Consider the following 72089-nt stretch of genomic DNA (forward strand, 5'->3'; position numbering starts at 1 on the left):
TAAGGGTAGATCATGCCTACTAAACCTTGTTGACTTATACGAGACAGTCACCAAGGCCATAGACGAGGGAAAGGTGGTTCGCACAGCCTACCTTGACCTCGCCAAGGCTTTCGACACCATTCCCCACTCGGGTATTACAGAAAAACTCACCAGCCTGAACATAAACCCCTATGTCACGAGATGGGTTACTAACTGGCTTACAGACAGAACTCACACTGTAAGAATAGCGGGCTCCAGGTCCTATTCTATACCAGTCACAAGTGGTGTCCTGCAAGGCTCGGTCCTGGGACCCCTACTGTTTGGCATATACTTCTCAGAATACAGGCAAACACAGGAGGACTATGGCTAACCAAGTTCACCAATGACTGCAAACTGGGAGCCATAACTGACTCTCCGGCTGACACGGACATCCTCCAAAAGGGCCTTACTGAGACGGACACCTGGTGTCAAGTCATGGCCTCAAGTTAAATGCCAAAAAATGCATAGTCATCCCATTTGAGAAAAACAAAACACCCACAAATTACCACATAGGTGGCAGCACCCTTAATACAGACGAGGTAATAAGAGATCTGGGGACCCAGGTAGATAGCAATCTCTCCTTTGACAATCATATTGCCAAAGTAGTTAGAAAGTCCGTCTATGTGGCCCATCTTATTACTAAAGGGTTCGCATCTAGAAATAAAGAGGTTATAGTGCCCCCCTACTCGTCACGCATTAGACCCATCATAGAGTACAATGCCCCATTTGGGATGTACCTCACTAGATACTTCCAACAGCTGGAAAGACCACAAAAGTACCTCACCAAAAGGATTACTGGTCTCAAACATATGTCCTATGCAGCCCAACTGAAAAAACTTGGCTGTACTCAGTGGCATACCGCTTACTCAGAGGTGATCTCTGCCTGAGTTACAAAGCCATGTCCAACTCAGAATTGATGGACATGCTCCACCTAAAGAAATCCAAGTCACTGTGAGCCACGTGCTCTAGTGAGCTAAACCTCGCCACAACAATAAATAGAACATGCTGGAGGGATAGATTCCTGTCACAGAGACTCCCCATGCTTTGGAACAAAATTCCAAATTACATCAGGCAGAGCCCCACACTAACAGTCTTCAAGAGAAACCTTGACAAGTGGATGGGTAACAGAAAATACACCCCTGGGATCACTTCATTGCTTCTGCTTGACAGAGGATCAGTTAATTAATCAATGGGGTGACGAAAGCCAACACACTCTGGCTAGGCTTATAAATGCCCTCAGGCAGATAGCCTAGTACTTATCTATGAACCTATATAAATATATATATATATATATATATATATATATATATATATATATATATATATATAATGTATGTATGCATATCTATGTGTATGTGTGTGTGTGTGTGTACGCACACACACACACACACACACACACACATATATATATATATATATATATATATATATATATATATATATATATATATGGAGAGAGAGAGATAAGCAGGTCTATGGCTATATTGCACCAAACAGAACTTAATGAACAGTCCTTCCCCAAACTTTAGATATGCAAATGGTAAGAGTTTTGTGCCTTGGAACTTAAAAAAAAGCCAGAAACTTAATATATACGGTGAAGTGACAGAAAATTTAAAGTAACAGTCTCCGGGTGCAAAACATCTCTTACCACATGTGTTTTATGGCAACTAAGAGTTAGTGCATCTCAAAACTTTGGATAAAACAACTCTCAAATGATATTTTAACACATGAGCTAAATATCCTTTTCGTTCTCAGACAAAACCTGAGGACTGAAATCACTAAATAATGACATACATTTCAGTTTCAGGCTTCACATCCTTCAGAAAATGTATGTTAACACAAACTCTGTTAATCTAGCAATTGTTTATGTTTATAAAAGCAATATTTAAAATTTGTTCCTATTTTTGGGCCTTTTTCCCCCTGTTTTGTCAGGCTTTGTCCAGATTTCTTGCAGTAAGAGGTTGAAAGTTGTGGTGCCAGCAACACTATCATTCAGTCTTTAGTATCACAGGATGTGACACAGTGATTCCATCTAGGTGCTTTTTGTAATATCTCTGCTGTATCTATATAGTTCAGTCAAAAGGAAATTAGCAAGTCATAGTTGGTTCTACAGATGCAGTTAGTAGGTGGTTATGATTTGATAACTTGTCATGAAGTAGTAACTGGAACTCAGCCATTGTCAAAATGCTTGTCGGAATTTTATTCTACAACAGTCTCAGTTTGGGGAATCTGTGACATTTCCTGTCTTGAACTGTTTTTAATGGGCATTCATCAGTCACTTTACTACACTGATAAAATAGTATATTTTTGTACAAATGCTTTCTCTTCCTATATAAGAGCAGGCCCTCTCATGTTTCATCAGTGATGGACCTTGGCATACTTATACTGTTCACAGCATCTTTCTGATGCTACATGCATTTGTAGTTTGGATTCTGGATGTAAGATATCTCTTCTGATTTCAATATTGATAATGACTTGGCTGATTTGTTGTAGCAGAACCTTTGTTCCTGTTAGACAGCTCATGAAGCTGCCTTGCCACAGGCATTTGTTTTTTGCCAGAGGCATTTGTTGTTTCTGAAGTAGAAAAGAAGATGCTGGAAGCTTTGTTCTTCTTCTCCCCTCCATCAAAAACAAAAGCAAAAAGTCCTGTGGGCTGAAGTGGACTATTTCTGTATTCAAGAAGTTATCAGTCCTGCTTTGTACTGACAACTCATTTTATGATACTCTTTGCAGTTTGAACATCACTCCTGACCTGACCATTTGATTAAGGGTATCTTGGAGAAGAGAAGATGTAATGTGTCAGAACTCCCACTGCTGCAAAAAAAAATTGAATTCTTGTCTCACATATTATGAACCATTATATGTGATAAGAATGTCAGGCTTGATAAGGATGCCAGGGGATGCCATGTCAAGAAAAAAAATGCCTTCATTTATTATTTTTATTTTACAATTTCATAACCAAGTAGGTGAACATGTTTACTAACCCTTTTCATTAACAATCCAAGTTCATCAATGTTGTCATAGCTTGAAATGAGGAACCTTCGATATTAATAATCACAGGACATTTGGAATTGTCAACATAAATATGACAGTGGCTTTAAAGTGGAACAGGTCTAAAGCAGCTTTATACAATGAATGGTCTGGAATGTTTTTTTTGTCTGCATGCTATGTCTGCCAACCATTAACTCTCATGAGACTCAGCCCATTTTATCCCCATACTAGAGATGCAGCCATTATAATATGGAACCAGCTGCCCAAATAAACCATCATCAAGGCAGCCATAATGGTTATTTGTACCCTACACTCACACCTGGTCCTTTCACTCAATTCATGTAGACAGTCCTTTGTCCCCACAGTGATAAGTCTAGCTCCCCTCCAGACTGGGGACATATAGAGACCTGTCATGCCTGCCCACAAGTAAGGGAGAACATTATGAATGCTCCCCCAGAAGCTTTATCATCTAGGATGTGAGAAATGGGGACGTTACGCTATTTGTTCTAAACCCGCCCCTAGTGGTGGCGTGCATGCCAGCATCACCAAAAAGGCCACCAATGCCCTGATATATGCATGTGCACTCACTCAGAAATTAAAACAAGGGCTACCACCACTGGCTTGGGTAGCCGCAGCACACATCATTCCTGAATTTACCTCTGTCCATAGCACTAGAACAGCAAGAAAGTCAGTCAGGAACTACCATATCCTCCCCCCAGGATGGTAAACCATATCTGCTCATTTACCATCTTCTCCTTCCCAGCTCTTCACATGCGTGTGCTGCTACATAAATGTTATTCGTCCAGTCAGGATGAAACAGATGAACATGTGTGGGTTTTGTTCAAGCAGCTTTATTATGTACAAACACATCAGGAATGAGGCAAATGACTTTAACTTAGATAAACTTAGAAACTGACTATTTCTCTCATACATGTTCACTCTGGCTGTACTCTCAAAATGGCACTGAAGCTAGCATGTGCTTGTTATTTATATGCATGTTCAGTCCTGGGAAAAGTATCTTAACAGTACAACACACACATACACACACATACTCTACATCCTCTCTCTTTGGGAAATAAATCACATTTCATGGAAGACATTAATTGGCATGTAATAAATACAAGATAATTCTATGACATGCAGTTATACAGAACTAAATACATACATATAGATCCCCATGTCCAGGTTGCTGTGTATTTCACACTAGATCTGGAGATGTGACCAAATTATGTGACAGAATTTAGAATCAGGTTTATCAACTGAAACTGTCTCTGCTAAATGTTCAACCTGTATGACATCTGGAACATCATCAGGAACAGAAGTTGAAGTTAAGACACATTCTGGAATGGGAACATTGTCTAGATTGCTCTGAGATTTAGAGTCTGTATCACAGGAACAATGCTGCAATATTGGTTCTGCTACAGGAAGAAGATGTCTAAGATTTCTCCTGTGCTCCACACCCTCAGATTTCACAAAACAGGATCTCGGCTTGGCGCATATACCTGTTACTTCACCAATGCAGTCGAAAGCTTCCTTCTGCCATTTGTATCCTCACTGTCTCTCTTTCTTTTAATGGACGAAGAAATCTGCTCCTTTTATCATAACTAGACTTCTGGAAAGAACACTTTCTGAATAGTTGGGCCTTGATTGCTCTGTTGTTCTTAGCTTTAGGCCCCAACAAACTGCAACTGATAGGCAGGGTACTTCTGGTTTGCCTAGATAAAAGTCTTTGAGCAGGTGAGCCAAGTATATCATCACGGGGTATGTTTCTGAGATTAAGCAAGTTCAAAAAGATGTCGGTATTGTCACACTTTAACTTCTCCAGTAATTGCTTTGCAGTCTGTACTGCACGTTCAACTGGACCATCTGACTGTGGATATTCAGGACTGCTAGTAACATGTACAAAGTCCCATTCTTCTGCAAAATTCTGAAACAATTGACTTGTAACTTGAGTTCCAATGTCAGAGATAAGCTTATGAGGACTACCATGGATTGAGAAATGACGTTTCAGCTTGGTAATAACAGTAGCAGATGTTAGGTTAGGCAACAAATCAATCTCAAACCAATTTTAAATAAGAGTCGACCAACACTAAGCAATGCCGATTGTTCCACTCAAATACTTCAGTGGCTACTATTGTCCAAGGTAGTTCAGGAACTTGACTTAGCTGAAGCAGCTCTTTTTGCAGATGCGGTCTAGTACTATTGCATAATGAACAAGATGAAAGCACTTTGTCAATGTCTTTCTCTAGAGAAGGCCAAAATACTAGCCCTCTTTCCCTTCTTTTGTTAGAGTCGGAACCTGGGTGACCACAATGCAAAATCTTGATATATTCACATTGCAAGGAAGCAGAAACAACAACTTTAGGACCTTTGAAAATAATGCCAACTTCCATCAACATCTCATCTCTGTAAGGAAAATAAGCTTGTACTTCCGGTGGTATACTGGATTGCCTAGACGGCCATCCAACCTGAATGTAGTGGTTGAGCTTTTGCAAAACAGGATCAGTCTTTGTATGATCTCTCAGCTTATCAATTCTCATGGTTGAAAAATTACACACTTCCATGACATCAGTGTCAAAATTATTTGTATCGAGCTGTTCCATTTTATTTCTGGGTGATCTGGATAAGGTATCAGTCAGATAAAGAAGTCTGCCTTTCATATAGAGCATTTTGAAGTTGTACTTTTGTAACTTAAGCATCATTCTTTGCAATCTTGTTGGAGCGGAATACACAGGCTTCTTTAAAATAGTAACTAGGAGTTGATGGCCGGCTCCAATCTGGATATCTCAACCATAAATATAATCATGAAACTTTGAATATGCAAACATAATTTCCAAAAGTTCTTTCTCAATCTGAGTATATTGCAATTCAGTTTGGGTAAGAGTTCTAGATGCATAGGCTACTGGTCTGCCCTCTTAAAGAATAACTGCACCAAGACCAAACTTTGAAGCATCACAGGAAAGAGTAACTGGTTTATTGACTTCATAGTACCTTAGTGTAGGTGGAGCGACTTTTTTCCAATTAAGATCATTGAATGCTCTCTGGTGCTGTTCTAGCCATGACCATGCAACATTTCTGCATGCACTGAAATCTGGTATAAACTTTCCCAAATAGTCAACCATACCAAGAAAATGCTGTAGAGCTTGAACATTATCTGAAGTAGGCATTTCAAGAATAGCTGTTTGCTTAGATGGGTCTGGTCGTAACCCAGTACTAGTAAACAAATGACCTACATATGTGACTTCTGGCAGTCTGAATTTGCACTTCAGAGAATTGAGCTTTACTTTCACTTCATGTGCTCTGTCTAGAACTTTCTTGAAGTTTTTGTCATGCTGTGCTTCACCATTGCCTCTGAAAAATAAATGTTCTGCTATTGTGGCACAGGGATAACCTGAAAATATCTGTTCCATTGCATGCTGGAAGACTTCACTTGCAGAATTTATTCCAAAGGACATTCTGAGAAATCTATATCTTCCAAATGGAGTACTGAATATAGTCAGTAATGAGGATTTGCATTCAAGCATCACTTGCCAAAATGAACTCTTTGCATCAAAGACAGAAAATACAGTGGCATTCAGGGCTGTGACTTCCTCAACTGTTCGCGTGGGATGATGAGGTCTTTTCAATGCCTTATTCAAGTCTCTTGGGTCGATGCATATTCTAATCTTGTCTGACTTTTTTTGTGAGTTGCTACTATAGACAACACCCATTCAATTGGTTCTGTAACTAGACAAATCACATCTTGCTGCACCATTGTATCCAACTGAGCTTTAACTCTGCTCTGCATAGCTATTGGAGCTCTTCTTGCTGGTCTGACCACTGGACTAATCTCTGGGTCTAACTTCATGGAATACACAACTGGAAGCTTGCCTAGCTTGTTATCGAAAACATCAGCATATTCTGAGAAAATAGCAACACTGAGTTATAGAGTTATAGACTGTTTTGACTTCTGAAAATGTATATTAATTCACATAGTATTATTTTGTCAATGTCTGAAGTTAAAGGTACTAATATTTTAAGTGTCTGATTGTTCCTGATTACATCTGGATTTTTCCCTGATTCTGTTGAGATTTGTCCCTGATTGATTGATGTGAAGACTATATGACCTGACAAATGTCCACCTCTTTGCAGTTGCTGTAGACTGCCAAGAAGGTACAGCAAAAAATGTATTGCTAAATTAATTAAAAAACTGACATTAACAACCATTGCAGCTGACAACCTTCCAACAGAATGCCTCAAGATGATAGCTATTGCTATAGCCTACCCTGTATCTATTCTAATGAATCAATGTATCACTGAACATCAAGTCCTACATATCTGGAAAGTCTCTTATGTAATCCCACTCCATAAAGGATGTAATTCAACAGAACTAATCCATTCCCAAACTATCTCTGAGATCCAATAATGATTACACAGGTCTTCGAACTATGTAAAACAACAACTTGTAACTGTTCCCCAGCCAAATAACATGAAAGCACTACTGAACCTTCAGTATGAATTAATTCATCTCCATGTGCAACAAATCTCACACAACTAGTCACATTAAGTTGTTCACCAGCTCTTACTTTAACAAATGTTTCTGCTGACATAACATTACACTTTGAACCAGTGACTACTTTGAGCTCAATGGGTTTGCCATGGATCAGGACAATACAAAACACTTCATCCTTTTCCAATAAATCTACTGCATTAACCTTTTCACCAATCACTATCACACCATCTACGAAGAAAGTAGACTGTAACCCTACTTAATCAATTTGCTTTTTCAAGTGGCCTTTCTTTGTAACTGAGTGAGGTTTACCTGGCTTGCAAAACTTTTGAAAATGATTCCCATTTTTTACACTTGTGACATTGCTGACCAAATGCTAAACACTTTTCTCTTTTAGAATCATGGTTGGCACCACAATTACAACAGTTAACAATGAAGCTTGACTTGGGCTTTGCTGATTCACCCTTGTGCTGTATTAGGTAACGTTTGTTCTGCACTGAGCATGCTCCTTTGACTCTACTGATCTTAGAACTTGCTAGAAAACCACATGACTTCCCAGGAGTAGCCACAGGGGCTGTGGCTGCCATGTGCTTAGGCCTGTTTCTGCTTACCACATGCTGCATGCTGTCTACATTTGTTTTAGACTCTGCTGAAACCATACTCATCACTTGTAAGCATACTTGTGTGCCTTTCTGTAACTTCATGGATCTGACAAATCTCAATAGCTTTACTCAACATTAAATCAATGTCACGAAGCAAAATCTTTCACAGAGCAGCACTATTAATACCACACACAAGCCTGTCCTTTATTAGCTCATCTTTTAAATCACCAAACATGCAGGTTCTAACTTTGTTTTACAAGTCAGTAATGTAAGCTGGAAATGTTTCACCTTGCCTTTGGTCTCTTGTGTAAAACAAATGCCTCTCTAATGTAACATTGGTCTGGAGGTTGCACATGTCTCTGAATTTACACTTCAAACATTCAGGACCTTCCCTTGATTCAGCCCGAACAACAATATGACGTTTTTCACCTTCACCCCCACATACTGCTGGTGTACACACAAATGAATGCTTCCTTATCAATAGCCTCTGACCCATCTAGGTTTAGCAAAATGAATGGCCTGGTGCATGCATCTTTTTCTGAGTAAGCTGCTTGTATGAAAATATTGTACTATTGCTCAAATATTCTCCAGTTCTCTGCAATATTCTGGTCAAATACAAGTGGACCTGGTTTGCAAAATGCATCTGTCATATTAACACATCAGTGAAGGCTTTTTGCAAGTATGCACAAACACACATATATATGTATATATGCCAGAAATGTATGCCAGTACTTGTAACTATGTTCAATAGCACAAAAAGCCTCTGAGTAATTGAACTCTGTGAAATAAGTCTCTTGGGTACTGTAATACACTTGAAATTATTGTACTTCAAAAGTCGTCTATCATTATTGTAAGAAACATTTCAAATAAGTGCACTGTGCAAATAAATTGAGTTGTAGAAGAAGCTCAGAGTAAGAAACATTTCAAAGTAACTGCATATTGTGAATAAACAGTACACAGCACACTGAAACACTTCCAGAATGGATGTACTTTACTAAGTAATTCTTTACAGTGCAAGAAACACTCTTTAATGGCGGCCTTTCAAAAGTAGACACACCCAGTACAAGAAACTGTCCGAAATGGCTGTATTTTGACTGCACTTCACAAAATAGTTGCACTTTGCACACAATAAATTCTTAGAATAAATGCACAGTAATAAGCACACACTGTAAGGACTTTTACACACTTTGTGATGCTTCGAATAACTTTAGTTATGCCCTGAATAGCTTCAATCAATTTAAAATAACTGTTTATACCAAAAGATTGTAATTTGTCAAAAAAACATGCAGTTGCCTTGGTTTATTTATGCTTGATATACCCTTTTGCCCTTTATTTATATTCATTTTGCCCACTTAATTGCTTTTCTTGTGCTCGTTTTACTCCAAACATGCTCATTTTGTAATTCCAAGGTTACTCTGAACCCTATAGCTACTCTTCTGATAATCATGCTATCCAATGTCTTAATTCTGAACACTTCATTTGATTAATAAGCTTTTTGTGCTTTTTGTTTGCTTAATAAACATTTCTGTGCTATTTGTTTGTTTAGTAATATGTTCTGTGCCCTTGTAATACTCCATTTTATCTCTTTTATTACAATAATCATTTGTGCAAGTTTTCATTACCTCTAGCTTTTTTCTGGCCATTTTTTTGTTCTCATTTCTCTTATTCTGCCTTCACTGCCAGTTCTGCACCTCGTATCTCTGGAAAGCAGTCTTTGGAATTCCGGTTCTGACACCATGTCATTTGTCCAGTCAGGATGAAACAGGCGAACATGTGTGGGTTTTGTTCAAGCAGCTTTATTATAAATGCTTCTTAAAGGTACAACACATGCACACATACCCTACAATACACTCAGGTCATCTGTGCTGCATTTTTCCCACCTATTCACTATCTTGGTAATTCTTGGCCAAATAGTACATCACTTGTTCTTTCTTTGCATTTGGAAATTGTACAGTGTACTTTATGTTTTTTTTCTCCAGTGTGGGTTTGCATAAATGGATTTGTACAATCATTTAGTTATATCTGAAACTTAGTCCTTGTGAATTATGAAAGTCATCATAATAGGTACAGTAGAATTGAATCAGTAATGCAATTTTTCTATCTTGCCATCCTGTCAATATATTTTTCAACGACTGTTACTTTTAAGCCTTTTATGGTATGATGAAGAAATTTAGGTAACCTTTCTACAAAGAGCAATATGTTAACATTATGCTTGCTAATTCACTCATAAAAATTGACTGTATTCAGGAATCTTGTATTACTGCGCGATGCACTGTCTGTCTGTCTTTAGTTTTTGTACTCCACAAATTGGCAAATTGGTGTTTCTGAGCATGTAAATCATTGACTGCAATTGTATAAGTCATTATCTCCATTTAGTGTGGGAATTACTGCACCATGGCTGTGTAAAGCAGTGTTTCTGAACATGCATATCATTGCTCTGTGTCTTAGTCATTTATTAGACTTTCATGAACCTTCATTTTGAGTGAAAGGTAAATAAAATAAAGAGTATATGGCAACTTATTTTTAGTTCGACACTACTGGACCTTGAACATTATGTCATCTAAGTCAGACTGTTAAACCTTTGTAAGGTTAAATCTGCCAGATAATTTTTTCATAGTATCAGTCCAGTTCCCCATCCTGCACCAAATTGACCCATTTGTTCCTTCATCTGAACAAGAGCCCTTCGGTCCATTTCTTCCCATTGGAGACAAGAGTTAGGTGCTCAGGATCCTGCAGACTGCCCTAATCGACTTCTCGGTAGATTGCAAGCTCCACCACAGTTGCCTTCTGGAGGTACATGCATGTTTCTGCACATAAGCACTATCCTCAGTAAGTAACACACAGGTTTGCAGTGTGAGCTGCTAGTTTTCTTGTCGCAGGGAATGTGCCGGTACTCCTAAAAATGTCACCAATAAAGCAAAACAAACTGCCCCCCCGGGATGGGCAAGCTGGACTCTCCCACTCACTCACATCCTCCCATGTCTATGTTGTTCTCCTAGAAGATGAGTCAGTCAGAGTATTATCCCTCTGTGGCACAGGGCTAGGTAAATGCTTCAGATATCTGAGTTACATCATCACTTGCTAGACGCAAAGGTAGCAACTTGAATGTCTTTACAATTTTTCAAACAAATTGAAAGCACTACTGTAAAGATTAAACTTCTCTTTCCACAGCTTCCAAATTTCAGCCAAGTCACCTTAAGGAAATAATAGTGTTGGTGACATGAACTGAAATGTGAAGCCCACAATGAATACATAACTACATTTGAGATATGGCATTTCAACTACTTTTAACACTGAATTCCTTGAGGCTGATAAGCCAGTTATTTCATCAATCTGTGCAGATCATTTCAAAGTAGGTTTGGCACTTTTAAAAATTGTGCCTTTATAACAAAACCTGAGCTATGTTGTGGTATCTTATCTTTGTCTTCCAAACAGCAAGATTAAAAAAAAGCAGTGGGCTTAGAGCAATTACTTTTCTTAGATTTGAACATTCATGGTCAAGGATCTACTTAAACATTTGAAAATACTTCAGGAAAGCATCTTTTGCAGCATCATGACAGTTTCCAAATCCAGCCTCTAAATTCTGACAGAGAAGCAAACTGATATGGTGTTTTGATGACTTGATATTAAAATGAAATAAAATGCTTAAGTTACTGCTCTGATGACATCTGTGATATTGTTGTGACACTATGTCTTGTCTAGAGACTAGAAGGGTTCAGGTACTGTTCATAAATATCAACACAAGTATCTACAGTATATGAGCACACAGGAGTTGATGAGTAAGTTATACTGTTTACAAAATGGCAGCACCTGCATGAACAAACATAGTCACATGACATCTCACATCCATTTAGATTAATGGACTATTGAAGACATATTCAGTACCCCTGTCAGTGTGCCATTCTTAGAAAACCAAACAGCTATTAAATCCTTGTGTCCTTTAATTAGAAAATACATTATAAATTCCATGCATCTGCTATCAAAATGCATAGCTTCTTAAACAAACCAACTTAAAAGCTAGCGTTGATAATTGTAATCCATTACCATAGACATAGCATTGATAATAGTAATCGATTACCAGAGACAAACAGGGATGGACTGGCAGAAACAGTTGGAGGGGAACACAAAAAAGGATGTTACTGGGACACAGTAAAAGGAGGTCTAGGACCCAGATGGCCAGAGGGACTGATGCATGACAAGTTAGTGCAAGCCAGATACCACCTCAAAAACCCACTCCAAATCTGGCTGAATCTGACTGAACCAGGGCAGGCTGTTGGGGTGGACTTCCTTCCAATTACTGATGATGCACCATAAATAGTACAAAATATATAAATACAGGTGGTTGGTGAAAGTTAATCAATCACATAAATAGTTTTTACTACATATCGCAGTAGACAGCAGCATTCTACGTCCACAGTGCCCATGTTGAAAGGGGACATACCACTCATCACACACAAGTGTAGGCGAGATGCAGATAATAGTACAATGGTACAGCTAATGCATGTGAAATGAAACAGAAGCCTGAAATGGCAGTAAAATACTATAAAATTAGCTACACAAGTACATGAATGTGCAGTCAAACTAAAGCCTGAGATGGTGCACACAAGCTTAAGCATAAGCAATATTCACATATCTATGCGCAATAATGGAAGAGCATGAAATGATGACCACAACTTCAGACATACACAGGCATACCCCCCCCCCAAATAAAATACTGTGCTACAACAAACTAGCTGCCAACAGCAGCACAAGGAGAACACAGACAGCCAATCACATCAGCCAATCTGGTATATCTTGATATTTCTCAAGGGACCCAAACTTTAATTGGAGCGTGACTATGAAACACAAAACACAGTTTAAAACAATTGTATGAAATACAATAGCAATAGTAAAAACTTACAGTACCATTTGTGGTGTCCTTGCTTCACTTTTGCTTCCTAAAACCACAAATCATCAGCACAACATCACTACATGTCATCATATCATTGTCTGCATTGCTCACCAGTTATGGGATGGCAGTAGCTTTGGTCAGCTGCTCTGTCAGTTCATACCAGGCTTCCAACCTATGAGACAGACACACATAATGTCACAGCAGCTGCTCTCTGAAATCACTGTATAAGAGATAAAACATCATCTTGCGCACTGCTTCATCACTATCATCAGCAGCCATCACCATGAATAAATAACAAACAAAACATTAGGCTGTAATTTATGTTTTAAATGTAATTGAATCATGTGTAGTGCGGCCTACTGCCACTATGTAGCATGACACAGCCTACATGCACAAGCGGAAATGCACAGCAAGCTGGTGGCATAGTGTGAAAGTACCTGTGGCACATGTCAATGTTGCACTCCAGTGAAGCACAGTGATTTATAGACATAAGGACAATTGAGCATCATTAGCATATATCTTATACAAACTAATACTTATTTGCAACTTTTCTTGCCAAGGTGTCCTCTTAGATGCCAAAGCATGCAGAAAGGAAGCAGTAGCAGTAACAGCAGCAGTAACTGAGCAGCTTAAAGCCCTGTCTTGGAGGACAGAAGCAGCATTTATACAGGAAGGAACCTAGAGGAGGTAGACAATGTTCCCAGACGTGCACAATGTCCCACAGTACTGTGGTATGATATCACTAGTGTCATATACTTATGATCCCTTAACTAAGAATAATCTATGGTAAAATTAGTGCTACATGGTAATAGTACTGTTTTATACTCTGTTTGCCCACAGCTTCTACCTCCATGTATAGATGGTGTAACTGATGTACCTGTATGTATATACATGTGTGTGTGTGTGTGTGTGTGTGTGTGTGTGTGTGTGTGTGTGTGTGTGTGTGTGTGTGTGTGTGTGTGTGTGTTTGTGTGTGTGCTGTTACCCACCTGTGAGAAGGCACCCCAAAACAACAGAACTGTATATCCATCCTGTCTGACTTGCACATATATAGAAGGTCTATGCCAATTGTCCAGCTGTAGCCTGACAGAATAGTCCAGTATACACAATAACCTATGGTTTCCAGCTAACCATGGTGTTTGTGGAGCCCACTGTTCATCTATGAAGCGATCTGAACCTCTATGTATTATTCACCCCAGCTGTGTAAGTAGATTTGTCTGTCCACATCACTATTACTGGTTACCACTGGAGTACCCCTAGGCTCATAGCTTTTATTTAGCTTTTGCTATCTTTCATTTCCTGTAGTTTATAGGATAGTCTACTCTTCCTAGATATCAGTGATTTACAACTATGGTCTCCTCTTTTCATAGGTGTTTTTATGTGCTCCTTATTGAAATGTCAGCACTTGTAAAGCCAAATGTTGAAATATCGGAAAAAATTCACATCAAAAATGCAGGAGAAGAGTAAATATTGTACATTACTCTTCTCCTTTAAATTTGTTGTTTGCAGGAATAGCTAGCCAACTGCACTCCTGGACTTATATATACCAACCCTGAAACTGCCATGCCACAGAGAAAAGGGAGAAATGGTCATTTCAACTTAGTGTATGTAAGTCCATTTTTTCACCATTCAATCACCATATTATGGGACTCACTAAAGTTAGTCAAAAATTCCAAATGGTTACCATTCTGTTGTCCTCCTTAGAAGCCAAAAGGCAAGGGTTAGACAACATCATCCAAGCTGAGAATGATGTCCTGCTACAAGTACTCAGGGCCCAAGGGAAGCATTTGTTGGGGAGTTGGCTATTTAACAGAATATATAGGACTATGTGCAATCCACAGTGCTCAACAATACCAAGGCAGTGGGTAGAAAGAATCACAAGACACAGTAATGATGGAAGTGTAACAACAGCATAACATGGTATGCCTCGAAAAAGGCATGCAGCATAGCAGTGGACAGCTGAAGAGCTTGAGGAGATCCACCTCCCAGAGCTAGCCTCATGCATGATAAGGCATTCTTAGCACTGCAACACTTAAACTGGTTAGAACCAACTAAGTATATATTATTCTACCCACATCATCCCAATAGTCATTACAGCCAGCTATAATAGGCTTTCCAGGTGGCTGGTCCACACTTTCCTGAACTTTTTGAAGGCAGTAGAAAGAATTTGTCAGTATTTATGAACCAACTTCTTCAGTATCTCTAGATTAAAAAAATATTGTACACTTTTTGATAACATAACAACTTGATATCTACCACTGCTTCAACATAACATTTTCATTAGTCACTTCATAAGTATGCCAATCAAAAAGATGCTCCAAGTGCATTGCAAGATATTGTTTGTTCTTTGTTACTACAATGTGTTTACCTTTGTGAAAAATTCAAATTACTAAAATTCTGGATACCTAAAATGTTGTAAGGCTTGCCAATGAGTAATAGCCATAAGATAATGTACATTGTGTTTTAGAAAATAAAAAATAAATAAATAAAAGAGCCACAATTTAAAAATAAACCATCTGTGAAAAAAAAACTCTTTATTTGTATCACTTATAAATGAAAAAAATAAAACTGATATTAGCTTAAAGATTATCACCAGAGTCATGATCGTCCTTCATCAGAAGAAAAAAATAAATTCATCCTTAGTTTCAGTGTCATTCCACACGTTCAGCCTTAGTGAAAGAGAATCTCAGCAGTTTGGGTTCTCAGAACAGTCATTTTTTTTTACTTTTTCCCCAATTCCTGTTGAACAACAGACTTTCTCTCAGTCAATCAACCCATTCATTTACTTCATCAATATTTTTGTCTGTTCCTCATGATTAAAGTCACTAAATAATTATATGCATCTGAGTTTCAGACTTTGTAGCCTTCGGAAAATGCATGCTAACACAAATCCTGTTATTCTATTTAAATTTTGTACCTATTTTTGGGATTTTGTCCCCCCATTATCTTAGGCTTTATCCAGATTTTTTGCATTAAGAGGTTGAGAGGTATGAAGCTGACAGAGAGAGAGAGAGAGAGAGGTCATCATCCAAGCAGCCATCATGGGTAGTTAAAGGCTTTTTTTTAGTTTTTTTTCCAGCCTTCACCTTATACTTACCCAGCAAAGAGTTGGTGATGGGGTATTCAGTGGGCTGTCCACTGAGGACATCCCCTCATTTCTGCAAGGGGTGTTCCCTTCCAGAAGTCCTAACCACCCACCACCACACCCCACCCCACACACAGTATGAGCAGTTGTCCCTACAGTCTCTACCAGGGAGATTTTACCATTCTGTGTCCCTGCAAGTGCATTCAACCCCCTCCCCCTGGCAGAGGTAGTGGATCCTGTCCCTTCACTCCTTCACTTCCCTTCCCTGCCTACTCTAATGTCAGGGCTACTAATCAAACTGCAGCCACCAGAGCAACAGTCAGGGCACCATCCCTCTAAGCCATTCAACCAGGGCAGTCATTTGATCTAAAATAATTCAACAGATATAGATAAAACAGTGACATATTTTCTGGAAAATAGAGAATAATGATTTATTAAAGGCAGGATGGAGAATCTAATCTGGCCTTTTTATGGTTTAGCTTACAACAAATAAGTGGTATGTCAAATGAACCAAGGATATCATTCTTGCTAAACTTTTTTGAATGCCTTTGATTCTATTGAACAGTCTTTTTTATTAGAAAGTATGGATAGATACCGATTCCTTAAGTATTTATCAATATCATGCAAGTTTTATATAACATGTCATCAGCCAAAATAATCATAGAAGGGTGCATCACACAAAAGCTACATTTCTGAAGAAAGACTGTTTAAGGATGTCTACTATCTCATTTATTATTCTCTTTGGTTATAGAAACATTGGCAATAGCCATTGTGATGATGTGAGGTATTGCCAGCTATGCCAGGATAAGTAGGACAGTGGATGTATAATATATGCCAGCACAGCTAGCTGGAGTTTTGTAAAGAATTATAATCATTCATATAACAAACTGATTTGTATGGGTGCTTGTGTTGAAAAATATAATTGTAAAGCTGTTTGTGCTAAAAATTTACCAACGGTATACTCCGCCGGACAGAAAAAGAAATATACATGCATTACTGTAACTGTTAAAATGTATATGTTTTAACAGAGGATACTGGAAGAGAAGAGGTTAATCTCAAACTTTCAAAATAATTTGAAATTAAATTACTTACCTTAGGCCATAAAGATTGCATCTTATAGTTCTCAATGTAGCCAGAGACAAAAAGTCTGTACTAGGAAGGTTCCTACATTGTCTTTGGGGTGAACGAATTGCTACTCTGGAAGGGTGGAGATATGAAATAGTTTTATGACTTCCAGTAACTGCAGCAGATCTTATCAAGGCCTTCTATGTGTGTGTGTATTGTTGACACATATGTGCTAAACCCTGACAGCTTCTAGCCAAGGGGTATAGCATGGGAACCAGAAGTCAGATGACCAGACATATGTGATGTCATTCTGTAATCCATCACTAAAAATGATATTTTAATACTAGGTGAGACTGAAATCTCTGGGCAATCTGCTTAGAAGGAAGGACACCTCACCTACATCATCTTGCCTTGCTCTAGCAAATAACCAGGAAATGATAATTCTTTAGATCATTCAGGAACATATTGTGAGATTAGTTAAGTATTGTTTTTTCTGTAACTGTGTGAACCTTTCACCTGTGTTATGTTTAACATTTCCTGTGATTTAAATTCTGATGTTTATTGTAAATAGATATTTAATGTTTTCATGTTCTTTTCTTATTTATTATTAAATATATTTAACATTTTCATTGTGGATGGACCTTTAGAGAATATTTTAACCTTTGAGAGTACTTATATCTATTGGTGACACTGTGGCCACTTCTGAAAGTCTGGCTGTTTGGTCAATATTACAATTTGTATTAATATTGATTTTACTCAGTATAATTGGATACCCTTGCAAGAGTCTTACAGTAGCTGGCTTTGGAGTGTATCTTATATTGTGGGTAGAAGCATAGCTAGTAAATCTATGTTAGCCTTTTCCAGGTGTGTGTGTGTGTGTGTGTGTGTGTGTGTGTGTGTGTGTGTGTGTGTGTGTGTGTGTGTGTGGAAATCAAATCATAAATATTGTGTGTGTCAGCTGCTTGGAGCAGGGACACAAAGCACTGGTTTCACAGACGGGGTACTGGAGGACTTGGTTTGGACACTTGGCTGAGGACCCAGCCCTACAGCTGCACCATTGAAGAGTTTCACTGGGGATCTAGAGAGAGAGAAAGAGAGATAAGACCCAATCCCCAAACTGACTGTGTTCCCTGTGTGCTCTTAAGAGAAATTGTGTTTGATGCAGACAGCTGCATCTGGAAATACTGAGTGTATCCATTTTTGTTCCAAGTGAACGTCCCTCTCCAGTGCCAGTGGAAATGATTCAGGCTCCTTGATTATTGGCCTAGATTGGGGGCACCACACAGTTAACTGTGAAAAATAGTCTGAAATTAAATTACTGGGTTTAGGCCATAAAGATTGTGTCTTACAGTTCTGATTACAGCCAGAAACAAAAAAATGTCTGTGAAAACCAAGACTAGGAATCCGACTGTATTGTCCTTAGGAGTAAAATAATTGCTACCCTGGAAGGGTGGAAGTTTTTGAAACCATTTTATAATTTCCAGATGCTATAACACATCTTAGCAAAGCTCTATGTGTGTGCATTATGGTACATAAGTGCTAGATTCTGGTTCAGTTTCTAGTAAAGGAGGCAGTGTGGGAATTAGAAGTCAGATGACCAGATGTATGCGATGTCATTCTGTAATCCAGCACTGAAATTATATTTTAATAGTAGATGAGGCAGAAGTCTCAGAGCAGTCTGTTTTTGAAACCTGACAAAGAAGGATCACTCACTCACTTCATCTTGCCTTGCTTTAGTAAGCAATCAGGGAATAGTAATTCTTTAGATCAGTCAGGAAAATATAGTGAGAGTAGTTAAGTACTGTTTTTCTGTATCTGTATGAATCTATCCATCTGTGTTAATTTTAACATTTCCTGTGTCTGAAACTCTGGTGTTTGTTGTAAATAGATATTTAGTAGTTTCATGTTATTTTATTATTTATTATTAAATATATTTAAACTTTTCATCATGGCTGGTCTTTTAGAGAATATGTTACATTTGAGAGTACTTATATTTATTTGGTGACACTGTGACCACTCCTGAAAGCCTTGTTGCATTGGTCAAACACTACCATTTGTATTAGTGGGAATTTTACTCAGTATAATTGGGTACCCTTGAAAGATCCTTAGAGTAGTTGGCTTTGGAGTGTTCTGGTGGGAGTATCTATCTTATAGCCAGGGCAGAGGGGTCATAGCTAGTAAATCTGTGCATATTTTTCCCAGGTGCATGTGTGTGTGTGTGTGTGTGTGTGTGTGTGTGTGTGTGTGTGTGTGTGTGTGTGTGTGTGTGTAAATCAAATTTCAGAGTGTGTGTGTGTCAGCTACTTGGAGCAGGGACACAGAGCACTGGTTTCACAGAGTGGGTGGTAGAGGACTTGGCTTGGAACACTTGCCTGAGGAATCAGCTCTACAGCTTTTTCCGTGGGGAGTCTTATTTGGGGCCTGGGGGGAGAGAGAGGGAAACCCATCTCCAAGAATGAGCATGTTCCCTGTGTGCTCTTAAAGACAATAGTGCTTGGTGCAGAGAGCTGCATCTGAAAATAGTGTGTGCATCCCTTTTTGTTTCAAGTGAACATCTCTCACTGGTGTCTGTGGTAAGGATTTAGACTACCTGATCACTGGCAAAGAGGAGGGATGTTACATGATGAAAATACATGAATAATATGCCATTAAATCAAAGTGAAAAACACATATTATGAATAACTGGTTCACAGATGATGGGGTATTATGGTTAAAAGTTCTAGAAAGATAATATCATCAATAACCAAGACAATCAACAGGTTTTGACAGTGTTGAGACTTCATCTTAATGAAGACAAATCACTTTTCGTTCTCCTCAATAAAATAGCTAAGAAAGAACAAGAAACAGATTAGAGGAGGTGCATCTTTAAGATGACTACAGAAACAAAGCACATGAGGATTAATATTAGCTTTCCTTTCTCTAAAATGATAGTTGAAAATCTTAAAAATACTCCAGGAATTCATGGGGAGAAAAATAAAATACTGGAACAGGTTGAATCCATCCCTTTTACAGAAAATACATGCAGCTAAAATTATCCTCTTAACAGAAATTGTTTGTTTGCAGACATTTACCAAAGTTTGCATGCAAAATCAATACAATAAATAAATTGCAGAATATTATTACAGCTTTTCTGTGGGACAGTAAAATTCCTGCACTAAGAAGGGAAAACTGAATGGCAAATAAGGACAATGTGGAGTAAGATTTCTGAACCTAAGGATTTATGCTAGAGGAATGGTTAAATGGCAGGTAATCAGAACAAGAAACTAATCCATGACCCCTTTGTTTCTTGAAAAAAAATCATCCATAGTGGTGGGGATAAAAAAGGGGACTCCAACAGAATATGGGATCCTGAAGATCCTATCAGTACTACACTGTTTGTCATTCTCAGGAACAGGATGAAAGGAGCAGTTATCGTGTTACAATGTCTTTTGTTGTTAAAATGTTCAACATTTGGGCCTGTGCAGCTATAAGGTCTCTTTCTTCTTTGGTCACAAAAATTATGATTGGATTCTCTGAGCCCTACGGTGTCTCTAATGATTGGATCCTCCATGTATACTTTATATGTGCATGTTTCCACCCAACATTTGTCCTATGGGGTCTCATTCATTGCAGGGATAAGCACATTCCTTTGTTATATTCTGTATTCACAGTCTAGACCATTGCTGTGTTGACACCTGTAGAGGCTGTAGAAGGACATCAGGTTAGGTTATTACCTACTCTAAGTCTCATGATGATGCCAACACACAGAGTGAATCACAGTCCCAAGACACTTTAGCACCATTTGTTTCCTTCTTTTTATTTCTCCATATCATTTGGGTTTCCAATACTATGACAGAAATGGACACCATTCTTAAGTCAAAGCATGATTAAAGTTCATGAAATTAGTATAGTTTCAATCTTTAATGTCAGCCAAAATTGCTCTTCACAGCACCCGCAATGTGCCCAGTCATGACTCCTTCTGCAATTCATATGGGGTTACATGGATTGGTAACATATCTAAATACAGTTCTAGATTCTTTTTTATAAGACCCGTTTCACCTACTACTATTGGAACTGTCTGGGTATCTTTCTTCCACATCACTCTTGTTTCTGCCTGCAGAACCTGATATTTTATGACTGTGTCTCTCTGTAATCAAGACACTGTAGTCACTCCGTGTAGCAATTTCAATGATCAATGCTACTTTTTTCGGACCACTATATTCAGTTTTCTAGCATCTATCTTTTGAACTGTTGGTAATAGGTGATCCTATGTGATATAAACATAATTTTCTATGAAGATCATGTTTCCAGTGTTTTTCAGCCACTTCAGTATCATAATGTGTCCACAATCCCCAGAGCAACAGTCTTGCCACATCATTATGCCTTTCAGTATACAGTCCTTCTGCCATTAGTATATCATAACCAGTGACAAGGTGTGCGACTGTTTCCAATTCAGATTTACAAAACCTACATTTGTCTGTTTCTCCCACATGTTCAATGAACTTTGTAAACCAGTGTGTATGTAGCCCACTATCTCAGTCTGCCACTATTAACCTTTCATCTCTTGGCTTAAATTTGCCTCTCCTTAACTGTTTCTGCATTCGTTCCTGATCAACATGAGGTTCTTTTAGACGTTTTCTATACTTGCAACTATATTTATGCTTTTTCCACATTTCTTGCCATCTCATCTGGTCCTTCACCTTATATTCTTTCTTTTGTTTTTTGGCACATTCATTTACTGCCTGATTGTTATCTACTTCTGGTTTGATTTCCATTCCTGCTTGATGCTGATATGCTTCTGCTAAATTAAGCAGACAGGTCAGCTTAGATTTATTCTCCTCATGTTTCAAAACTTTCACTACATTTGGATATTGTGAGGTCAGCAGATATGTGTGCAGTCCTACAACTGCAGATCTATATGGGTCTATATCACGTTATCAAACTCTTAAAAGTTCAAACGTCATATAATCAACACTATATGCTCAAACTTTTAAAAGTTAGAACGTTTCAACGGAGGTCTCCATACAGTGGGGAATGAGAAGATTTCCCTTTTCTGCACTATAGTGCAATCTCTGAGTTGGTATATTTAAAGACGGGAGGGTGTGGAGGTTCATGGGGGCTTGCCCCCCTGCTTAAACTGTTCAGGTAGGTTTTTTGTTGTTTTTTTTTTATTACATTTTCAAACTTTTAAAAGTTCGATCATATGGTGTCAACAATATTGACGATCGAAATTTTAAAAGTTCAGTAATGTAATATAGACGTGCTCTATACATGTAATCAGTTTCAAGGAGACCCATCCCTCCTTTGGAACAGGAAATATATAATCTTGGTATACACTGATTTTTATAAATCATTTGGTGAGCATGAAGCATCCCTCTTGTTTTCCTATCTAATCTATCCAACACATTTTGGGGCCAGTCAATCACTCCAAAACTGTAAGTTAGGACAGGAAGAGCAAATTGGTTTATAGCTTGGAATTTGGTCTTAGATGTCAATGCTATTTTCAGAATTAATTTAAGTCTTCTAAAGAATTCTTTACTAAGTTTTATTTGCATGTGTTCATGTTTTATTGTCGATCTTTCATCAATTCCCAAATATTTATGCATTCTCTCTTGCTCAAGTTCTTTTATATCACATTCTTGTCCCAAACTGATGTTTTCCTGGTGCTGCAGTTTTCTTGCTTTAAAAGTTGCTTTGCATGCTTATCAAGACCAAATGACATTCTTATATCATCTGAAAAAGTTTTGACAACCTGTAGCTGTATTTTCAGTTCCTCATCTGATGAGTTATACAGTTTTAAATCATCGACAAAGAGAAAATGAGAAGTCTTTGCACTTTGTTGTTTTCTAGGAGCCAAATTGTAGCCATGGCCTAAGCTGCTAAGTAAACAACTTAATGGGTTAATGGCAAGGCAGAAGAGCAACAGTGACAGAGAGTTACCCTGGAATATCCCCTTTTGAATTTTTATCCCTGGGATAATAATCTGGCCTTTATTATGGCTTACTTGCAAAGTGGTTTGCCACTGTTTCGTGGTCATTGTAATATAGTTGATCAGTGTATGACATATCTTATACATTTCTAAGCACTCTTTTATCCATGAATGTGGGATATTATCAAATGTTTTTTTATAGTCAATCCATGCCATACTTAATGTCTTCCCCTTTTTACAGTTCTCCAGTATGATTTTATTTAACAATAAATGATCCTTTATGATCCTATATGACTTTTTCTTATTGTCCTTTTGTTCTACTGCCATAATTGAGTTTTCTTCTAAATGACTATAAATTTTGTCAGCATCGATTCCCATCTATAGTTGATACGTCGTCAGAAAGCAAGTTATTGGTCTATTTTTAGGGTAGCTTACAGGTTCACTCTTAAGTAGAAGCATTGTTTTGCCTGTTGTTAGCCAGGTTGGTGTCTGTTTGGGGTGCGCATATAAATAGTTCTAACTCATGGCTAAATCTTCATGCAAAGATGTTAATACCTTTAACCAAAAGTTAGGTACTGAATCTGGGTCTGGAGTTTTCCAATTAGAGTTTTTTTTTTAACTTTGTTTCAATCTCTCTGGCTGTTACTTCATCCCATTTCATATCCTGCACCTTTAAACTTCTTATTCTTTCTTTTACTTCTTCTATCCATTTATCACCTTTGTTATGTTCCACAGGATCTTCATAGATATTTCTCCAAAATATATCTATTTCCTCTTTTTTTAGTGGTCTTTCAATTCCTTTTACCTTGTTTCCCAATTCCCTATAAAACTCAATAAATTGCTTATTTTGTACATTTCTTTTATATTTATCTGTGAATCTTCTAAGTTTTCTACCTGTGGTGAAATTTTTAGTTTGTTATTTGCGATAGTGCATGATAGATCCTCATCTGTTCTAATCCCACGCATTGCTTTTATCATGTCTACCTTTCTTAGTATTTTTGTTGATCTATTCCCTCTTCTTTAGTCTCCTAACAGTGACACTTCTTGTCTTAATTGCTTTATAGTTTTCTCTATTGAATACTTGCATGATGGTATTCGATTTCTCCCTTCCTTTCCCTCGTTACCTTGTGTTCTTGTGGTAGAACTGTATCAGTTATTAAATCAACAGCACAGTAATATATATAGTATTGGTTTACTATCGTTATTTTGAATGGCAAAACATTTGCCGTTCGAAATAACGAAATGTTAAACTGAAATGAAACATTTCGAGCGTACACAATGTCACCCCAAATGATCGACACATTTGCTTCGACACTGTTGCCGAAAATGTGATGTGATAGCAGTATAGGACCTGATGTAAATCAAACTCTTATATGACATATCAAGTTTTTGCAGGGGGGCAAACCCCCTGCACCCCATTGTGGGGGGCTGCACCCCCCACACTCCCTGCTACTAATTTATTCCAACTCCAAGATTGCACTACAGTGAGGATGAGGATGAATTTCCAATCTCCACTCAACCGCGATCTCATACATACAGTCAAACACACTTATGTGAATCCACTACTGCATTCGCATAAGTGTATCCAACTATTCAATTCACTTTTCATTTTGCGAACGACATTCTGATTTCCAGCAGCATAACTGCCAACAGCATGTCGTTCGCAAAAATGATAGTAAACATATTCTGTTTACTGCTGTTATATCACATGAATCTCTATGGACAGTCCTAATTACTGCATTTATTTGTTTTATCAGACTTTTTGCACACTTATCAAGACCAAATGACATTCTTATATCATCTGAAAACATTTTGACAACCTGTAGCTGTGTTTTCAGTTCCTCATCTGATGAGCTGTACAGTTCTAAAACATCAACAAAGAGAAGATGAGAAGTCTTTACACTTTGTTGTTTTCTAGGTGCCAAATTATAGTCATGGCCTAAGCTGTTATGTAAACAACTTAATGGGTTAATGGCAAGGCAGAATAGCAACAGTGACAGAGAGTCACCCTGCAATATCCCCCACTGAATTTTTATCCTTGGGATAATAATCTGTCCTTTATCATGGCTTAATTACAGAGTGGTCTGCCACTGTTTCATGGTCACTGTAATGTAGTTGATCAGTGTAGGGTGTATCTTATACATTTTTAAGCACTCTTTTATTTATGAATGTGGGATACTATCACATGCTTTTTTATAGTCAATCCATGCCATACTTAAATTCTTCCCCTTTTTACAGTTCCCCAGTATGACTTTATTTAACAACAAATAATCCTTTGTTCCATATGACTTTTTCTTATTGCTATTTGTTCTACTGCCATAATTGAGTTTTCTTCTAAATGACTATAAACTTTGTCAGCATCAATTCGCGTGTATAGTTTATACGTAGTCAAACGGCAAGTTATCAGTCTACAATTTTTAGGGTACCTTACAGGTTCACTCTTAAGTGAGAGCATTGTTTTGCCTGTTGTTAGCCAGGTTGGAGTCTGTTTGGGGTGCGCATATAAATAGTTTTTACTCATGGCTAAATCTTCATGCAAAGATGTTAATACTTTTAACTAAAAGTTAGGTACTGCATCTGGGTCTGGGGATTTTCAATTGTAGGCTTTTCTTAACTTTGCTTCAATCTCTCTGGCTGTTACTTCATCCCATTTCATATCCTGCACCTTTAAACTTGTTCTTTCTTTCTTTTACTTCTATCCATTTATCATCTTTGTTATGTTCCACAGGATCTTCATAGATACTTCTCCAAAATGTATCTATTTCCTCTTTTTTTAGCGGTCTTTCAATTCCTTTTACCTTGTTTCTCAATTCTCTATACAACATTTTTGGGTCATCAATAAATTGCTTATTTTGTACTTTTCGTTTATATTTATCTGTGGATCTTCTAAGTTTTTTCCATCTGTGTTGAAATGTTTAGTTTATTTGCGATAGTGCATGGTAGACCCTGGTCTGTTCTAATACTGCACATTGCTTTCAATACGTCTAGCTTTCTTAGTATTTTTGTTGATCTATTCCCTCTTTTATAGTCTTATAACAGTGACACTTCTTTAATTGCTTTATAGTTTTCTCTATTCAATACTTCCATGATGATATTCAATTTCTCCCCTTTCCCTGACTACCCTGTGATCTTGTGGTAGAACTTTATCAGTTATTAATTTAGCAGCACAGTAATATATCCTGTTTACTTCTGTTATATCACATGCATCTCTATGGACAGTCCTAATTACTGCATTCCTTTGTTTTATCAGACTTCTGACTTTTTGGGTTTTATTGACCTTCTGCAGTCTATTTCTCTCATTGATCTTAATATATCTATCCATGTCTATTAAATCAAGCAACTCTTCTCTTAGCTCATTTTCTTCCAAACTGAGGACACATCCCTTGTTTTCCATTTCCTGTGGGCATTCTATAGAAAATTCTATAGCATCTTCCTGTGCCACCTTCTCTTCAATTTCATCCTGTGCCATCCATTGCTCTGTCATATGGGAACTCACTGACCTGTCACTCCTCAACATTGACTGCATCAGAGTTTCCATAGTTTCCTGTTCTTTTCCTTGCTGTCTAGCTTCAAGTGAATGCTTATACTGGTTTCCTGTGGAAGGCTCCAAAATATCTTGATATGGCACCTGACTGATTGCTTCCTGTTCCACTGGTTTCCCCTTAATTTGGATATCCATTGCTCTATCCTGTTGTGGTGCTTTCTGCATTCGATTTTCTACACTGAATCCTTCACTTTGCAGGTGCTCCATAACCTCAGTTTTTATTTCTTTAACTTCTCCATTACTAATCTCCTTTTATACTTTTCCTCTTTGTCTTCTTATTTTTTGTATTGTAAAGTTTTCCATGTCTGGATTCCTTTGCCTGTATTTCTCTTCAAATATCTTTGGTGCTGCTCTTTTTGTATTGGTTAGTTTTGCTTTCTCCAATATTATACAATATTAAATCTCTTTTTATTTCCCATGTCCATATTTCTTCTTCAGATGTCTCCTGATCTTCCTGTTTCTCCTCACTTTGGGGACTCACTCCATCATGCTGTGATGTAACCTGAGTTAGACCTACACCAAATCCTTCACTTCGTAGGCACTCCATAACTTCAACTTCTATTTTTTTTAACTTCTACTTTACTAATCTTCTTTTCTGCGTTCCATCTCTGTGATATTTTTTATTGTGACATTTCCCATATTTGGATGCCTTTGTCTGAATTTCTTTTTGAATATCTTTGGGGCTGCCTTCTTTTTATTTATTAATTTGGCTTTCTCCTTTGCATAAATATTGCACCATATCAAATCTCTCTTTCCCATGTGCATATTTCTTTTTTATACTTTTCAAATATCTCTAGGTTTTGTTGTTTATATTTTCTCACTTCTTCAGATGCTTCTTTTTCCAAACAGATCAAAGTTTATTGATCTATATACTGTTTTTTACAATTCTATTTTATTAATGAACAGAAATTTTCATTTGAAAAGTCTGACAGTTTTTCTTACGGAAGTATTTATCTTTCCTCTAATTTCTCTCTTAATCATTTTGTATATCTTCTGTCTGGAAATTCTGGGCTTTTTGCATAATAGTAACAATACATAATTTCTTTCTTATCCTGAAAAGTCTACTCTATCATCTTCATGGCTCTTCTTGGCCTATCAGTTTTTTTGTGGATTATCCTTCACACATTGTCTAAGATGAAAATGTGATGTCACCTACTCCTGACCAAGGAGCTGCACAGCAAAGGAGGCTTCCCAATGCCTGAGAAGACCATCACTGCTTCCCTGGGCTGAAGCATCACATGAGTGTGTTGTATCTTATGTGGGTATGCCTATCATACTGCAGCCTACCAGGGGTTCTCAGTACCATCCGATGTCACAGCCAGCCCCTGATATTCAGGTGGTGCTTAGGATCAGTCAACAGATCTGTAGTCCTATAATCCAGCTATGGAATGCAGCTACCCACTTTGACATAGAGATGACTAGTATTTGACAGTGATTTCCATGAGGATGTTCATCAGCCCTGCCAATGCCTCCAGGAGACCATGAGGTCCAGGGATGATGCCATGATTAGTTTCATGAGGTCTGTGGTAGCTCGTATTGCTGCCATATCCACCTCCATACAGAAGATAGTGAGTGTCACCCTCACTGCAATTCCCTCAATGACTGAGGGCATGCTCATACTAGGGGGTGGATGCCATGGGTAGCCATCACATGGAACACACTCTGCACCTGCAACAGTAGGAATGCCAAATTCTATCACCCCATATCATGGGCAGCTATGACTCAGAAACTTCAGGAGCAGAACATCTCAATAGTGAACCCTGTACAGGTCCTGCTCCACAACTATGGCCACATCAGTGCCAGAGGATGCCTGTAGACCTGTCACATTCAACCACAGCAGTGTCCCCACAATACAGTCAAATACTGTCATATCAACCCTTCAAAGAGGAAATTATCTAGGACATAGATGTTCCCACCCCACCTCCATCCTTGCCATGCACAAGATCTGTGTTTCCACCTCCATTGACCCGTAAACCCCACTGAATTGTGTTTCTAGCTCTGTGGCAATCTGTCCCTAGGCACATATGGAAATACTAATGGCTGTGACTCACACCATTCACCCTACAGTGTGATTTAAATGGAGATGTCTGATGTATATTGTGACTTGACTGTGCACTCCCCAGCATGAGTTCATATTATATGATCGAACACTAGAAATAGCGAATGATCTATTATCAAACCCAAATGCACAAAACCACAAATTGTCAAAGGAACGGATCGGTGTATTTTTTCCCAGGGAAAAAATTTGCTGATCCAAAAAAAAAAAAAAAAAAACAATGCACAGGCAACATAAAGTGGAGGCCTGTGCCATACCCCCCCCCCCCACCTTAAATATACCAACTCTAAGATCGCACTACAGTGAAGAAAACAGCAAAGTCTGGAGAACTGCTCAGCATTTTTTTTCCCTGGAAAAAAATTAGCTGATCCGTTCCTTTGATATTCTGTGGTTTCGTGCATTTAGGTTCGACAAATGACCTTTCACTATTTCTAGCATTCAATCTTGTAATATGAACCCCCCCCCCAGCATAGCCTTTAAAAACACTGCCTCCATCATTTTGTTCTGTGTTCATAGATGCATAGATGTTTACTAGGCTAAGGACAACAAGAGCTTTTTTAAGCCTAGCCATGCAGCCCAAGTTTCTGACAAGTTCTGATACCCTTGATACGTGTAAGCAGGGTCTTGGGAGATGAAACATTTACAAGCTAGGGCCTGGGAGATGAACAATTTACAGGTTATATATGTCCATTAGAGATCTAGGTGCCAAACCAGGGATGAATTTCAAGTTCCCTATCCAATTATCCAGGTTGCACTTGAATTGGGTTAGGGAAGAACTCAGCTTTACATGGATAGGGAGCCTTTTCCAGAGACAGGGTAATCTCTAGGATACATACCTGTCTCTCTAGCAGGTCCTATTTATATCACAAGCAAGGTTTAAGTCTTTAGAATGGGTAATTCTGGTGCTGTTTGTTTTGTGGATATGCAGGAAGCCCATCAGAGTGAGGTCTGACAATGTCCTGCATGTCAGTCATAGATCTCCCCTCAAAAGCTTGTAGGAGACAGAATACAAGGATAGAGCCTTGAGACCATCTGCATAGGACATTTTACTTAAGCCCTGTATTCTTTTAGAGAGGAACTTCTGTGCATGTTCCAGTTGTTGGATATGCCTGGTTAGGTACATACCAAAAGGGGCATTGTACTCAATGATAGGTCTGATGAATGCCAAATACAATGGAACAATGACTTCCTTGGACTTAGATGTCATACCTTTGTTTCTATGTTGCGCAACATAGAAGGATTCCCTCACTACAGTAGACATGTGAGGGTCAAAGGCTAGATTACTATCTATGTATGCCCCTAAGTCCCTATCTACTGGGTCAACTCTAAGTGTGCGTTGTCAATATAGTTACCAGGGATGGATGACTTCCCAAGGTATACTATTATGCATTTCTTGGCATTTTATTTTAGTCCATGGCTCTGATACCAATTGTTTGTCTGTGTCAGCCCCTCCTGGAGAGCATTTATGTCAGTGTGTGATACCACACTGCCAGTTTCTATTTGTTAGGGCCAACAGAGGTGGATTAAATGTTGCTGCTTCACCTGTGCTGCTATATTCAGATGGGGTATGGTTTGACTGCTGGTTGCTGTCTGTTGACATCGCTGTCACAGCTGCTGAAGGATGTTGGTGTCATAGCTGTGACAGGGCCTGATGTTGCAATTACGGAGGTTCCATGGTTTCTAGGCTTGGCTACCTGCTTCCTAGTAATCATGTTATGTAGTATGCATCATGCTATAAATAGCCTGCAGGATGTAACAGGGTTGTATTGCACTGCCACCCAGGTGTGTTAAGGCAGAAGAACCAGGCTTTCAGCAGGCCAAAGACTTGCTCCACAATGTTTCTGGTTTGTGAATGAGGAGTTTTGTAATTCAGTTTGGCCATACTGTATAGATTCTTTATGGGTTTCATCAACCAGGACTCAAAAATGCTGTCGTGTATCAACTGAGAAAGGTAGGCATGAGGGGTGAGACATGGGTATGTACTGCTTGTCACTTTAGATAATGGGCTATGAATGTGCTTGCACTTATCTACTAGGTATCCTGTGGAATTTCACTGTACAGGAAGAAGTGATAAAGATGACTTGTATGCATATGTGGAAATCATGGGCACTTCCATGGTTTTGTGCATACACACTGATTATCAATCCCTGTGCTTTGCACACTATATGGTAGTTGATAGAAAAGTAGCCCATCCCTCTAATTTACCACTTTCCATGGATACCCAATGGTGGCTTTTATGCCATATGTGCACAATTATCAGCAACTATCTGATAATTCTGAGAGGTGTGCCTGAATAGACCTATAAGTGACAGATACTAAGCTAGCATTGTTGCTTTTGGAAAGTGTACCCTTCTTCATTTGATGCAATAGTCTTGACTCTTTCACTTCTTGCTGGGTAGCCACTTTAAATCCAGTGTAAGGCATTTTTATTGGTGCATATCAAGGTGACATAATCATTGCTTAGATGCTTTTTAAATTGTCTTGTGATTTTAATGTCTATATTTGATTGGTTGCTTTGTATTTAAAAGTCTGTCTGCTTTGCTACTTTTAGTATGGTCTGATGAAGCAGTATTGTACACTGTGAAAGCGCTTACCAGTTCTTTATTAAAGGCAGCTGTTCGGATGCTGTGGCAGCCAGGAGTTTCCTTTGCTTTGTATCCTGTGTTTGTTTTACTCTGTGCTCTTACTCAGCAGTTGGGATTTTGGTTTTAAATCCAAGTGTCTTTTCAAAGTACTGCTGCTACATCACCCAAAAGTGCCATGCTATTTAAGAGAAATTGCTCCTCTAATAGGAAGTAACAGATTTAAAACAATGTGCTTTGCTAGTTAATGAGGGTCATGCTGCTCAACGATAGAAGTCTAAATTTTAAAATGCACTCGCTCGAAGCACTCCTTAAAATGGAGAACAACGACATTTGTGCTGTAACAGAGACATGGTTCAAGGAAGCAGAAAGCACCCATGCACTACCAGGCTATAACTCATTCAACATCTTTCGGCCCCAGAACTTGGACAGAAGCTCTGAAGGTGGTTGTACTTCCATATTCATAAAGAATGCACACACCTCCGGACTAGTAGCCCAACATAATGCATCAGAGATACTTCAGGTGCAGCTAATATTGGGTAAGACAGCGATTCCGGTCATGGCCTGCTATAGGTCCACAACCATATCCCAAGACTCACACTCCACATTCCTAAGCACCCTGGAGAATATTAGGGTCCAACTTAACACTGTCATACTGGGCAATGTAAACTTCCCTTCTATTAACTGGGAAAACTACTCATGTACCAATAGACTTGCCCAACATTTCCTGGAATTCATTAATTCCAATGCCCTGGACTAGCTCGTTCTTACCCCCACTAGGGGTAGCAACATCCTTGACCTAGTCATTACTAACATGGGTGACCATTGCTCTACATCAGTAGTCAACTCCATGGTTAAATCCGACCGCAAACTAATCGCCTTGGAAATCCACATCCCTCCCACCCCCGCAAAGGTAACCACCATGAAAAACTTCTCCAAAGCTAACTTTGGGCTTCTAAAAACAAAGGTGGCTAACTTCTCAGCACCCATGCAAATGGTGAATAGTTCCATGACCATTGAATCATACACCAATGCACTGTACGAACACGTACAGAAATGCATGGATCTCGCCATACTCAATAGAACCAAGATGCTCTCCTCCAAAACAAGGAAGCCAATCTGGTGGTCCCCTGCTATAAGCAAACTCTACAAAAGAAGGAGGAAGCTGATTTAGAATAAGGTAAAGTCCCAAGACCGGAAAAATTCCCTTATCAGCCTCAACAAAAAGTTGAGATCCCTCATCAAATCCCCTAAAGCTAGCTATGAAAACAGAATTGCAGCAAATAGTAAAGACAACCACAAGGCCTTCTATAGTTATGTAAAGAATCTCCATGGGCAATACCCAGATGTGCTCTGAGTTACTGCACAATGGTACCTCCTATTCTGAGCCAACAGATATTGCCAATATGCTGGCCGACAAATTCATTGCCAACTTTACCCCCCCCCCCAAAGGACCAATAACAATACCAGTCGATTGCCAGGCACCCAGTATTACTGCTGCACAGGTTAAAACAGCACTATCCAAGGCCAAGAATACAGCTTCTATGGGACCTGACAATATCCCTGGCTGTGTTCTACATGAACTACAGAGTGAACTGGCACCTCATCTGTGTGCCCTGTTCAATCACAGCCTCACCTCAGACTTTGTCCCAACTGAATGGCGTACTGCTACAGTCTTCCCTCTCCACAAAGGAGGAGCGACTACAAACTCTGGGAACTATCGCCCCATTAGCCTGATGAGTCTGATATGCAATGCTATGCAACGCATCATCATGGACCTAATAAACAAGGATATAGGGAATCTCCAATGCATACAGCATTGACACTAAAGCAAAATGGTGAAATAATTTCCTTGGGCGAGTGACTTCTCTGTAAATATTCTCATACTTAGTTTCTTAAAGAGTATCAATAAAGGCCAGAATACTGGACTGCATCTTTCAGATCTTCACTGCAAGCACAAGATGCAGCAAATGTCATTAATTTGCCTTCATTTCACTAGGTAAAATAGATCCTCACTGGTGGAAGGGAATTAAATACGAATTAAACTTTTAAATGATAAGGACTTTTATTGATAGAATTAAGTCAGTTAAGAGTGATGGAATCAGGATAATTATAGCATGAGCTGTTAAGAAGCTTGTTTCAGTAGTCCAGGATTTAATTTGATTTCTATTTGCATATTGTGACTCTGAACAAGTCTTTTAAACAGGCAATGTCTCTGGGCTGAGTCTGAAAAATGTCAACATGGATCAGTGCTTGATAAACAAACAAAAAATAAAGAAAGAAAGAAAAAACAGAATTGTTCCCACAGTAAGAGATGTATTAAACTACTTAAATTATGCATCCATCATTCATACAATTTATTTAGTATAGTACTTAGTATATACAGTATGTAGTATTTGGTATACAGCTAATGATGATGTAATATTAAGTGTAGTACCTACGATGCAGTTGCAGATCATTAGAATGTTGTTCAGTCAAAGGCAAAAAGGATTGTGCAATATGCTCTGCTGTACTGTGCTGTGCAAGTCAATTGTAATGAGTTATGATCTGAATGTGATAAAGCTTTTCCTAACCTTATTTATGACATCTGGTTATGACATTCCTAAATGACTAATCTCAAGTTAAACTGTATATTCCAACTTACTACATTAATGGTATACAGGATGTTTAAGGAGGTTTTGAGAATGTTGCAGTCTATATTTGCAGTTTGAAGGCATAATGTCTGACAATGACTAGTTAACTATAATAATGATGTGAAATTATTGCATTATGTACTGTGTTAGTTTAATAGTATCCCTGGTTGTGTCATCTTCTCTGTTAATTTTGTTTTTAGGACTGTTAAGAATTTGTAAACAGGGTGTTCAAAAAGATAGCTACAGAAAAATGGTACAATCAATATTTAGTCTTAACAAGTTTCACAGAATGTCAAAGGATACCTAATATTAATGTTAAGTTCTTGCAAAAGTATTTAGTTTTCAGGAGACTCAACATAATGTCAAAGAAAACTTGGTGTTAAAATTTGGCGTGGTATTCATAGTCACCACAAACACATAACTGTCATCTGTGCTGTCCGCAATTAACTGCAGCAAAGAGGAGAGTCATAGAAGTCACTTACGCTAATGTGAGATGGTTGAGAATAAGTGTAAGCAAATGAACACATAATGAGATGTTAATCAGAAATGATGGAAAACAGCATGTGGTAAAGAGGCCTCCTCCTGCCTACTTGTGATTCATAGTCAACGTTTTGCACTTTTCTCTGCTGTCCACAGATTCATTATGAAAAGCGAAGTTGCACCAATTCTATCAACTATGCAATTCTTATGATGCTGTCACTTGCTATTAGGCTTGCTTTTTCCTGGTGTGAGCCGCTTGTCTTGGCTGATCCAAGACTGCTTGCATCCAGTGGTGCTCACTGGCCAAGAAGGTAGAAATATTGGCATGGAATAACTCACTATAATTTTGACAATCAGATATACTTGATAGGTTCAAAGGAGACAGAGATCCTGTAAGGATCTTAGTGAGTATGTATGAGCCCCACAGCTGCACTGTTGGGGATGCATGGCTCTTCTATCCCTGTGGATACAAAGATATGTATAGTCCTCACTATACTTTCCACTGAGACCTTCTGCAGACAGACTGGGAACACATTAGGTATCCCACAGGCTTCTACCTCAAGAATACTTTGACAGTTCCTGGATATACTCTTGGCACGTGTCGATCGGCTTGTCAGCACTTAGCATTTCAAGTCCCAACATTTCAATGCAGAGTTGATATTTTTGCCTCTGAGGCACTAACAAGAATCATCATACCTCAGAGAAAATTGAATATTCTGAGAAATTACATCTTGTACTTAGTATATGTAAGTCCATTCTGCCATTCAGTCTCTATATTTCTGGACTCACTGTAGGGTGTCCAAACATTTCAAATGGGTATGAAAATATCAACATTTGTACAGTAATGAGGGTGAAGTGGCAGTAGTGCTTGTTTACGTGGTAGTATACACATTTTCTTAATTTTCTTACTAGTGTGTTCCTGAATACTTGTGTATTACTACTTTTAAATTGCAGGTAATTGCCAGCTGTAACAATGATAATGCATAGTGCATTAATGTTGTTAATCACTGCAGCCTTCTGTTATGAAATGCAGCTTTCTTTCTATAGTTCCATGAGGTTTTAAGCAATACCATTACAGGAACAAAATGCATACAGTTGATAAGTGTACTCAGTCCCCCCTCTATGTGTGTGTATGTGTGTGTGTGTGTGTGTGTGTGTGTGTGTGTGTGTGTGTGTGTGTGTGTGTGTGTGTGTGTGTGTTTTACTTTATTTAATAACTTGTTCCACTTTGAGTTAAACATTAACTTGTATGTGAAGGTCAAATTGTAAGTAACAGAAATGCCACACTTGAATCACAGTAGGTCATACACATCTCCTAAAGATAAGATAAGTGGTGATTTTGAAGAAGAGCTATCAGGAGAGCTGAATGGTGAGTTGGTCCAATATCATGACCTATTTAATGCAGGTGATTCTGCAGACATTTTATCTTACAGTGTTGCAGAACTATAACCAGGACCTTAAATGATAGGTTATTTTAAGTGTAGATGAATGCTGACAGGGCCTGCTGTGTTTGGTCCCACTTTTAATTGCCATACTTTTTTTGAGAAGCACTTGTAGCCTCATGTCATCTGCCCCCATGTGTCTGAAGAGTTGTCCTCTTCCCCTTCCAAGATTGACTCCTTTTTGAGTCTGGTAAGCCCTGACTAGTACATGAATAGAGGCAGTCATGGATGCTCGGTGTGATCATGGCATCATCTCTACTCTGCAACATTTTCATGTAGTGCTGGAAATGCTCATGTATACCCTGGAAGACTCTGACCAATTCCAGCTGACTCTCTGTTGCAGTGCTCTGAGCCCTAACAATGTCATGGCACATATGCTGATGGAGTTCATGTGACAAATACCTTGTCCTTATGCCCTTTTGTAAAGGTGTCAATATGGACACTGTTACCGCTGAATTTTTGTCATTATCATGAAAGTATTTATCTGAGTTTAGAGATACAGGGGTAGAGGTGCAGGAGTGACATGTCAGCATGTGCTTGACTTTGTGATGCACTTTCACTTCCGGCAGAGCTACCGACATTTTGTGGGGTATAAGATCCTGTCATTAAACTTTGGGACTGTGCGCCACTTTCCTCAAGCTGCCTCATAAATATAACTATGTTATCATCGCTATCATCTTCAACAGCCATTCTGCTGCTGATACCTTCCAAATTTATTGGTATATTGAAAATGTTTCCACTGATGATCCCGTAAAAACATATTTTAAAACATTACCAATAAAGAAGTAGCATATACTACTATATGCTGAGTAAAAAGGTGTGGGAAACACTTACCATGCTGATTGCCTTTATTGTCATTATATGCAGATGTGCAAGGTTCACCTGTTAATAATCATTGTCATGTGGTTACTGTAATCATCCTATGTCAACATTCAATTCTCTGTAATATATATATATATATATATATATATATATATATATATATATATATATATATATATATATATATTACTGTTTTTAAATCAACCTTCCTGAGCAGATGAGTGCCACTGCGGTACACGTTGATAATAGCCAGTATCCATACCACCTCTGATTATTCCAGTCCCATCATTGTCTGTGTCATAGTCATCTCCATGAATGGAGATGAGGTATCATGCCTCTTGTCTTAAAAGGATATGTGTTAGAGGCCCCTAAGTGCTGCTACTGGTAATTACATTCTGTCTCACCTTGGCTCTAGCATGTTCTACCATATCATTTGCCCACTTTTTGCACTATGTTAATGCGTGGTTCCATCCAACAACTGCATTAATGTCCATAACAACTTAATTCCAGACTTTTGAACTCTCAGCTTTTTTGCCCCCCCCCCCCTTCCTGTTTAGGTTGGTGAAACACTTGAGGTTTCTGCATGTAGTTTTATGGGCTGAAGGGCTTATTAATCAGCTTATTGTATTTTTAGTGCCTTTATAAATTCTGTACAATTGAGTGGCTCTTGGCTTATTTCTACAAAGCAAAGTACTTTAAAGTACACTATTGTATATGTATCTTTAAGTTTGTTTGGGGTAGCATTTTGTGTCTTCTACGTTTATTTTTGGTACCATTTCACTTAAGACACTCCTTTATAGCTTGATAAGTTCATAGGTAGTTAGTAGGCTATCTGCCTGAGAGCATTTTTAAGCCTAGCCAGAGTGTGTCGGCTTTCTCCGCCCCATTGATTAATTAATTGAGCCTCTGTCAAGCAGAACCAATGAAGTGATCCCAGAGGTGTATTTTCTGTTCCCCATCCACTCATCAAGGCTTCTCTTGAAGAGTGTTAGTGAGGGGCTCTGCTTAATATAGTTAGGAATTTAGTTCCAAAGCAAGGGGAGTCTCTGTGACAGAAATCTATCCCTCCAGCATGTTCTATTTATTGTTGTGGCGAGGTTTAGCTCACTAGAGAGAGTGGCTCGCAGTGACTTGGATTTCTTTAGGTGGAGCATGTCCATCAATTCTGAGTTGGACATGGCTTTGTAAATCAGGCAGAGATCACCTCTGAGTAAGCAATATGCCACTGAGTACAGCTGGAGTTTTTTCAGTCGGGCTGCATAGGACATATGTTTGAGGCCAGTAATCCTCTTGGTGAGGTGCTTTTGTGGTCTTTCCAGCTGTTGGAAGTGTCTTGTGAGGTACATCCCAAATGGGGCATTGTGTGCTTTTGCATTGGGAGGACTGAGATTATGGTGGCAGTAGGTATTTGCATGGTCTGTCTGAGTTGGGAAACATACAAAAGGGCTCTAAGTATATTTTTTGCATTTCTCTTATATACTGTGATTGTACTTCAGCAGTTTCAAAAAAATGTACTGTCTGCTGCCGCTTTAAGTAGTTAATTGCACTGTATTGCATTGAATCTGTCAGCTGTAGGTAGTTTGTGTGGACTTGTTACACTTGGATTCCAAACAGCTACTTTACATTAAGAATGTGATTTTCTGCACCTTTGTGACAAAAGTGTGCTGATCTACTGCACTTAACTGTTTTACTGCATTAATTGGTGCCTTTTTGGCTGGTTTTTTCCCTATCTGTGCCTGCTTCATTATTTGTACTTGTTATTTCACTGTAATATTGCTTAGATAGCATAGACTAGATCAAGACTTACTGAAACTAGCTTGCTTTGATACACTTGAACTCACATCCAGCCATTTTACATTAAGAAGAGCTCCCCTGCACCCTTGTGGCAGAAGAATGTTAATATAGCCTTGTCTGAGCTGGGTATTGCTGGAGGAAGGATCATTGTGTGATTTCCTATTGGCAGACTATGTTAAACTGTTTAATTATTCCTGTATATAATACTCACATTTGTATCCAGCTGTGCACCATACAGTGGGGGTTAGCAGTGCCCTATATAGTAGCAAACTCCTACAGACTGTTTTTCCCTAGGTATTTGTCATTTGAACTCTCCCAAACTTCCTTGCTGTACTGCAGGCAACTCAGCTGCACAATGCTGCACTCCGGGCAAATTAACTGAGCACTGAGCAGTGTCACCACACTACTTCATCCCTAATCCTCAACAGAATAAGCCTCCTTGTTTAGTTAGCCAAGTTAGTCCTAGAGCTAAAGCTAATCCAACTTGCGAACTCCCCAACTAGTACTTACAGTTTAACCTGCTACAATGGACAGCCAGTTTCCCAACATTTCACCAGCTAGCCTGACTGACATGGGCATCCTAGGGCAATGTAGTGATTGCCTCATGTAGACTGACAACCACTTGCTTCCAAAGCAAACAAATGCAGTATTTGAGAGATGTAACTATACAATAAAGCTGGAATCAATCCTCTCATGTAACAATAAACAAGACATCAAACAGGTTGTCAGCACACACACCTCTCCTCCCACACAAGATAAAGTCAAGCCACATAGACCCATACATGCACAGGTACTCACTAACAGCCTATCAAAGGCCCAGAGACCTCCCAAGCGCAAACACATCACGCATACTGGAATATGAACAGACCTGAGTTCACATAGAAACATACATACAAGTGTCCCAACAAATAAGCCCCTAAAACAAAACATCTCAAAACCTAATGTCTTGGTCATAAGCAATTCCATAGTGAGACACACAGATATCCCCCTCACCAGGTTGGACAAGGAGAAAGTCACAGTTAGCTGCCTGTCAGATGCCAGGATCCATCGAATCATGCATGCAGTCAAATCAGTCAACAACAATTACCGTTATGACTCTGCCATAGTGCTGGAGTGAATGACTTGAGACATACCTCTCTGGACTATCTGAAGAGCGACATGACTGAACTCTCAGATTGTATCCCAGACAGGTATGTCCCTAGCACTAAGTAGCATTTTACCTTCACCCAGGATGATGGCACAATACAGACAAAAAAAATATTGACTTCAACAATTGGCCTAGTTTCTGGTGTCAGTCCAAGGGGATCCAGTATCTGCCAGCCTGAGAAGACATGGTCAACAGACCATGCAGCTTTGCCACAGATAGTCTTCACCTGTCTCCTCTAGGCTTTTGGATACTGGCAAAGACACTTGCCTACCCATAGTGCCTTTTTTAGGCAATCTCAAAACAAAAAAATTCCTGACATAAAGAAATCCATTTTAGACAAACTCAGGGTTATGCTGCTTACTGGTAGGAGCCTCAATGGATAACTGCACACCCTGGAAGCACTCCTCACCTTGGAAGATGTTGATGTCTGTGTAGTCACTGAGACCTGTTTCAAGGCTGCAGAGAGCACCCCATCAATACAACTCTACAACTCCTTCCACACATTCAGACCCCAAAATGAGTGGAGAAAAAACAAAGGTGGAGGTGCATTCATTTTCATTAAATCTAAATACACTTTAAGACTGGTTAACAGCTACTCCAGGTACAATTAAATATAAGTAAAACACCCTACCACATCATCACTAGTTACAGGCCCCCCACCACGAACCAAGAGAAACTCACCAATTAGCTAGACTTGCTACAATCACACCCTATACAGCTAAAAACTTTGGTTATGGGAGATTTCAACTATCCTTCCATAGACTGGACAACATACATAAGCAGAAATGTGACTGCCCTGAGGTTCCTAGAATTTGTTAATTCAAATGCTCTGGAACAGCTAGTCCTACAAGGGACTCGAATCTCCTGGACCTGGTACTCACCAACATGGGGGGGGGTCACTACACTACCCCTGTTTGTTACTGTCCCTAGTGAGGTCATTCCATAAATCTTCTCATTTGAAGTAAAGATCAGACTGGACACTCTCACAGGAGAAAACAAACTGAAAAATTTTTCCAAAGTAAACTTTAGTCTACTAAGCGAGGGCATAAAAAATTTCAACCCCCCTGCTAACACATTCAACAATGACGCCTATGCAGAGCAGTACACAAATGCCTTTTATAGACATTTAAACAACTGTATAGACTCAGCTGTATATGTCAGGCTCAAAACCAGGTCCTCCCAAAGACACAGGCCACCATGGCAGACAAGTATAAGTAGGTTATATAACAAAAGGAAGAAACTGTTATCCAAGAACAAGCAGAACTTACTCACCAGAGGAGGAATACCCTCCACAGCTTGAACAAGCAGATCAGATATCTTGTAAAGTCCTCTAAATGCAATTACAAAGCTAGATTAGCATCTCTAGCTAAGGACAATCATAAGGCTTTCTTTAGATGTGTCTGAATTCTTAAAGGGAATGCCCAGCTACTGTATGTGCTGAACTGATTGTGGATGGTACTACTCAAACTGAACCCAAAGAAATTGCCAACCTGCTGGCAGAGTTGGTGCAGATTTCACCCCTCTGTCCACACCAGACATGCCACAAATCAACCCTGTCACCAGTTCACTACCTAGCATCTCCAAAGAGCAGGTCATATCCACCCTCTCCAAGGCCAAATATGCAGCTTCCATGGTAAGAGATGACATCCCAGGCTGGTTACTAAACAATCTAAAACAAAACCTAGCAGAACCAGTTGGCATGCTTTTCAACCATCACCTGAGCACTGGCTTTGTTCCAGCAGAATGGAGAGCAGCAACAGTAATGCACTGACACAAAGGGGGTCCATCAACCAACCTTCAGAACTATAGACTCATAAGCCTAACCAGCCTTATCTGCAAGACCATGGAAAGAATCATCATGGATCTTATCAACAAGAATATAGGCAATCTCCAAACTCTTGACCTGACCCAGTTTGCCTTAATTAAGGACAGGTGTTGTTTATTAAACCTGGTAGACTTCTTCGAGAATGTCATCAAAACCCTGGATGAGGGCAAAGCAGTAGATACCACCTATCTTGACTTAGCCAAGGCCTTTGACACAATCCCTCACTCAGGTATCATTGAGAAACTCTCCCAGCTGTGGATTAACCCATTTTAGAAAAGGGTGGAGTATTAAGGAATTGCTTGAACAAAATAAGACTTTTTTAAAAGAGGAGGAAAGACAAAAGTATGTACATGTAAGTGTGTGGCCTGTGCTCAATATTCCTACATTCTGAATAGGGATTTTATTTTATCATAGGTAGGGACAAATATATAGAAGCAAAGACTTATAACAATTGTAATAGTCAAGGTGTTATTTACCTAGTTCTCTGTAAAAAATGTGATGCTTATATATGATATTAGGAATAGGGAAGAAAGGAATTCTCTATACAAGCAACAACTTGGATCTAGTCAGGCTAGCTATGTTTTCTTTGTATTGTATGTATGTTTGGAGTTAGAGTTCTGAAGAAGTCTGATTATTTTTTTGGATGAAAAACGTTTTTAATATTTTGGCATTTAAATAAATTAGTGTGTTTCACGAGCGGTTGCCTTAGCATTTTTCTGTACTAGTTTGGAGTAAAATTGGGTGGATACATTGTAAAAGACCCAAGGGGGGACCATGGGAAACAACAATCAAATATAGGGAGCTCTATTAGCAGCTTATTTTTGGAAGCAAATAGACCACCTAGTCTTAATGAGTATATATCTCTGGTCCCTGTTCTTAAATTTAGACCAGATAGGTTATAAATAGCTTTATGGATATATTGTTATGGATATATTATCACAGTTTCCCACTATAACTTTTGTAGATTTTTGACATGGTACAGCACATTTAATATTTAGGGAGGTTATTTTTCAGTGTATATATCTATGCATATATATATATATATATATATATTTATATATATATATATATATATATATATATTTATTGGCTTTGTAATAAATATTTTGGATGTTAGATGATGCCATTAGATAGCTTATGGTTATGAAAGCTTTTTATTTTTTAGCTCTTTTGTCTACTTTTTATGATTACTGTCTTTCCAGGATTTACATATAGGTATTTTAAGATTCATAAGTACTTCCTACAGTGTATACAATGGTTTAGGGTAGACTGGGTATAAGCTTTTGGGTTCTGTGAAAAAAACTGAAAGGCTGCCAGCCCAGCCAGATAGAATCTTGTAAATAATTCTATGTGATTTGTAAATATTAATATAATCCACAGGCTAGTTTTACAAACATAAAAGAGAACTATGTTATAATTAAACTATATGTTGTACTGAGCTTCAAAAATGTAACCACAGTGCACCCTGCTGGAAAAAAGCTGATAAAGTAAAGCATTTTATGACTATTTGATCTCAGGGCTCGGATACGGGCTGTCTGGATGAAGGAATACTTTCTATTGTCTTAGGGCAAGAGTTAATTACTAGATTTTACATATATATAATGTATTTTATGGCTGTGGCTTCCTGCAGGTGCACATTACAAAACGAAATGTACATTTTTGAGTTTCTGTTAGCCTGGAAAGCTAAATCAGACCTGTTAAGAATGATGTAATCTAAAATGAGTCAGCAGTGACGTATTATAAGTTTAAGACTTTCTCAGAAAGAGAGAATCAGAGCATTTTGGATTTTCTCTGAACCTGAACATATCTACTCACCAGTACTCTACCTTTTGTCTGTATGTATATAGGTTATTTAGAACATTGTTTCTCTTAGAAATAGACAGAAAATAGTAAGATTAGATTATCTTTTTCTATATTTATGTCAGACTATTCTACAGTATTATTTTAAGCATTTTCCAGTGATGTCTGAACTCTTGGCTAACACTGTGTTGAATTGAGGAGATTTGTCTTGTGTTTTCATTATTTATTATTAAATATTTTTAAACCTTTCAGCTGTGGTTGTTTTGTGTATAGATAATTTAAGCTCTAGTGTACATTGCATGTATATAGTGATACTGTCCAAGCCACTCCAATAAGCCTTGCTGTTCATCATACTCACTAATTGGATAATAATAATATTGCGCAGTAAAATTGGGCACCCTTTGGTAAGGGCCTTATTAGTAGCTGATAGTGGTTGGTGGCAGTGATTTATACCTTATAGCCTAGGCAGGGAAGCGGGCATAGCTGGAGAACCTGTGCCAGCCTTCCCCAGGAGTGTCTGTGTGTTTGTATATAACTCATATCTCAAAGTGTGTGTGTGTCAGCTACTTGGGTAGGGATATGAAGCACTGGTTGGACAGAGAGTGTGCTGGAGGTTTTAGCTTGACCACTAGGCTGAGACATGTACCCTATAGCTGTGCCAGTGGGGAGTCTTATTGGGGATCTGGAGAGAAAGAGAGAAACCAGACCAGGACTGACTGTGATCTCCATGTGCTCTTGAGGGAAATTATACTTTACTGTGTGTGTGTGTGTACTTGTTGTCTTTCCCAATATGCATGCCCATCACTTGTGTTAGTGGTGAGGACTGAGGCTCATTGATTACTGGGCCAGTGCATGGGCATTACAGGTTCAGCATCATTTTCCTTTCATGGTGGACATCTGCTGTTTTCTATTGATAGGGTTTTGGAACTATATATACACATACATTTTTTTACAGGCATTTGTATGCATATTTTATATTTACATTTTTTCACATAGTTTCTACAGTTTTTAAGTACAGATTTTATTCATTGTTTTAATTAGTTGTTTAATTAATCCAGTGATTTGATTAGTTGATTTTTGGTCAGATTGATAGAAGGAGGTGTATTTATTGTTGGGAAATGCTTCTATGTATGGTTCATCTGATGAAGTCTGTGATTTCAGGATGGAAAACATACTGAGGAAGTTAAAGCATTTTGTTTTTTTTTAATTTATAATACATTTCAAATTGGGAGTGTTCACCTCTTCATTTTTTCTGGTACTTAGCAGTGCCTCCATTTTGATTTTTATTAGCCCATACATCTCTAGATGGGTAGCAAACTGGCTCACCAACAGAACACATAGTGTCAATGTTTGGGATTCCACCTGTACCAGTAGACCAATTACCAGTGGTGCAACACAATGATCTGTGCTAGGCCCTCTACTATTTGGAATCTACTTCTTGGATGTCCAGGTGAAAGTAGATGTCCTGTGGCTTACCAAGTTTGCAGATAACTGCAGATAACTGCAAGCTAGGTGCAATCATTGAGTCCCTCAGCGATGTTAATGTATTACAAAAGGGGCTAACACAGACTAATGATTGTAGACCATGAATATGGAACCAATCAGACACAAAAAAGTGTGCCAGTATCTCCTCTGGCAAAGAAGTGGCCCCTGTAAATTAGATTATAGATAGGACCCGCCTAAGCTCAAACACAGTGGTGAGAGACATGTGGACACAGGTTAACAGCCATTTAAATCATGTCTCCATGGTGGAAAGCAAAGTCTTCTACATTGCACATCTCATAAATAAGGGTATGACATCCTAGACTAAGGATAAACTGGAAAACGAAAAACCACAAACTGATAATTCCAAAGAGCAGAATGAAGAGGCACACACAAGGTAGTAGTGAAGCGCTTTTCGTTTATGGTACAAACATAAACTTCATCAGACATTTTGAAACTCAATTAAAAACATTTAAATACACATATTCACCCAATCAAATTACATTCAATTACAGCTCCTAATGTTTTTCCATGTTTACTAGTTGAGGAACTTTTAAGTACCATTCTTGCCAACAACTTTTTTATGTTTGAAGGGGAACTTTTTTTGCAAAAAATAGGTATAGCCATGGGGTCCCCGTGTGGGGCCAGCGTATAAGTGATGGCCTATTGGGAACATCTTTATGTCTTGCAAAATTGTGTTTTCAAAGAGAATATTGTATTTTATAAACGTTTCCTTGACGATATTTTTATTTTATTTAAAGGTGATGCCGTAACTGGTAACAGCTTGGTTGACTACTTGAATTCATCTACTCACTTTTTAAAATTTACACACACATTTGATTGTAATTCTATAGCGTACTTGGATATTTTATTATCTAAGGACGACACTGTTGGTATGTACACAGCTAAAATTCACAGGAAAAGCACTTATTGCAACTCTATGCTTCACTATTCTAGCTGTCATCCACGTCATCAAAAACGAGCCATTATTAAAGGCCAGTTGGTTCGTGCGGCTCGGATGATTACAGTTGATAGTGAATTCATAAATGAATGTGAATATATGAAAAGCATGTTTTTAGCACGTGGGTACCCTGAATTTTTGGTCAATGAAATCATTGATGAAGTGTCGTTGAAACGTCAGTCCTTATTTTACACCCCTCTTTTAAAAAGAAATGTGATTACACTTAATTCTCCAAGTCAATCACCTGACTCACCACTTAATTTAACACTTACTGGCACACAAGAACAAGTAGGCTCTGAACTACCTATGTCTTTTATAACTACATACAATTTAGATAGTGCCAGGTGTTTCAAGATTTTGTTGAAAAACTGGGTACTTTTCAGAAGTGACCATCATGTTTTAAGTAGTGTAGGTAGTGCTCCTATAGTAATATATAGGAGGGGTAGGAACCTTAAAGACTACTGTGAAATTAAGAATACAACAGTGAAAACTCCTGGCATGTACAAATGCCAATCTTGTAACTATTGTTCATTTATGTTAGAATCCAACAGGTTTAGTGTGAATGAGTTACAGTTCACACTGAAACGGAGGAACAATTGTAACTCCAGTTTTGTTGTTTACCTTGCAGTATGCCAACTTTGTCCTGCATTCTATGTAGGCAAAACCGAGAGGAAACTTCGTAGCCACGTATATGAACATCTATACGCAATTAGGAAAGGTAACATGGTAAACGCATTGGCTAAACACGTGGCTCAATCCCCTAATCATAGATTCAAGTTTTTAGTCATAGATCAGGTCCAAAAAGATGTTAGGGGTGGCCCTGTTGCCTTGAAACTTGAAGAGTTGGAGTTAGGCTGGCAAATTAGACTTAATGCGTACAGTTTGCCAGGTTTAAATGAAGGTTGTGTTATCAGCAGCATTTTAAAATTGAGAAGCTTAAAACGTTGAAAATTATTTGTGAAACTATTTACATACATTTTTTCACACACTTTCAGTATATTATATACATATTTCTTACTCCCGTATTTATGTAAACAAGATAGGAGTAGTTTTTAAAATTCATATCAAGTTTGTATCATAATATATTCAGTGTAAAAGGAGGTGTTGTTCATTTTACTATTTTACATTATGTTTTATTGACTCATTCCACTGCTTTTACAGTGGCTAGACTAAGGATGTTATAACACCTCTATGCTCAGCCCTCATTAAACCACTAATTGAGTACAGTGCTTCCTTTTGCATGTGCCTCACCAGACACTTGTAACAACTGGAGAGACCATAGAGGTTTCTAACCAAGAAAACTGAGGCCCTCCAAAACATGACCTACACAGAAAGACTGAAGGCCTTGTCTCTATATTCTGTATCCTCCATGCTGCTAAAAGGTGACCTGTACCTGGCCTACACAGTGATCTCTGACCCTGCCCTAGTGGAAATGCTGCATGTCTGCAAATCAAATGAGACAAGATTCACCCACTCCAGGGATCTCAACCTAGCCTGTGACATAAACAGAACTTGTTGGAGCGACAGATATATTTCCCAGAGATTGACTCTTCTCTGGAATAAACTCCCACTTCATGTGAAACAGAGTTCCTCAATTACCCTATTTAAACAAAACATTGACAATTGGATGGGAGACTGTAAATTCACCCTGGGGTGGCACCTATGTCCCTCATGGACAGGGGCAGTCGGTGCTAATCACTGATTCTCTCTGCTAATTAATAACCATCTAACCATGGTAAACTAGGGAAAGGCCCAAGGGCCATTAGCCTAGCAACCTCCTATAAACCTATGAATGCATTAACACTGATGCTCTACTGCATGAGAAATGTATTCCTTCATGAGATTCAGGTATAATTTTCCAAAAGGGAAACAAATGCAAGTTGTAGAAGCAGTAGCAGTTGTAAGTAAGATAAAAACTGATATTATTAATGTTTTTTATCCACTATATAAATGTGCTTCTTTAAAAACATGTAGGTAACAAGGCATTTCAAACTTGCCAGTAATAACAGTACCAAGTCTAATGCCACTGCTGTTTAACTGGGTTTGGTTAAGGTGCTGTCACACCTCAGAGGGAGTGGTTCTAATCAGTAAACCATAGTTCTGCTCATATTTTTTCATTCTGGTACTGGCACTTCTAATGATAGTAGCACCTGTGAAGCCACAAGACCATGCTCTGAGCTGATCTGACAAGGAGACCGAAATTATGCTCTGCTTTTTGAGTAATTCTTACTGAACAATATCCAGGCATGCATTTGTGGGTCTGGCTGGAAAAAGACTGACATCCAGCAGGAGATGGATGAGAACTTGTCATTCCTGACAGGGATCACCTGCTCTGGCCCTCTGTGCAGACACAGGTACAGTGACCTACAGAAGCATTCACCCAACCAGCTGGCTGAGTGGGTAGATCAGGGGATGTTGAGAAGGCTAAAGTTCTATAGTAAGTATTTCACTTTTGTTTTTTTTAATTTTTTGGTCATAGAAAACATAGGTTTAAAGAATAAACTATAAGTAGGTTGCATAATTGAAGGTATTTGTAGAAGAAATATGTGTAACTGCAAATATGTAATTATAATGTTATAATAATGCAAAATAAAGCATAAACATATCTGTACACAGAACTACATCTGCATACAAATATGGACTGTATATGTGATAACATAATTTTGCGAATAAACACAAACATAGATTATGAGTAAATATATATATATATATATATATATATATATATGTGTGTGTGTTTTTGTTTTTCTTTTCAGCTTTTCCTGGTTAGGGGTCACCACAGCAGAACTCCGGTCCACTAATGGTTGGCAGTAGATTTTTATAGTGCCGAGTTGCCAGCCCAACACCTAGCCTTCAATGAAGGCACGCCCATTCATGCATGTCTTTCGAACGCCACTCGACATATATATATATATATATATATATATATAAAATGTGTGTGTGTGTGTGTATATGTAAGTATACACACACCCACACACACACACACACACACACACACACACACACACACACACACACACACACACACACACACACATATATATATATATATATATATATATATATATATATGGAAGCACTGCAGAATTCACTACACTAAGTGCAATCTCGTAGTTGATATATTTCAGTAGCAGAGGGTGTGGGGGTGCAGGGGGGGCTTGACCTCCGTTTATGCTTTGAGAAGAGTAATAGGGTTTGTGTTTTATTTGCTTCTGTGTGTACTTGTGCTGGAATATAGTAAATATTGGAATCTTGTGTGTTTTCAGTATTTTGAACTTTCGAGATTTTGGTCTCAGTATTTTGGCCTTCAGGATTTTGGACTTTCAGGATTCTGTAGCACTCACATATGTTTGCTCATGATTGGCAGTGAAGTTTTTATGGTGTTGAGTTGCCAGCCCGGCACCCAACCTTCCACGGAAGGCACACACACGCATGCACTCACACCTAGGGCCAATTTAGAGTATCCAATCCACCTACAGCATGTCTTTGGGATGTGGGAGGAAAACGGAGCACCCGGGGGAAACCCACACGACCACAGAGAGGACATGCAGACTCCGCACAGAAGGCACCCCAGCCAAGGATTAACAAGTACAATTTTGTAGGCACAGAATAACACTATACATTTTATATGAACGAAAACTAGGATAATAACACTTAAGACTATACGTCAACTAAAAGTAACATGAAATGAAATATTACATTATACAGGTACAAAGATGAAACACTTTAAACTGCACAATCCAAATAATATTCAGTATGACATAGTATTATAATAATATGGAGTATACACCAAGTGTCTATACTTAGAAGTAGCAGTAGCTGTTATGAGGAAGAGAGAGGAATGAGGAAAGAGACTTGCAAGATAAAGAGAAGTTTACTGCCTGAGAATAAGGGAGGAGAGTTTACTCTGGGTGAGCAGAATGAGATGGAGCTAGACTAGCCTGGGGAGTCACAGTTACAGATCCAATTTGTTTGTAGGTACATTTTTAGAGATTTCTTAAACTGACCTACAGATGATGTGGCTGTTATATTAGTGAGCAGTGTGTTCCATTTTTAGCTATAAAATTTGAACAGAGTTAGGCTCCTGCAGAGTTGTTTAGTGACTTGAAGGAGAGGTTTACTGTTGGAGCATAGGGCCCAAGTACTGGAGTAAAAATGTATTAGGTTTAGTAATACAGGGGGTTTATCAGGGTAGTACAGAACCTTATGGATTAGTATAAGCTGGTTGAAAAAAGAGAAGATGGGGAAGTTCAAGCCAGTTGAGTTGTTTAAGGGCTGAGCAGTGGTGTGTTTGATGTGGGCTATTGGTGGTGAACTTTGCAATTTTGTTATAGCTGGCAGCAAGTTTCATTAAATTAGAATTTTCTAAGATTGGTGAGGATAGGGGACGTATATAGAAATGCAGAGATGAGATGTGTTTGTGCTATTTTAGCCCTGGTATTCTTTGTGAGGAATTGTTTACTTCTGTATAGTCTCTCCTAATTTTTTAGGTACTTTCTTTATGGTGAGTGAGATGTGAGTGTCAAATTTCATGTTGTAATCTTTCTCTACTCCTATCAGTTTGGTGTGAGTGGCAAGAGAGATAGTTGTCTTATTGTTAGAAATGATAGTATATGTGGGTATGGGAGTAAAATGATTAGTAAGTTGGAACATGATGTGTTTGGTTTTATTGGGGTTTAGTATTAGTTGAGAGTTAGTAAGCCATTCTTCTATAGTAAGGAAAGAGGCCTGTGTTTGTAATTGCAGTTCCTGGACAGAAGGAGAGGAACAGATTAGTGCTGAGTCATCAGCATATTGGATGACTGAGGCATGTAGAGTAAAGGTAGTGAAGATCGAGAAAAGTAAAGGACCAAGGATGGAGCCTTGGTGAACACCTAGTGTGAGAGGTAATAAAGAAGACTGTTCTTGTCTCCACTCTACTGCTTGCTGTCTACCTGTTAAATAGCTTCGAAACCAGGTAATGGTTGGTTTTCTAAGATTCAGCTCTGAGAGCGATTTAATGAGCTTGCTGTGGTTAACCATACCAAATGCCTTAGAGAGGCCAAGAAAGATAGCAGAGACATAGTTGCCATTATTTCTGTGGTTGTTTACTATATAAGTGAAAGACATAAGGACTGTTGTGGTGCTGTGATTGGGCCTGAAGCCATGTTGAGTATTTGTAAGAAGGTTGTGAGTGTTAAGGTAGTCCCAGATTTAGGAGTGCATACACCTCTCCAGTATTTTGGACAGAGGTGATAGAATTGCTATGGGTCGATAGTTGGTTAACTTTTTAGAGTTACCCCCTTTGTTGAGTAGAATAATGTGACAGATTTTCCAGATCTCAGGAACTAGATTTTCAGATATCGAATGGTTGATAAGAATGGAGTCAGTGTATGCTATGGCATCAGAAGCTATTTTCAAAACTTCAGCTGGGTGTTTATCAGCAGTTAAGGTGGTAGATTTTAGTTTCTTAAGAAGTATCTTAATAGTATCAGTAGAGACAGGATGGAAGGTAAAGCCATTGTTTGTAGCATTGTAATTGGGTCATTGGTTAGAGGATGGACAGCTTTGAGAGTTAGCTAGTGCCAGAATGGATTCAGTGAAGAATTTGTTGAAATGGGTGGCAACACTGAGTGAGGTATCAGTTATGGTTGGTGGGGGAGTACCTGCTTTTCCAGGAAGGGGAATATCGTTAATGGTCACGCAGATTTTTGGGGGGGTTGTTTTGATAATTAGTTTGTATATTATGGTAGTAGGTAATTTTGTCTATTTTAACACATTTTTTGACATACTACAAAGTTCAAGGTATGCCTGTTTGTCTGTATGAGATCCAGTTTTGTGCCAGTGATCCCAGGCTTTATCTCTGGATTTCAGAAGGGTTCTAGTCTCTTTGCTCATCCAGGGAGCATAGTTGGATTTGACTGGGATAGTTCTAGATGAAGCTTGGGAGTTTAAGATATCTCAGAAGGTAGAGCTGATGTACTGAACAGCTTCATCAAGGTTGAGGTTCTTGAGAGGAGTCCAGTTACACCCTTTAATGCATTGATAAACCAAGATGGATTGACGTTTTTCTTGTTTCTTATTAACTGGTACTTGGTGGGTTTTTCCTGATATGTGCAATGGCTTGTTACAAATGTAGGTAAGTGGTCACTCATACTGTTGGGGAGGCATCCTAATTGACAGATGAGAGTTGTTCTGTTTGTCAGAATCCAGTCAGGTATTGACTGTCTCTGGTGGATTTATTGATTCTAGTGGGAGACTGTATGAGCTGAGAAAATCCATAGATGTTGGTGAAGTTGCAAGTGAACTCAAGTTACAAGTTAACCAGTCAATGTTGAAGTCCCCAAGATGATGGTTTCATGTTGGTGGAACTTGGAGGCCCAGTCAAGTAGAGTCTCTGAGGTGGGTATGTTGTTGCTAAGTGGTATGTAGCAACCGATTATATAGATACTTTTTCCTTGGGGTTAATTTTTAGTTTTGCAAGTATAATTTCTGCATTCCATAATATGGATGTGTGTGTAGCTAACTTTTCTACATTTAGTAGATTTTTAAATAGTAAAGCTATACCACCTCCTTTTTTAGCTGTATTTTCATTATGTAGGATATCATAGCCAGGTGCTAGAATTTCATTATTGGAAATGTTAGGTTTATGCCATGTTTCAGTTAATAATAGTATGTGAGGGGTATATAGGGATAGATTAGCATGAAGGTCATGGACTTTTTTGATAATGCTTCTGACATTCATATTTAGTACAAGCAGGTCTTTAGCTTTTCTAGGAAGTTGGAATGTGTTATGAGATAGATTACTACTAATTAAGTGGATCTTGTTATCAGATGGGCTGGGATCGGGATGTATGTCTACAATGAGAGATAGTCTGGTTGCAATGTCTACTTTGGTTCTTATGAGGTTAGTTGTGTACTTGCCGTATTTAGTGGATAGTGTTTTGGTATGGTGGGAGGGTAATATAAGTTTAAGGGTATGGGAACAGATGTTTATGTGTAGGATGGATGAGGTGATGGAGGAGGTGGGGTTATTGGTTTTGTGGTGTGAGCGTTAGAAGAGGCATGATGGGGTAGTGCACTGGGAAGATTGTTATGAAATGAAGAAATGTGTGCAAGTAATATAAGGATTGTTAGCAGTACTGATTGTGTGGAAAGGTTTACAGTCACTTTTACCAACTGTATTCGATCAAGAGTAACAATGTCGAAATGCAGTTTTCCAGTGAGAACCTTTGCAACCCCAAATACATCGACTACACCACATTGAATGGGTAGTGTAGTTCGAGTATTTGAGTTTGGAGTTTTGAGTGGAGATCATGGTTCAGTGAGGAATAGGGAATTAACCCATTTCCTGACTGTATTGTGATCTTGGAGTTGGTATATATAATTTGTAAGGAGTGCAGGGGGGGCTTGGCTCCCTGCAAAATAATAAAATACACATACTGTTGATTATAGAATGTCACACTATGGTAAGCTGCATAGCATGGGTGACTGACGTCACCTTCTGCTGTGTCGAGTACATTGAACTACAGATGTTGATGTATTCAGTTTTGACCTGCCCACAATTTTGCAGTTCTGGATTCAGGAGTTTCAGTCGACCATGTGACCAGTCGACCTATGCAATTTCAAGGTTTCAGTAGTAAACAATCTAGAAATATTTAGGTGGAGCATGTTAATTAATGAAGTAAATATAAATGTTGTTTAAGCTATTTTAATCTTATTTAGGTCAAGGTAGGAGTGATGTTTTAGCTAATATTGGTTGTAATGGCAGAAGTTGATAGTGTGGCTACTGATATTGACAGTGTTATTCTAATTTTCACGGAAGGAGGGGGGAGTGATTGAAAGAGGGGCTAGAATGGGAGTAGTGTACTGATGTAATGAAAGTGGTATAATGTTGTTGGTTGAAGGTGTGTTAGGGAAGTGGCTTAAATGTGAGGAAAGAGGGGATGGGTTGGAATGGGGGTAGGGTAGGGTAGGGGAGTTGATGAGCCCAAGTGAAGTGAGGGCAAATGGAGGGGGGGGTTGGACCAGATCAGAGCAGCTTGCGAACACAAAAAACAATCTATTGAACAAGTAAAAAGGGCAAAGTTAGGGTCTACACAAGCAGAATTTCAGTTTCTAAATTCAAATTAGATTCACTCTATGCCAGGGTCTAGTTAATATTAAGGCTATAGTAATAGCTGCAGCTGAACTCATTCAAATTATGGATGTTACCATGAGCCAGTTAGGTGGTTTAGATTACTGGTTTAGGGGACTGAAAACAATAAAAAGGTTGGGTGGAAGTAGGTCAGAGTTAACTAGACACAGCTCTGGTGATGTACCAGCACAGTTACAAACTTAAAGTACAATTCAAGTTATAGAAAACAAAGGTAGGACGTACAAGGTTAGATTTTGAAGTTACTGTTGACCACGTGGTTATTATGTGCCCATTGTGACTGCTTGCAGGTAATACAGTTGGGATTCTGATAAGTCAGGGTACGTGAACATAGGAGAAAAACAGGAGGAAGAGAGGAGAGGTCAGTTGGCTTAACAGACTGTGATCGAAAGAAGAAAATGAAACCAGTAATAGTATGTAGACAGAAGGTGAGTGATCTATAAGTAGTTCAAATCAAAGCAATTTATAAGAGAAACAATAAAAACACCATTAAACTGAACTAAGAACTAATACTAACAGATTTTGCCGCCACGGTAGTTATTGTAGGGATCCGGTCTGTACCTCACAATTCACTATTTGGAATGCACAGTAATATATCAGCAGTGATATGAGCAATATTTTATAAATAGTTATTTAGTTGACTGTGTTAATAGTAATAAAATACATTGTATTAGCAGCAGTAACTCTATACTTTTGTATATCTACAGAATTTCATTTACAGTAGGTATTGCCTTAGTTAGTAATTGAAGTACATGTAGGTCATTCTTGCAAAGATACAATTTTCTTTAGGTAACCATTTAAAAGTTAAGGACCCACTAGAGTAAGTCCCAAAAGGCAGGGAATGAATAACCAAAATATCACACCTGTATATACCAAGTCTGAGATCCAAATTTTCAGAATATTCTCCTTTCTCTGAGGTATGTTGGTCTCAGATTTGGTATATATCATCTATATCTATCTATCTATCTATCTATCTATCTATCTATCTATCTATCTATCTATCTGTCTATATGCTGATGGGTATTGGGGGCTTCCCCCACATGGGGGGGGGGGTGCAGGGAGCTACACCCCTGCAAAAAAGTTTTAAAGAGAAGAGCAATTTTGAGATTCCTTTTGATCCATTTTTTTTCTTGGGGGGTTGTTTTTTGTTTTGTTTTTTTTCCAGCTTTTAGGCACTCAGCATTTTGAGTGCTGGCATTTCAATAGGGTAGGCCAGACATTTATTAGCATTAAAATTCTGTAAGACAATTATTTTCCCATAATATTAATTGCATGTGTAAGATGGCTGAACTCAAACAGGCAGTGCACTGTAGTCACAGTAGAGGTTAGGGGAGGGGAGGAGGCTGTAGTGTCAAGTGAATGACCAGCACATAGTTTAGTGAGACATGACCAGTTATATTACTTCAGTATACATTTTGAATAATCTCCTTATGTGCTTGCAGATATCAAGCAGAAAATTATCAAAGCATACATTACTGCTCTGAAGTGTATGTACCTTATCCATCTGTGACAGTAAATATATATATTTTTTAATGAAGGTTGAATTGAAAGAAAGTCAAAACATTTATGTGTGTGTACAGCCTCAGCCTGAAGAAAATTCACAGATTGTTCCATTAAACTGCAATTTAGGTATGCAAACCATAATAGTCGAAAGAAGAGCCTAGACTGAAAGTGCATAATAATATTCCAGCCACCCACCACCAAACTGACAAGCTGTCCACATATATGAAAGTGTATCAGTTTGAATGAATATGAACTCCTACTATGTGAACTTCAGATATGAATAAATGTTTGAAGAAATAGATATACTAAGCAAGTGCAACAGCAACTGAAATTGCTTGCAGAGTATTAGTAGTCATATTCGAAATGTTAAGGAAAAAGGGTGAGAGACATGTTAATAACAATGGTCTTTTGTCTGTTCTAAAAGAAGAGGAGATTAACTACAACAGCACTAAAGAACCTAAGAGAATGAAGAGATTGGTGAAGTATGAAAAAAGTAATAAATGTTATTTTCTGTCTTTAACTGATTTTATTACTATATCTACAAAAGTATTTATAAAGGATGGCAACAGAAGGACCAAAGTGCTTTTGGTACAATACTGCAAACAAATCCTTATTAGGCAGAAGTTTCAAATGTATTGCAATTTTTTATGCTACTATTAGTAGAGTGCAAATGTAAACACCACCAAGACTTACAGAAATAAACTCATTGTTCCCATGTATGCATAAGCATTTTCCATACATTTTGTTTTAGTTCAATAAAGATTTAATAAAACTAATAATGACTGACAATAATAACTTGATGTGTAACATTATGTGTGAAATAATTGTACATTTCTTTTGTTTTATCCCTTTTTTCTCTCTTTTTATTATTTTAATTAGGCATTCCATTATCCTTCTTTATTTTCTCTCTCCCATTTCTGTTCATTTTTTCCAGATCCAAATTCCTCATGAGCGCTGGTTGGATGCCTTGAAGTCTGCAGAGTATCTGGGGCCTACTACTTGCACAGAGTGACAACAGCTGGGTATTTTAACTCTTCACACTCTAAAGTGCCTGAAACTGGTAAAACAGGTTTCTGGAATATACTGGACAAGAAAGAAGAGAAAGAGATGTCCAAGAACAAGAAAAGAGGTTGCAGAGCAGGTATTGATGTAAAGTTAAAAGCAAACCCCTACAGGCCTGTACTACCAACTATACTGCTAGCTAATGTGAGATCACTGGATAGCAAGATGGACTGCTTGAGACCAGAACTCTCCAACAAAAACAAGGTGAGAAATACTTGTTTATTTTTGATTACTGAGAAGCTTCTACATGACAAGATAAAGGATAGTGCAGTAAATTTTATGTTTCGTGCAGACAGAAAACATACACTGTATGGAAAGGCCAGAGGAGGTGGAGTCTGCATCTATGTTAGCAAAAGATGGTGCAGCTGCTGTGAAATTATGTTATCACACTGATGTGAAACTTAAGAGTTCCTGCCCATTATATGTAGACCATTTTACTTGCCCAGGGAGCTGAATGGGATCAGTGTAACAGTGGTGTATATCCCACCTAGGGCTAATACCACCGAGCCTCTAGAAAATGATCTAATCACATAGGTGAGCTGCAGAGCAAATATCCTGTCTTTGTACACATGGCAGCTGGTGACGTTAATAAACTGGATATGAAAGAAGTACTCCCACACTACCATCAGTACGTGGATGTTCCTACAAAGGGTAATAAGATTCTGGACAAGTTGTACATAAACTTAAAGAAAGCTTATAAAGCAGTGCAACTTCCACAAATGAGAAACTCCGACCATTATACCATCTTGCTATCACCAGCTTACAAACCTGTACTAGTTAGAGAGAAACCCACAAAGAAACAAATCAAGGTATGGCCTAAGGGGGCTATGGAGGCCTTCCAAGACTGTTTGAAAGAACCAACTGGGATATGTTCAAGGAGGCAGCCACATTAAACCAGCATCTGAGCATTGATGAATACACTGAGCTAGTGATGGCATACATTCCAAACTGTGCTGATGGGGTAACAAATACCAATACTATCACTATTAGAGCTACCCAGAAGCCATGGCTCACCCTTAAGGTGTATGAGCTTCTGAAGGAGAGAAATACAGCTTACAGGGCTAAGGACAAAGCAGCCCTAAGCGTAGCAAGAGGTAATCTGAGGAGGGGTGTAAAGGAGGATAAGATGGAGTATGGCAGAAAGGTACAGAGCCACTTTGAAGACATGAGGGATGCAAGGAGACTATGGCAAGGCATACAGGAGTTTATTGACTACAAAATCAGGTCAGCGCAGTGTGAGGACAGCATTAAATTCCTGGACAGCTTGAACATCTTCTTTGGTAGAGTTGAGGAAAGAAACAACAGGCTGGCACTAAATCTACCCACTGATGGGAAGGATGCAATACTCAGCCTCAGCACAGAGGTGGTAAGAAGAGAGCTAAGGAGAGTGAACTCCAAAAAGGCTGCTGACTCAGACAACATATTGGGCAAGGTGTTAAAAGGCTGTGCTGATCAACTATGCACAGTGCTCAAATATTTAACACCTCTCTTGTCATGGAAAAAGTACCCTCATGCTACAAGGAAACTAACATCATCCCACTACCTAAGAAAACCACTACCTCCAACCCTAATGACTACAGACCAGTTGCTCTGACATGAACTGCTATGAAATGTTTTGACCGGCTGATCAAAAAGCATCTTTCATCATGCCTGCCTCCTGATTTTGACCCCCTGCAGTTTGCGTACAGAGCTAACCAATCCACAGCTGATACCGTATCAGTAGCACTACACATCTCACTTGACCGTTTAGAGGGCAAATACAACTATGTGAGGATGCTGCTCATAGACTTCAGCTCTGCATTAATACTGCGGTACATATGCAGCTGATAGAAAAACTGCCACATTTAGGAATCAGTAAACATCTCTGTAACTGGATCCTAGATTTCCTGATTGAGACCTCGGGACACAGGTGGACAGTAGTCTCTCCTTTGATAACCACATCACCACAGTAGTCAGGAAATCCTTCTACGTGGCACACTTCATCACAAAATGGTTCTCCTCTAGAAAAAAGGAGGTCATTGTTCCTCTCTACTAATCCCTCATCAGACCCATTATTTGGCATGTATCTCACAAGACACCTACAACAATTGGAAAGGCCACAGAAATACCTCACTAAGAGGATTACCGGCCTCAAACAGATGCCATATGCAGACCGTCTCAAAAAACTTCAGCTCTACTCCATCGTATATCACCTACTCAGAGGCGATCTTTGCCTAACATACAAAGCTATGTCAAACTTAGAGCTGTTGGACATGCTACACTTAAAGGAATTCCAATATCTCCGAACCATACACTCCAGGGACCTAAACCTTGTCACCATAATAAACAGAACATGCTGAAGGGATAGATTCCTGTCCCAGAGACCAAACTACCCATTCATGTCAAGCAAAGCTCCTCATTGGCCCTCTTTAAGAAAAATCTTGACGACAGGATGGGAAATAGAAAATTCACCCAGGGATCACTTCTGTGGCACTGCTTGACAGGGGAAAATAATTTTCTTGGGTGGCAAAAGCCAGGGAATCTTTTTGGCTAGGCGTATATAGGCCCCAGGGCCGATAGCCTAGTAACTACCTAGTAACTACCTATGAACCTATGAGAGACCACAAAGGGTGTGTTCAGGTAAGAACATATCAAAGTGCATCACGATTAACACCAGAGTTTCACAAGGATGTGTTCTCAGCCCATTGTTACTCACCACCCTTACACACGACTGCTATGCTAAGCACAAGTCCAACCATATCATCAAGTTTGCTGATAACACCACAGTAATGCGGTTCATCACAAGGGAAGATGAAAGGGCATACAGAGAGGAGGTGGCATCTCTGATCATTTGGTGTGAGGGGAACAACCTTGACCTGAATGTAAGCAAGACCAAAGAGATTATCATTGATTTCAGGAAAAGGAGAACAAACCACCCAGTGGTAAGAGTGTGGAGAGGGTTAAGAGTACAAAATTCCTTGGTGTCCACATATCAGAGGATCTCTCGTGATTGGGAAACACCAGCCAACTGGTCAAGAAGGCACACCAGTGCCTCCACTTTTTAAGAAGGATGAAAAAAGCTACACTTCCTCCTTATAAAAGCGACACTTCCTCCTTATATTCTCTCCACCTTCTGTAGAGGTGCACTAGAGAGCATCCTCACCTACAACTTCACAGTGTGGTTTGGAAGCGGCACAGTTACAGAAAGGAAGGCACTAAAAAGAGTGGTGAGGGTTATAGAGAAGGTAACAGGTTCCAGTCTTCCATCAATACAACATCTTCCAAAAGGCCACCAAAATAATACAGGACAACACACATCCTGTGGATGGACTGTTTAACCATCTGCCATTGGGCAGGAGATATTGCAGCGTCTGCTGCAGGACTACAAGATTCAGTAACAGTTTCTACCCTACAGTGATTAGACTTATGAACTCGGGGACTAGCCCCAGGGATCTGGACACATAATAAGTCAACTTTTATTTATTTGTGCAATATATACTTACATATATTCCAAGTAAGTGCAATATTTATTTATTATAGTCATAGTCAGTATTTAACTCACTCAAGTGCAATATTAGACAAATAACTTAAGCATTTCAATCTGTAGTGTGTTTTGTATTATTTTAAACAGAGTAGTTAATTTAACTGAGGGGTGGGTATTCTTTTCATATATGAGTGTTGGTAAATGTCTCTGCTCTTTCTTGCATGTATTGGAGCAATATTGAATTTGTTAGGTATATTTATTTCTCTACTTGTATGTGTTTCATTTTCCTTTGTAATCTCAAGAACTGAGCTGATGCACGAAATCTCATTTATGCTACACGTGTGTAGTTCTAAATGACAATAAAGTTTATTTTGTCTTTGACTTTGACAGTCATGTACCTCTAAAGTTAGGGAATATTCACTCTCTGCTCATTCAGGGGCATCCTTACAGGGTCAGGGAGGTGGAACCAGACATGTACACACCCAGGGACTTGGCAACTTGGCAAGCCACACTGAACAGTGGTTCCAGACTTGGTTGGGGATGTAAGAGACCAGGTTGTGGATAAATTCCTTCAGCTAATCAAGACTTATCTTTAATGAGTAGACTCGCCGCCCCAGTTGGCTTCAACCACGGTGTCACCACGGGCCCGTGGCTTCTCAAAATCAGGGTTCTCCACTGCAATGCACTCTAGCAGTGGAAGCATCTGAGGCCTTAGGAACTGGTAAAGTTTGTTTGGCTGCAATCCCCTTCAACTGTTCCTTCCCTTATCCTCTCTCTTATACTGTCTTACTTATTTCCCATTCAAACTAGGCTCTTATATTAAAAAAAATAAATAAAAAATAGGTGGTCTTTTAACTGACAAAAATCTAGTAGCTTCCGTACCCCATCTCCCCCAACACAATCATCTTGATGTTGTTCTTCTGTGTTCCTCTGTTCTGTCTTCCCTTTATAACCCATCAGGGTGTCTGATAAGGATACCCCTGTATAAAACATCTTAAACCTCTTTATTTTTTTTAATATTAAAATAAAAGCTGTGTTGAATGACTATTGGCTTGAGTCTTTCAAGCATGGCTACACACAGCTGTGGTCATTTACAATATATGAGTGTATATGAAGTCATACAAAGTTTAAGGATATCATGTAGTCCTTTGCATACACTTAATGATTAACTTCAGTATGTTTCTGCCATAAGTAGTCTTGTTCATCAAAATGCTTTCATGTTTACTTAGCATGAATAAGTTGTTCTTACTGTATTTGCATTTAGGCATAGTTGCACTGTTCACAGATAACTGCTACACAAGTGCGAAACCCATTGCTATGAATATCACCCTTGGTTTCTTACACAAAAACTTGGTATTAAGAAATAAAAAAATATGACAGTGATTGTATTAATAGAATATGCTGTGCTTTCCAAAGATAAATTTTACATGTACCAGAAGTTACACAAAGTTTTAAAGGTAAGATGGCGATTCAGGTCATAGCCTGCTATAGGTCCCCAACCATGTCCCAAGACTCTCACTCCATGTTCCTAAACACCCTGGAAACTATTTGGGTCCAAGCCAACACTATCATACTAGGTGATGTCAACTACCCCTCCATTAACTGGGAAAACTACTCATGCAACATTACACTGGCCCAATGCTTCCTGGAATTTATCAATTCCAATGCCTTGGACCAGCTCATTCTTACCCCCACTAGAGAAAGCAATATCCGTGACCTGGTTATTACTAACATGGGCAACCATTGCTCTACACCAATAGTCAATTCTTCCCTGGTTAGATCTGACCACAAACAAATCACCATGGAAATCCACAACTCACCCACACCCCCCGCAAAGGTAACCACCATGAAAAACTTCTCCAAAGCTGACTTTGGACTCCTAAAAACAGAGGTGGCTAACTTCATGGCACCCATGTCAATGGAAAATAGATGCATGACTGCTGAATCATACACCAATGCACTGTACGAACATGTACATAAATGCATGGAACTGGCCATGCCCAACAGAACCAAGACGCTCTCTTCCAAAAAAGAAAGCCAATCTGGTCGTCCCCTACCATTAATAATATCTACAATAGAGGGAAGAAACTGTTGCAGAAAAAAGGTGATGTCCCAAGATTGGAAAAACTCCCTTATTAGCCTCAACAAAATGTTGAGATCCCTCAGAATTGCGGCAGACATTAAAAACAACCACAAAGCCTTCTATAATTATATCAAGAATCGCCATGGCAATACCCAGGTTTGCTCCGAGTTACTGCACAATGGCACCTCACAGATATTGCCAACATACTGGCTGACAGATTCAGTGCCAACTTTACCCCTCTCTCCCTCCCCCCAAAGGACCAATCACAATACCATAGGAATGCCAGGCACCTAACATTACTGCAGCACAGGTTAAAGCTGCATTGTCCAAGGCCAAGAATACAGCTTCCATGGAACCTGATAATATCCCTGGATGTGTTCTACATGAACTATAAAGTGAACTGGCACCACATCTGTATGCCCTGTTCAATCACAGCCTCACCTCAGGCTTTGTCCCTACTGAATAGGGCACTGCTACAGTCATCCCTCTCCATAAAGGGGGAGTGACTACAGACCCTGGAAATTATCACCCCATTAGCCCGACAAGTCTGATATGTAAGGCTATGGAGCACATAATCATGGTCCTAATTAACAAGGATACAGGGAATCTCCAAACTCTAGATCCCACTCAATTTGGTTTTGTGAAAGTTAGATCATGCCTGCTCAACCTAGTTGACTTTGAGTCAGTCACCAGAGCTGTGGATGAGGGCAAGGCAGCTCATCCAACCTTCCTCAATCTGATGAAGTCCTTTGATACCATTCCTCATTCAGGAATTATTGATAAACTCACCAAACTAGGCATCAACCCCTGTATCACTAGGTGGGTTGCAAATTGGCTCACAGATAAAACCCACAGTGTGAAAGTAGTGGACTCCAAGTCAGACTGCTGATCAGTCACAAGTGGAGTCGCACAGGGATCGGTCCAGGGTCCTCTCCTCTTTGGCATCTACTTCTCAGAAGTCCAGGCCAATATGGAGGGACCCTGGCTGATCAAGTTCACAGATGACTGCAAGCTGGGAGCCATTATTAACTTCCCAAGTGATGTAGACATCCTACAGAAAGGCCTCATTGAGACCAGTGACTGGTGTCAAAACCATAGCCTTAAGCTTAATGCCAAAAAATGCATTGTCACCTCTTTTGGGAAAAACTCAGTTCCCACTAATTACCACATAGATGGGAGCCCACTGAATAGTGAAGGTGTTATAAGAGACCTGGGGACACAGGTTGACAGCAACCTCTCCTTCAACCACCACATTGCCACTGTGGTCAGAAAATCCTTCTATGTGACACATTTCATTACCAAGGGTTTTGCATCCAGGAAGAAAGAGGTCATCATCTCTCTCTACTCTTCTCTCATTAGGCCACTCATCGAGTATAATGCCCCATTTGGCATGTACCTCACTAGACACATGCAACAGCTGGAAAGGCCACAAAAGTACCTCACAAAGGGAATCCTAGGCCTTAAACACATGTCCTACATGGACAGACTCAAAAAACTCCAGCTATTCTCTGTCTCATATCATCTACTAAGAGGTGATCTTTGCTTGACTTACAAAGCCCTGTCTGACCCAATTCTGTCAGAAATGCTACATCTAAAGAAATCACAATCCCTCCACACCACACATTCCAAAGACCTCAACCTCATTACCACAATCAACAGAACATGCAGAAGGGACAGGTTCATAAACTAGAGACTGCCCATGCTCTGGAATAGACTTCCCATACATGTCAAGCAGAGCACCTCACTGGCCCTCTTCAAAAGTAGAATGATGAGTGGATGGGAAATAGTAAGTTCACCCCGGGGATCACTCCAGTGGCTCTACTTGATAGAGTAAAAAAGTAGCTACCAATGTGCTTTCTTGTAAATTCTTACTATGTTAGCTTTGAAGAATGTTTTGTCAGATGCCATGATCATTCAGGTATAGGACAAAACCTGGAAACACTATAACAAGGAATTCAATTGTTAAGGCAAGTAATGTAAAATGAACTGCATTGTGCAAAGTTAAGGCAGATAAAGTAATGCTAATTGCATTGTTCAACTTAATGCAGATACTAAATGAGATTTAGACAGATAGGCATTACAAATGACAGAGTAAAGAACAACTGCTAGTATTGCCTGGCTATTCTCTGCTGCTCCTAGATCATATAGTTTTTTTTTTAAACAAGAAACACCTTTATTAAATTATCATGTATGACATAGGCAATCTTAATTTATATAAATGAAAGCAAACCATACTGACATAATTTCAGTTGCAAACATTATATGTGATAAACTATGTTGACACAATTGTAGTTGCAAACATAATACATCACTTATAATCTATCAAGTCACTGTCAGTCAAACATTACATAGCTCATTCAAATCCTGCCTTCTTTTTAAACCTTGTTCCTCCTCTACATGTATTGTTCCCACAATTCCCATATAATTTGCTCCTACCCTTTTCTAAAGATACCAATTCCAGTTGATTTATCCTTGTTAATATATTTGCTACTTTTAGTAAAGTTGGTTTAGACTTTGAGTTCCATTTTCTAGTAATTGTTTTTTTGGCAGCCACCATAATTAGACTCAGCAAGGCCCTATTATGTCTAGGCAATTCTGATTCTGTATCATAGTTCAGAAAAACATGTCCTCAGTTACACCAGTTTGCTCACCCAGTATCTTTGACAGAGCAGCCTACAGGGAATCATTAAAGTCTGCCAACTCATTACACTCCAAGAAAATATGTTCCCAGTTACCTCTTTCTTCCCCAGCATACCTCCAACAGTTGCTGTCTAACTGAGGAAAAATTCTTTGGAGTCTACTTGGGATATAAAAATACCTATATAAACACTTCCAAGCAAAGATTCTAAATCTTCTAGACTTTGTTGCATATTTGGGAGACATACATTTATCCCTCATCATTTCTTTATGAATTGCTTATCCAGTCTATCTTCCCAATCCTTTCTAACCTCCACTGATTTATTCTTATAGTTATCATACAATATTTTATATGCTCTAATTATGCCTTTCTTAATACTAGCTTCTATTCTAGATTCTACTAAAACTATGCCAGTGCTGTTTTTTTTTCAGGTCCCCTGTTTCTTTCTCTTTGCTTATATTCTGATATCAATCCTTAATAGGGAAGGCAATCTAACCTGCAGTCCAAATGAATTCTTGGCATCTTCCCATTCTATTATCTTTTGCACTTTATTTGCTCCCAATACCTTAGTTACTTTGCCAGTGTTCTCAAATAATCTCCAGCCTCCTAGTGTCTGTATCCCTAATTGCAGTCATCCCTAATGGGGGAATCTCCTTTCTCCATTCCCATGTTGGCTTTGTTCTTAGAATACTTTCTGCTACTTTATGAATATAATATCTATATGATTATTGTTATTCTAATAAAAGGACTGCATTCAAAATTCCAGCCTCTTTATTATTTGCTATGCACAGTTTCTCCTCTGATAAAAATGTGCCTAAAGGGACTAAAAACATTTTATCTGCTTGTATCTTGCTATCAATATCCATATAACAGAGCTTCCATTTTCTCGGTTTTTGTATTATCTTCTCTTTAGTTTCTTCCCAAATATGCTTAGCTGCCACACCACAGTCATTTATAATCCATACTCCTAAATACTTCATTTTATTATGTCCCCATAAATATGGATATTGCTAAACCAATTTGTGTGTGGGTACATCATTTACTACTATTGCCTTTGTTTTAGTTTCATTAATTTTGTATCCCAAAAAGATTTGAAGATGTTTCAAAATGTTTTACAACACTAATGTCCCTTTCTAGTTTTGTCAGGTATCCAATAATATTATCTACAAATAGAGCCAGCTTTTCTTGACTACAGTTATATCCTTGAATTTCTGAGCCCTTGTTTTCTTTTCCAATGGTTCTAAATATAATGCAAATAACAAAGGGGATAGAGGACACCCCTGCCTATTTCCTTTGCTCAACAGAAATTATCAGAGAACCACACCCACTTTAATTTTCACTTCGGATCCCTCATATATCCTTCTAATAAACCTTATAATTTTATCAGGGAATGTAAATGTGTCCATTGCCTTGCTCATAAAGTCTCAGCTTACTCTGTCAAATGCTTTCTCTGCATCCAAATCCACCAACAAATGTGGTATTTTCTCACATTCTGATTCCCTCTGGATCATCAATCTTCAGTTAATGTTGGCAAATGTTTGCCTCCCCTCTACAAAACCACATTGATCCATATTTATCAATTTTGGCATCACTTTTGCCATTCTTTTAGCCATTATAGACATAATCACTTTATAATCATAGTTTAGTATTGAAATGGGCCTGCATGAAACTGGATCTGATGGAGCTTTACCCTCTTAGTTATTACAGCTACCACAACTTTCTTACAGGATATTGATACTTCTCCTCTTAAAATACTGTTAAATAAAACCTTCCAGATCTTTATCAGTTTTTCCTTCCTTGCTTCCAAACTTCCACAGGAATGCCATCTATTCCTGGGGACTTTCCTGTAGATTGGTTATACATCACCATTTTTATCTCATCTCCTCCTATCCTAACTATTAGTAATTGAGCCTTATCTACATCTAACCTTGGCATATATAATTCATATTTAAACATTTTCATTTGTACCTTTTCTTGATTTCCATAGTTATTTGCTTTATGCAGACTTTCATAGAATTTCCAAAATAGTTATAATACTTCTACAGGATCCCTGGCTATCTCCCATGTTATAGGCTTCTTAAGCTTGGGAACAGCCCTTTTTACTTTCTGTTGCCTTACGTGTTGTGCTAAAAGTTATTATTACAAAACAGTTGCTGAACAGCAATCTCTCTAAAATCATGCATATTATTGAGGTAATACCTTATTTTCTGTTTAGCATTCTGCAGGTACTCCTCTTCTTGTTCAATGGGATTCCCCTTACTTTGTAATACTTTAACATTTGACAGCCCCTCTAAATAATTCTTATTTCTTAACTTTAACAAACATTTGACAGCCCCTCTAAATAATTCTTATTTCTTAACCATGACTCCCTTTCTTTTATTTCCAACCTATTTTTAAACTCCACTTTAATTTTATCCCCCTCTCTAGCTATATTTTCAGAAGAAATTTCTATCTTCTCTAATAGTTTCTGGATAATTTCAACTACCCTTTCCTTAAATTCCTCTGTTTTTAACAGATAGGTGGAAAGGTGCCAGTGTCTCATTTTTATTTCATTACTCTGTGTTTTTATTTTAGTTATTATTGGAGTATGATCTGAAATAAGTAAATAATGACAATTCACTACTCTATGCAGCATCAGAAAATCCTGGAATGAACTGGGAAAGCTGGTGACACAAAGCCAGCCAAGAGCTTCATTGCCAGGATAAACAAAAGAGCAGCTAAAGGGCACCCCTCCCATGTATCATGTTGTATAGACATCTTGACAAAGTGAAAACTGATTTTAGCAGGCATCATAGCTCACTGGTAAATCTCCATAAGTAAAGGTATGATGACAGCCTGCAGGTTATACTTCTTCAGTGTTCCTAATAAATATTGCCACTCAATCAGACTTAATCCTTTTTCTGCATCTCTGCAGATAGCTACTTGTGCTTGTTTTCATGCGGGAAAAACTCCCTTTTTTGTAATACACACAGACACACACACACACACACACACAGGTACAAATAGTTTAGCTTTTTTTGCTCAAATTGTGAAATGACTGACTGATTTTATTAACACAATTTGTCAAATAGTAAATATTGCAGGATGAATCTTAAAGCTAGATCAATGGACAGTGCAGTTTATGAAGTTTTCACTTTTTCCAACTGTTGCATAATCTCAGAGTTAGTATGTGTGTGTGTGTGTGTGTGTGTGTGTGTGTGTGTGTGTGTGTGTGTGTGTGTGTGTCTGTGTCTGTGTATACATCTGGAAAAATTGTGAGGTGACTGCAGGGAGCTGACCCTTGCAAAAAAAAACTGTGTATATCTGTATCTATATATATATATATATATATATATATATATATATATATATATATATATATATACATATATATATATATATATATATATATATATATATATATATAGCTATATAGACACATACATGCATATATATATATATATATATATATATATATATATATATATATATATATATATATATATACACATAATGTATTTATTTATTTGACTTTTGTTGACAGGGTTTGTCCATCTAAGCTTGCACCCTTTTTCAGTGGTGGTCTGGGGAGAAAACCTCCAAAATTAATATTATACACAAATTATACAAAAAAAAATTGATTCAGTGGAACAATTAATGCTAGTCAAAACATTTGAAGAACAGAAGTAAAAATACAAATATTGAATAATTGAAGAGTGAATTCACCGAACAGTATTTACATCGAAAATACCGTTCAGCAAATAGTGAGATCACAGTACAATGAAGCTTGGAAAAAATGCCTTTTCCTCACTGTAGTGTGATCTTGGAGTTGGTATATGTAATTAGCGGGGAGTATGGGGGCGCAGCCCCTGACAAGAGCAAATTTGCCGAATGGTATTTTCGATGTAAATACCGTTCAGTGAATTCACTTTTCGATTATTCGATATAGACCCAAAAATACATAGGTTAACAAAACAAGTCATACAAGTAAGAACTTCCAAAAACAAATTGTGCAGGCAAGATGTTCAGAGTAGAGAATCACCAATAATGCATACTTCTTCTATACTTCTCTGCACATGCATCATGATAAAACCCTTATGTTTAAATCTATGTACTAAGTCACCCATGACAGATGCTAAGTCTTGGCACAAATACCTTTATCATGTATTAACTGTGTTTTTGGTATATTCCAAATAATATGTGGTGGGTGGCAGCTACATAATATTAAATAACTGTTCTTGGAAAATGGGTTCCTATAAATGGAGTTAGAAGAGGACCTGATATCAATTTTAGTTAGAAATGCATCCAAAAAGCTGATGGAAGTATGATCAACTTGTACAGAAAATGTTATACCAAACTAGTTAGATTGTAGATACTGCATAAACTTTTGTAACTTGTCTTTGTCCTGGCAGTAATTAAAAAAAAACATTATCACAAACAGATAAATGGCAAAATCTGATTTCTAGTCCTATAATATATGCACTTGCTTTCTCAAAAAAAAATCCAGAAACAAATCGGCATACAGTATGCCTGGATCTTTAGTGGATCTATAGATATGTGAAATCTGGTTGATTGTTCATTTCATCCAATTTTTAAAATTTTGAATGAATGTAACATTGAATGCTTGTGAGGACATTAAGTGAGGGTTTGGGAAAATAATATTGAAGCCTTTAGATATTCTGAAGGTTTGGTAGGATTGTTATTAGATAGTAGGTGTGTTTGTGCGCAGGTTAGGATAAGAGCACAGTTAAATGAGGGCATAGTTGCAGTGTAGTATGCACATGCACATGTGTGTGTGTGTGTGTGTGTGTGTGTGTGTGTGTGTGTGTGTGTGTGTGTGTGTGTGTGTGAGAGAGCTGTCTTGATTAGTGATACTGTTGTGGAAAGAGTGTTTAAAAGTTAAGTTACAGGGTTAGGAATAGAAGCAGTGTCAGGTTAGGGTGAGGGTTATGAGGACTTGATAAGTTGGTTCAAGGGGTCGAAGCCCCCTGCTTTCATAAATAACTACATCAACCACCATGGGAAGGGCTAAGTCCTAAGGTAGAAATGCTGTCATTACTAGAATGAAACAGAGGGCAAAAAGTATCTTCATGGCTTCCTGCCTGATAGCTCCTCTGGTCAGCTCTCTCCCTTGCTTTTGGGGGGGGGGAGACTTCAGTGGCAAGGGAATGAATGGGCACAATACAAATAGGGAGTGGCCTGATGCTATGTAGGCATGGAGGAAAAAAGAATACAGAAAAAATTACAAAAAAGACTTAAAATAACCTCAAAAGTAAATTAGAAAACCAATCCCAAGACAGCCCATTCTAAAAAAGCTGTGGAAGCTACATAAATTCATATTCAACAGAAAAACTTGCACAAAAATATAATTACAACAGTCAGGTCCACAGAGTAGAGGGATACAGTTCTGTAATGAAATGGCATGTATATGTAGTGTGTGTGTGTGTGTGTGTGTGTGTGTGTGTGTGTGTGTGTGTGTGTGTGTGTGTGTGTGTGTGTGTGTGTGTGGGTCTGTGAGAGTGTTTTAGTACTCATTCACATGCGTAGTGATTTATATTATTTAAAACTTTGATTCTTCATTGTCATCTGCAAAATGTGCTAGCTTACAATGCAAAATATTCTTTTGCATTACATCTTTCTTTAAACTCTCCAAGTAGCAAGCTGTGTTGTTTTGAAAGACTGCACTATTTATCTTATCTGATTTACATGTCTCCTGTAGCTGCGCTTACATGCTTGCCACTGAGATGTGATCTACTGTACCTTTCTCTGTATTATTTTGTTTTGTTTTATTCCAAGTGTGATTCAGCACCTAAGCTACAGGATCTGTAAAAGAATAATATGCTCCCAAAAATCAAAAGCTTAGAACAACAGTGGCAGAAATTATGTTAGCACCCAGCTGTTGAACCTGCTGTGACAGGTGCAAATGGCATGCCATTAGGATTTCTGAAGACTTTTTTCCTTACCTAAGTATTTAAAGGAAAGCTGCTTTCATAAACAGTCAAGTAAATGATTGGCTACACAAACCATTTTATATACCTTTTGTTTAGCACAATATAACAAGTTGTATCAGATTGTTTCTGCTGCTTTTAGTTGTCTGAAGTTTGACCTACAACAGTAAGCAAAAAATAGTTGCCCATAATGATGTTAAGTCATTTGAGGCACTTGTTGAAATGTTTTCTTTTTCTGCTCAGCATAAGAGAAAATTATTTATTTTAATAAACTCAGAGCAATATCCAGGCATTACTGTCTCAAAGGATGCAGCTATAGTATGTATACATCAAATGGCCCTGCATATTAGATAGCATAGCAGTGTACAACCTATAAACATAATAATATATCATGCATTATTGTCTCAAAATACATAATTGCAATACATACATATGGCACTATATGTTTTTCTTGACTTTGCAAATTAGCTGGCATTCTATTTGCAGCAAGCCTATACACAAGCAAATTAAGTCTATACAGTTTTTACTAATGGATTACTGCCAATATCTTGGGGATTCAAGCTTCAAATGCTCTTTTGCCAGCATGTGGAAAACTTTATCCCCAGAATTTAATAAAATCCATGTAGGCACCATGTAGAGCCTACACGGAATGTGTCAATGTACATGGCTATTGTTCTCCCTCGGCAGTGTGCCATGCATATTAATGATGGCACACTGCCAGAAAGGAGCATAGGAACAGGGATATTGAATTCATATAGGGAGAAGTGTAGAGCCTACCCATGGATGTGGATACCTGGTCAGATATTATGCTCAGGGAGGGGTCCCTGTAATGCTCCCTGCTACTGTTGAAATGCTGTGAATTGTTTAAATGTGGAATATTATATTTTCATGGTAATTTATTTATTTATTTTTTTAATCACTGTGTGCTTGCATGCTGTGATGTGGAATGCAGCAATGCCAAGCCATGCTTACATATAGTTTTCTTTTTTTTTAATTGCCATTTCCGCAGCACTGAGCACCTCAGAGCTGAGCGTCGCTTATAGATACATAGCCGACACCTGGCAGACATCTAAAATTAGAAACTGGATGTAATTATTTATTACTAGGTCTGTTTAACCTTGTCTGCATGACACAGTGCTCAGCAGCACTAACAGGTAACCTAGTTGTATATGTGAAGGTATAGTAGTTTTCACACTATCCAGGTAGCTAAATGGGTAGAGTTATGGCCTATTGTGTAATAGGTCCTGGGTTTGAATCCATAGCAGTCATAACATGTCTGTAATTTAGTTTACTGTTTTTGTTTAATATAATAAAAATTTTGTTACATATGGCAGAGCTGCATGGTGCTAAGCACTGCTTAAACATGCTAACAGGTACTACTGTTTGCTCGGTGATAAGCTTTGCTAAAACCTTGGTTATGTGAGTTTTCATGCTGCTTTACTCTTCTTAGCTGGTTTGCTCGCTGCTAAGCAATGAGGCACTTTTTTGAAGGTTGCTCAGTGATATCAAAGGGTGGAAAAACAGCCTATATTAAGGACAATAGGCAGGAATTCTGCACCATTCCTTGAAGTGTAATCAACTGTTGATATGGCAGGCAGTGCTGGTGAAGGTGCACACTTTCAGACACAGAGATAGGGTGTTCAGTAGTCCAGGGTCCTTGTT

Source organism: Protopterus annectens, chromosome 9.part0 (genome assembly GCF_019279795.1).
Source record: "Protopterus annectens isolate FY-2018-M chromosome 9.part0, PAN1.0, whole genome shotgun sequence".
Lineage (NCBI taxonomy): Eukaryota > Metazoa > Chordata > Ceratodontiformes > Protopteridae > Protopterus > Protopterus annectens.